Consider the following 67,116-nt stretch of genomic DNA (forward strand, 5'->3'; position numbering starts at 1 on the left):
CCACTAAGCGCAGGAATGTTAAATTCAACTTTAAGCCTTTCAGACTCATAGATTGGAGCTTCTGGACAAGATCAAATGCATGCAGTATATACATTTACTTTAATTGTGTGAATGCTGACAGCATTAAAGGAGACCTATTGTGCTTTTTTAACTTTTGTTGGAATTTTCTATTCTCATGTTAAACAATGCCAAAGTTTCTTGAGTACATTTCAAATGAGTAGATTTTTTCACTATGCGTATCCGTGTTGAAAGAAAATGCTCACAGCGTGTCGTCCCTAGACGACTAGGAAAGGAGCCGACCGGCGTCTCATTCACGTTCATGGTACAAATGGCGAGTTAAAAACGGCTTGTGTTGCGTTGGTGAGACTGCCTCCACATTGTTAGGTTTTCTTCAGCTCGCCTCTATTTCGGTTTGCATCTAAAGTTACTTGGTAAACTTGTCTCGTCATGTACGCAGTGCATTTGTCAAGACAGCACTGTGCAGGCTCGTATTATGTCAGTCACTGATGCATCAGGGTAGCTTGACCGCTTTGTTCCTTGAAATGTATTGTTATTCCATGAAGTCATCATAAAAAAGAATTTTGCTCATTTTCAGTTGGTAGTACAAAGACAGTGGTAGCAGTAGCCAATTGACTGGCCACAGCATTAGGTACACCTGCACAGTAGCTGCACCAAACACTGTGGTCGCTATGTCAAATATGACCCCCCTCTCAATACGCTGCAGTATTGTACAGTAGTACACGTTGCAACCTTAAACTTGTTGTTTTGTTCACGATGCGTTTGACTCTAATTTAAAAGCCACTCGGAAAACTTTGTTTGAAGTACTGAACACTGTGTTTTTGGAGAAAAGTACAGTGAACAAGCCTGACAGATGATGTCCGTTTGCCATCATTGCATGTTAGCATTAATCAAACGGGAAAAATGAATAAATAAATAAAACCAACTCGAGAAATAAATCGCACTCACATTTATACAATTTAGAGTCACCATTGAACCTAACATTTTTTTGGAATGTGGGAGGAAACCGGAGTACCCTTAGAAATCCACGTACAGACAGGGACAACTCCAATGCATAAATGCATGAAATAATGATTTTCTCTTATGATGTCTACTATATTGGGCAATCCCAGTGTAAATGTGTAATGGTGACGAGAGGGCTTGTTAAATGTTAAAAACCGTATTAAGAAAGTTGTAAACAGGTTTTCCATCATTTTAAATATATCTAAATAAAAAAAATGTATGAAAATATAAACAAAATAGAAAAGAAAATATGAGGTGATAAATTGACTTATCACCTCATCTACAAGACATGAAACTGTTAATATCACAGCAGCAGTTAATATATTTTATTCTTCTTTAGCCTTATTTATTTTTTTGCCTTTTTCCCACCGCACAACACCTTCCATATGAATTTCAAAAGAAAAAAGCAGATTAATATTCCAAGCAAAACAGCCAGGTTTTCCATCATTTTAAATATATCTAAATAAAAAAAATGTATGAAAATATAAACAAAATAGAAAAGAAAATATGAGGTGATAAATTGACTTATCACCTCATCTACAAGACATAAAACTGTTAATATCACAGCAGCAGTTAATATATTTTATTCTTCTTTAGCCTTATTTTTTTTTTTTGCCTTTTTCCCACCGCACAACACCTTCCATATGAATTTCAAAAGAAATAAGCAGATTAATATTCCAAGCAAAACAGCCAGGTTTTCCATCATTTTAAATATATCTAAATAAAAAAAATGTATGAAAATATAAACAAAATAGAAAAGAAAATATGAGGTGATAAATTGACTTATCACCTCATCTACAAGACATAAAACTGTTAATATCACAGCAGCAGTTAATATATTTTATTCTTCTTTAGCCTTATTTTTTTTTTTTGCCTTTTTCCCACCGCACAACACCTTCCATATGAATTTCAAAAGAAAAAAGCAGATTAATATTCCAAGCAAAAGAGCCAATAGCAAGGCAGCCATGACGTCAATTGAGTGGTAAACAAACCAGGACATTTGGACGGATTTTGCCTTCAGATGGGCCGCTCCTTTATGTCTTATGACGTATTCTATCCAAAAGACGGCTTGGTCCATCGGTTTGATAGGCTGATCCCGGTGCAGCCTGGAGAGCTTCTGCATGGTATCCCGGTAAGATGAATTGTGAAGAACTGTCATCAGAGCTTCTCCAAAGATGCGCCTATCCAGCGTGGCGATATCCACATTCACCGCTCCCCCTTTTGCTTGAATTCTGTTGACGTTGTCAGGTTGATCGAAAAATAATGGAAGTCCAACAATCGGAACGCCGTGATAAATTGCTTCTTGCACACCGTTGGTGCCTCCGTGAGTGACAAAGACTCTTGTTTTTGGATGTCCCAAGAGGTCGTTCTGTGGGAGCCAGTCGACCAGTAAGGTGTTGTTGCCCAGGTTGGCGGGCTTTTCTCCCAAATACCGCCATATCACCTTCTGAGGCAGCTGGGAAAATGCTGCGGCAATTTCTTCAACAAGAACTCGAGGAAGACTGCCAACTAGAGTTCCTAAAGTCATCATCACGATCCCGTGATCGCCAGAGCTCTGAACGAAGTCCTCCAGGTTGGCGGGGAGCTGTTTTGGTGGCTGGCACTGAAACCCTCCCATGTAGATCACGTTTGGCATTGTGGGTCGGGGAAATTCAAAGACAAAATCATTTCTCATAAGCCATATGTCAGCATCCAAAAAAAAGGAAGAGTAATCTGTTTCGGCACCAAAGTATCGCTTAACGACTGATTTGTAGTAAGGCTCTGTTACGTACGACATTGCCAAAGAACCCAAGACATAAGCCACAACGTTATGGACTCTCTGAGGAAAGGTCATCTTATCGGTTAGCAGTGTCGCAACAAAAGGAGTGTACGCCAGAGGGGACGGTGCGATAAGGGAATGAGCTTCGCCTTGAATGTGCCACCTGACGTTATAAATAAGCGGAACTTGGAGACGACGTGCCAGCATCGTGCCTCCACCAATGCCGGGATCGGTCAGCACCACGTCGTATTTGGCATGGTGAAAGTACTGCATCAACGTTTCATTTTCAAACATCTGAACTATTGTGTCACAATGCTTGGCGTGGAAAACACGAAACTGACTTATCACCCTCAGCTCCTGCTGAATATTGTCCCAAATGTGGAGAAGAGACTCGGCATTCCTCTGAACTTTAATTTGCAGGTTTTGAGCAACAAAGAGTTCAAAGTGATACTTAAACTCGTCTTGACCAGGAAGATTGACGGACGTGTAGAAAGGAGATTTTTCCGTGATGTACCAGCTGTCAGGGGTCCTCGCTACGGTGATCTGGTGGCCTCTGGCATGAAGAACCTCTATGATTCCTTTCATGTTTACCCAGTGGCTTCCGTCCAAAGGGAAAACCAGGATCTTGCCCCCAAATACACACAACACTTGAGTAAACAGCAGCGTGGAGGTGATCAGAGCAGGCTTGGTCATCGTGACGCCACTGAGGAAGTAAGCAACAAAGCAACAAAGTAAGCGACAAAGTACTGTTTGTTCACTTTGCACGTTCTGGAAGTTATGGTTAAAATCATGAAATGATGTGAAATTCATTTTCAAACACTTTGGAACGCTCAGATTTTCAGATTTGTATCCGTAGAATCTATAGAAAGCCAAATGAAATGGAAGAATTAAAGACTTAAAGTAACCACTTACAGTGAAACCGCTAACACATTTTGCCGGTCGATAGTTCAAGATCAAGATAATCAAGATTATCGATAACATTATTCATTCATTCATTTTCTACCGCTTTTCCTCACGAAGGTCGCGGGGGTGCTGGAGCCTATCCCAGCTGTCCTCGGGCGAGAGGCGGGGTACACCCTGGACTGGTGGCCAGCCAATCGCAGGGCACATATAGACAAACAACCATTCACACTCACATTCATACCTATGGACAATTTGGAGTGGCTAATTAACCTAGCATGTTTTTGGAACGTGGGAGGAAACCGGAGTACCCGGAGAAAACCCACGCATGCACGGGGAGAACATGCAAACTCCACACAGAGATGGCCGAGGGTGGAATTGAACCCTGGTCTCCTAGCTGTGAAGCCTGTGTGCTAACCACTCGGCCGCTGTGCAGCCCTGGTTCAGTATATTTTTCATCAAAATAGTAGTCAGGCCAAAGTGTTGTGTTGCTGCTGGATGTTCACACTATCCGAGTGATACTGTTGTGGGGGTGCTGGAGCCTATCCCAGCTGTCCTCGGGCGAGAGGCGGGGTACACCCTGGACTGGTGGCCAGCCAATCACAGGGCACATATAGACAAACAACCATTCACACTCACATTCATACCTATGGACAATTTGGAGTGGCTAATTAACCTAGCATGTTTTTGGAATGTGGGAGGAAACCGGAGTACCCGGAGAAAACCCACGCATGCACGGGGAGAACATGCAAACTCCACACAGAGATGGCTGAGGGTGGAATTGAACCCTGGTCTTTGATAACATTATGTTTTCATGAATTATATGCCATAATATAACCTGATTGAATGGTTGCATTTCTTTTGCAATTTAGCTAGCAACACTGTCTGTGAGCACGCACCATTTTGCACATTGCTAACTAAACACCTCCGTATTAGCATTGACTGTCCAGACGAAGGCTCCGTTACACTTCCAGTGGCACTTTCTTTTTCCCGTTTGGGAAAACTGATGGTTGTTTTCCGGGTGTGCTCGTGTTCCCCCTCTTCCTCCTCACTACTTTCAAACAATTGCGACATATCGGTTCGTCTGTTCATGTGCTAAACTTGTCATTCGCACGAGAAACCATCACTTCTGTGCCTTCGTTCATGGTCGCCTATTCTTTCTCACAATGCTAATTTGTTGCTAACTTGCTGTTAGCGCTCTGTATCCACTCAGTAGTAGCCCCGGGTTCAATCTCTGTTCATTACACCAGGAAACAAATGCACACAGATGGATGCAGAGTGAACCCTCTCGTCATCCAGCCTGTGTGGCACAGAGAGACGAGCAGAGGAAACACACATGCATGCATGCAAAGGGAGATTTCTCAGGGTGTCATAATCATCAACTTCTTTTTTTTTATTGTTCAATGAATGGATTCATCAATTAATAAAAATCTATTCAGTTCAGAGGAGATTCAACTATCAACCTGGCAATTGAATCGTGTGCAAATGCACACACACACACACACACACACACACATGTTTGTTTGATGTTATGACCATGACAGGACACGCCCCAACAATTAACACGGTCAAATGTTGACAAAAAGTCTCTATACAAGTTGTGAGTTTTACAGTAAATATGTTACTATAAAACTGTATTCTTCATTTCAAATATTGACACTTACCAAATTCTGAAGGATCTGTATTTAATCCAATGAACTGTTCCTTAAAGGACCATTTGAGGCGCAGCTGAGGCGCGCATGCAGGTTAGCAATGAACTGCGTATGTGCTGGAAACAAACAGCTCTGTTGTAAGAGAAGGCATGACCTCTTAAAGATAATATGGTAGTAAAACATTTATTTTTGGTGGCCTGGAGGACTCATAAGGACTCAATAGGCACTCGGTAAGACCTAAAATGATGCAGCCGGGCCATCTAGTGGCAAGCCCCTACAGCTTGACTTCGATTATTTACAGTATCACAGCCAAATTGGCCAAATGAGCTCAGATTTCAAGAATAAATATGAAATAAATATGTGTTGTTCTCATAATTTTAAAAGAAAAAAATACCAAACAAAAGTCACAAATTTCTGAGGAAAAAGTTGTAATACTACCTTTGACCAAGGCCAATGGTCACCTCAGCGCCCCTTTTTTGTAGCTGTCTGAGGCGGTGCCTGTATTAAAATAATCGGAGATTTGGAAAATAAAGTAAAAATATTACAACTTTATTGTTGTAAATTCATAAGAATAAACTTGTAACATTAACAGCGTAAAGTCATAAATTTACAAGAATAAAATCGTACATTTACAAGAAAAAATGTCATAATGTTAGGTTAAAGTTGTAAATGTACGAGTAAAAAAATAGTCATATTACCTTTGAGCAAAGGCAAAGGTCACGTAATGACCTCCTTTCCATAGCTGTCTCACAATGGCTGTAACGACAGTGTCAAAATAATCAGAAATTTCAAGAAACAAGTTTAAATTTGACAACTTTTCGATAAAATTATCGATAAAATTCGAGAAAAAACTATTGCGAGTCATAAATTTACAAGAATAAAATCGGACATTTATGAGAAAAAAAAAGTCATAATACCATGACTTTAAAGTCATAAATTTACAAGAAAAAAACACAATATTACAAGAATTAAGTTGTACATTTAGAAGAAAAAAAAATGTAATTATTATGTTTGACCAAGGCCAAAGGTCAAGTAAGTACCCCCTTTCCATAGGTGTCTCAGACAGAATGCCTGTTATGACAGACTATTTAAATAATCTGAGATTTCAAGAAAAACATTCAAATGATATAACTTTATGATAAAGTTATTTTCCTTATTTTACAAGGAAAAATCCACAATGTTACAAGAATAAAGTCCTAAATGTAAGAGGGAAAAAAGTAAGCGTACAGTCGTAAATTTACTAAGAACAAGTAATAATATTACCTTTGACCAAGGCCAAAAGTCACCTACACCCCCCCCCCCCCCTTTTCATAGCTGTCTCAGCAATGCCTGCTACAATCGAGCGTTAAAATAATCAGAGGTTTCGACAATAAAATTAAAGTTTTATGGATTCACGATGAAGTCATTATTGTCATAAATTTAAGTAATTTACGAGAATAAACTGTTGGGACATGGCTGAGTATTCAAATCATCTATTTCAATAATTTTAAGAATAAAATTTGAAAAAGTCATAATACTGTATGACTTCACAATAAAGTCTTTATTGTTGTATTTTTTTTTTAAAGTCGTTATATTGCGAGAATAAAGTATAAAATGTATGAGGAAAAAAAAGGAGAACGCAGTCGTAAAATCGCGAGAAAAAATAAGCCATGAATTTCAGATTGGAAATTCAGGAATTTACTAAATAAAAAACTTGATTTATGTGAAAAAAGGTTGTAATATTACAAGAATAAAGTTGTACATTTACTAGAATAAACTTTTTTTTTGCTTCAGGCAAGCTTTTACTTATAACGTGGGAACAAAAAGACCATCAGTGACCCCTTATAGCTGTCTCAGGCAATGCCTGTAACATGAAGGTACTACTTAAAGTTACTACATTCATAAATGTACAATTATTTTATTTTCCTTTTTTTTTTTTAATTTATTTTAACTTTATTCTCAAAATCTCAGATTATTTTAATACTATGTTATTTGGGTACCGAATCTTATTTGATTGTGCACCTAAATGTTGTGACCCATTAGTTTTGCTGGACTTGGCTTTGTTATGTGGTGCATATTAAAATAAAAGTGCGCACTTTTTACAAAGAAACAGCATCCATGATGGTTAGCAAAAGGTTAAAGGTTTGACTTCTCAAACCGCTCTACAGCACTGGTGGTATGCGGGCGCCATCTAGTGGTGAAACATCCACATTTGTTTTCCATCCACCCATTCAAGCATTTTAATTTGGGTTGCAGATGAGCTGAAGCCAATCCCTCTTTGCTGTCTGGTGTTTGCAAGTTAAACTCCCATGGAAATGGGAGTGACAATAGTTATTTGCCCCCACTCATCTTTGCAGGATTGTTGTCATTCAGTCACATTTGGAGGCTTTTCCAGCATGAAGCCTTTTGAAGATCATGCCACAGCATCTCACTAGGATTTAGGTCAGGACTTCGACGAGGCCACTCCATAGTCTTCATTTGGTTCCCCCCCGCTCTTAAGGGGGTGGTCAGAGGTGTCCTTGCTGGTGTGTTTGGTATCATTGTCCTGCTGCAGAACCCAAGATGGTTTCAGCCTGAGGTCACCAACAGATGGCCGGACGGCAAGCATTTATATCACACAGCAAGTCTTCCAGGACCTGAAGCAGCAAAGCAGCCCCAGACCATCACACTACCACCACCATATTTTACTGTTCATATGACGCTTTTTCTGAAATGCGGTGTTACTTTTACGGCAGATGTAATGGGACCCATACCTTCCAAAAAGTAATAATGGCACCGTGGGTCGCTGGAGACAAAACTTTTTGCTAATTAATTGTTTGCTTTAAACAAATTGAACAATGCAGAACATAATTAAAATAGAATATATCATATTTTTAAGCAAAAAAGTTGATAAATCATGTTAGGGGCCCTTTAACCTGGATTGTGTCAATGACAATCTAGGGTTCTGGAGCCAAATCCAATCAGATAATTACAAGTCACTTTTATGCAAATATCCAAAATTGAAGGAGAGCATGAAAGAATGTTTGGAGGGTGGAGAAGTAAATATGTTTCAGAAATAGACAATTTTACACGACTCACTGGTCCTGGGTACAACCCCTATTAAACCTACAGTGCATAAAATTATGTATTTAAGATATTAAACACACGGCACATTTCAATTCTTAATGAATTGTGTCAACTTTGATCCATACATGCGTATTTTTATTCATCAATATTTCTTCCAAGTACCTGCCTCAACTTGTCTTTGTAATATATGAACTAACAAACGCTCTTTGAACGGCTTCAAGTTGTCGATTTGAGAAGAATGCGTTGACTTTATGATGCACGGCGTTTGCATTATTGAGAACGTTGTCATCTTTTATCTTTCCTTCTCGACGTTACCCCGCAGCTCTTTTGTTGTTCTCACGCTAACATGCGAGATCCGCAGAGCCGCCTCGACTGCATTCCGCCCCGACTTCCCCTCCGCTAGCGGCCTGCTCGCTTTGAGATGAGCACAAGATGTCGGTGTCGGGGCTGAAGGCCGAATTGAAGTTTCTAGAGTCGATCTTTGACCCAAACCACGAAAGATTCCGAATCATAGACTGGAAACCCGACGAACTGAGTTGCCAGTTCAACGTAACAGGAGAGAAGCTGCTGATCATCCACTGCAACATCACGGTGGGTCCGGGCCGGCTGCCTGCGTACCAGCTAGCTAAACACTTCACTTTGCCCCCGCTTGGGTCTTTTCAAAGCAGCCTGCTGGACTCTGGTCTCGCCGCAATTTATGCGCACACATAGACGTGCTCGACGGTGTTAAATGTTAAGGCGAGAAAGGTGTGAAGAAAGACGACTTAGAAAGAGAACAGTCGAATAGGAACGACGCTGCAGTGGCTTCTGTTAGCTGCTACTGACTGAAAGTAAGGCTAGCTATTCGTGTTAGCATAAATATTAGCAGCACTTTAGAACGCTTGGTCGATAACTTTGTTTTTCTTAATATCAACATCGTGTAATGTAATATCTTACTCAACATCATATGTTTCGTGTTTTGTCACTATCGTGGCAAATGTTCGAACCGTCACCGCATTGTAAATGAAATGTTACCGATAAAGGAAAAAAAAAGGTTTTGTGGAGGATTTCCTGGATTTTTGGTAAATGTGACTTAATTTAAAATGTTTGACTACGTTTTTATCTCAGTAAAGTGTGTCATGTGTTAACGAATGGATAGTTTGGGAATGTGTAAATCACTAAACAATATCTTATCGATATCCGATATTGTCCGGTACTTCATTACCGATACTGATATAGACAGCAGCTCTTCCCTCAAACGGATGCACATAATGAGCATTTTATGCATCGTTTAACAAATTCAACAAATAAACACTGTGGGGAAATTAGGCAAGTAGCAAAAAACGGCAAATGTCTCCATATGACTTCTCCAGGGGTGTCATGTATTGATAGTAAGTATCGATACCCAGTACTTCATGTCAAGGTCTGCATGGCTGGTTGGACTTTAGTTTTGGTGTTCTTTAGTTTTCATGTTGTTTCCTGTTTTGCGCTCTTATTTTGGTTTTCTGTTTGGTGCAATGTGTAACATAATGTATCATAGACGTATGTAATCATAGAAATAGACGATGCACCGAGTGGGTTTGTCCACCGCCATATTGGATGTGTCAAGGCTGCGTAAATGCACTTACTTTGATAAAGCACCTTCTTGGCGGCAATGTTGACGTGCGGCTCCGTGCTCAGCACGCAGTTTATCTGCGTCTATGGTAACAATTGCAAATGAGATATTTACAATCATAAGACAAAACTTTTCTGAGCTTGTTGGTTTGTTGCTTGTGGAGCGTGTCATCGCTTATGCACCAATATCATCATGGGCACAAAAAAACTATACCAATATGAATTGATTGATATCTTTTTGTTTTTATGCACGCTGAAAACATTGGTCGCTCGATATTATTGGACATTTCTAGTACAATGGAACCTAGCATCTTAGCATCTGCTCCGGTGAAGGTCCTCTGATTAGGTACATTACAGCATGTTCATACATAATCCCTCATGAATTTATCATATGTCCATTTTTTATGTCCTTGTTAGCATCCTTAGCTTGCTAACAAAATGGCCACACAACCAAAGTCAGCTTTGTAGCCTTTCTATTTATTTAGATGCTGCAAAATGCAAACTACATTTTTATATAGTTTTAAATGCATTGATCAATTCTAAAGGGATCTACATAGCAAACGAAATTGATAAATAAACATGGGTGGTCATATTGGCAACATTACAGATACAACAAAGTAGTCTTGGGTATTGTTGACATAGTATTATCCCACACATTATTCCACAAGTGCCAAATCGGTAATTTTGAAACGGTGCTTACTTCCTGGGTGCACTGATTTCATGTAGCAACGTTGAAAGAAAGGCTACAGCTAGCGTCAAAAACACAACGGCAGTGGCGGCAGCTCCAACCTTTTGCTAGTGGCCTCAGGCATCATGAGCGAGTGTGTGGTGAAGCTCGTCGCTAGCCACTGTGGTGTGGTGAGGTGTCACGACACCAGTAACATAGTTCTTTGGCGTAACAATGTTAGTAACAATAATAACAACAATGTTGCTGTAGCTTGGTTAATCGGCACACCACATTAAATGGAAATGGAGCCATGTTGGCGCCTTTTGGAGGTTTTTTTTTCAGCTTTCTTGGCGAATAGGTGTGTCCCATCATGTGCATTCTTAGCTGCTAACTAGTAGTAGAACATGCACTGTGTACTACGGATGCAATGTAATCTGGTTGAAATGCTATCGAGTCAATGAACAGAAGTATGAATGAATCGTATAATGATCTTTATTGCCATATTGAGCTGAAGTGTAAATGATTCAAAACTTGTTTACCTTTTTGACAGTATTAAAAGCGACCTATTATGCTCATTTTTCGTCCCTTTGTATTGCGTTGTGGACTCCTGTAGAGCAGCTACACACCATAACCAGCAAAGAAAGCGCTGTAGTTTTCCAGAATCTGCACCTATTCAACTGTATTTCTATGGAGTTTGTGGTCTGTTTTAATGTATTCCACCCACAGCCCGCCTCCAGGCACGCCCACTCTGCTGTGATTGGGCACACTGCAGAGTGCATAGAAACACTTCCGGTTTGTGCCGCTAACTGGCGCCGCCAACTGTGGGCTAGTCCAGCTGCATAGTGGCCCATGTTCATGATACAGTCCAATGTGAAATGCCATTGACAGATTAAAATGCATTTTTTTTTTGGTTGGGAATCAGGAACTCCAACCACTTGTGCCTGACGGTGGCATCTTTAGGAATTGGAAACAAATGTGGCGTTCCCTTTCGTGGCATTGCTAGCAAGTAAACAGCGCTTGGGGGAGGGCAGAGAGTTGATATAAAAGTAAAAGTAACCGCCAGCTACACTATGCACGATGTCTATTTAAGTAATGAAATGCTGATTATCTAAAAAAAAAAAAAATCAATTGGTCATTCATTATTCATGTATGTATTCATAAATGTATTATTGCTCTTCAACCACTGTCCACTATTAAACACTAAAACCACTGCAGAAGATATGGAGCTGCCATAACTGGCTTGGACTCGAACGGCGCCATCTTGAAACATGGCACCTCCGCATCAAATTCAGTCCATATCAATATGAACAATATGCTCGTTTTTGATATTGTGCTTAAAAGAAATATCACTGTTTTAAAAAATATTCATATATTGCCCAGCCCTAACTATATAATTAAACAAGAAAACCTTAAAAAGCGAAAAGTCATAATATTAGGAGAAAAAAGTGGTTGTAATGTTGTAATTTTAGAAGAATTTTTGTAAGAAAAAATTTACATATTAAAGATGTAGTTTTTTATGTTGGAATATTATGAAACGTGAAACAATAAATAAAGTTAAGGAAAAAGTTACATGCATAAAGTAAAACTATCATAGTTACGAGAAGAAATTGTATCAATCATCTAATTTTTCAGCACGTGGCACTCGGTAGAAAAAAGTTTGGACACCCCTGCTCTAAATCGTCCATAATTGGGTGGAGTCAATCAGCCTGTGGCACTTTAGAGGCGTTACGCAGGTCCAGGATGCTTTGATAGATGCCTTCAGTTCATCTCTGTTGTTGGTTCTCGTGAAGTTTTAGATAATATACGACCATATATCCTGCGATTGACTGGCCATGTGTAGTCAAGGTTAGCAGGAATAGGTTCCAGATCACCCAAGGCCCTGATAGGCACCAGAGGCCTGTAATCTATCTGTGGCGGGGGTGGCAGCGGATGTCATTGTCTAATTAGCATAATTGGCCATGTCACATGAGTGACAGTGACATCACAGTGAGCTGGTGGCAATAGTAAATGATGGTCCTTAGTATAAACCACCAGTGGTTACAGAGGCACTTTTCTCAAAGCACCATGAAACAACGGAACTACCGCTGGAGGTACGCTGCCTAATATCAAACGTCCAAAGTGAAACTAACTTCACCGTGGTGGGAGTCGAGTGGCAACCAGCTTTGGTGCTTATTGGCGTACTAATATGATACTGTAACCGAAACGACCCGGTCTTGTGGTGGAAGCCAATAGAAAAATACAGCCAATCGGCTTCCGATCCTGATGATCGTAACGGGATATCCTTCTTATCCAGTAAAGTCATGCATTGGGAACGACGACTCGTGTTTAAAATCAAACTGAGGAGCAAAAGAATCCTTCTCGTCAGCCAACTAGAGAAGAAAGATCTGCTCGATCTGCAGATGTGACCAGCTGTACAACGTATCGCGACATGCTAGTTTAGCCGGTAAACAACTAGCCAGTTACTGTGGGTTTCATTTCAACTCTTACACTACAATGTAATAAAAATAAGATAGTAATAGTAATACATTGTTTTTCGTTGGGTACCCATTGGATGACAAACACAATTGACTACTTTTTCACTACACGGAAAACCTAACAACACAACTGGTGAACAGGCAGCGCCATATCAAACATAGATATATATATTTTTTTAATGCAAAGAGTAGTGCCAGATTATTTGTCACCGTCTGAATGTATTTGTGATCGGCTGACACAAATTAATAAATGTATGAGAAACACAATACTCGCTTTGAAAACGTTTGCCCTTTTACTGCAGGAGTCTTACCCGTCAACGCCCCCGATATGGTTCGTAGACTCTGATGATCCAAGTCTTGCAGAAGTGTTGGAGCGCTTAGAGGATGTCCGAAAAGGCAGCACTTTGGTAAGTTTGCTCACATAAGATAAGGCATATCTTATCGTATCTTATCTTACATGCATCCAGCACAACACACTAGGTACAAAAGAACGGGAATCTACACATTGTTGAAAGTAAATTGTTCACTTAATGCTCTTTTTTTTTTTGTTGCATGCAGCTTCTTCAGCAGTTGAAGCGCCTCATTTGTGACCTCTGTCGCCTTTACAACCTGCCACAGCATCCAGATGTAGAGATGCTGGACCAGCCTCTACCTGCTGGCCCCATAATCCAAGAGCGAAAGGTAGGTGCTCAGTGCAAGAGCACTTGGTTTGCTCATGTTGGAAGAAATGTGGATGTTTACCTTTGACCTTTGACCACACTTCAGCATGCGCCATCAGATGAGGTGACGTCTGAGGAGGAAGAAGAGGAAGAAATGGCAGAGGTAGCAACGTATTGTCAATTGTTTTTGACATATTATTCACATTTTTTATGACCTGCATCTAAATACCACGGAATGATTGTGGCAGCAGGACATTGACCTGGACCAAGACTTGGACCATTACGATATGAAAGAAGAAGAGCCCGTAGAAGGCAAAAAGTCAGAAGATGACGGGATTGAAAAGGAAAACCTGGCAATCTTGGAGAAGATCCGTAAAAACCAGAGACAGGACCACTTGAATGTAAGTTTTGTTTTTTGAATCGAAATAACAGTGTATTAGAGGTCTAATAGTAAAAAAAGTTGAAATATGTCCCACAAAACAGTATTAGAAATGTGTTGTTGGACGATACACAGCTTAAAAGTTTGTCTCTTGACATTATCCACGTTTACATGAGTAGTTTTTCAAATGGAATCTTTCTGAATGACTTTTCCGAAAACAATGGTATCCATAGAAAGGAATATTCCAATCTCTGGTCTACATGCTCCGCTATAATCAAACAGAATAGTCAATGGTAAACGTAAACATCAATATCACGTGATACCAACTTCCCAGAGTTTTTCTTTCGCTTGTTGGAATAACTCTGTGTTGCCAGTTTTTTGTCCGTTCAGTCTTGAAATTATGTTCAGTTCTTTCAAAGTTTGGATCAAAAATAAAACTTTCCGCAGTCCAGTGCTGATTGCTCACCTCCATTTTAAAAACTCTCTAGGTGCGTGTTGCGTCATATCTCAGCATGCGCTGAAAGAACGTACCTGGGATGAATTTAAACAGGAAAAGTTCAAATTCAATCTTGCTAATATTTTATTATTAAATTCAGGACATGTTTTTTATATATATATATATATATTTTTTTTTTTTTTCTTTTTTTAGGAAAAAACAGACTTATGAATCGATGATAGGAGGGTTTAGATTGTGTTCCACACTCCTGTTCAGAAGGTGGCGGTAATGCACACCGAAAGCTGCTTGCCAACCGCCAATAAGCAACAGAAGACGAGGAAGAAGAACGCACCCTGACAACTACTCGTTTGAGCGGGTACAAGATACCTCAATCGGACTGGGGAAAGGAATATTCCACCCCTGTGAAACCGATTATATGTTCATTCGGATTGGCACTTTTCCTTCGGAATGAGGTGTATACAAAGGTAGATTGAGCAAATAAACCGAATGCAATTGGAATATTTGGGTCCATGTATACGTGGCTAGTGTGTGCCGCTCCACTTTTGACACGTACAGTCGTCCCTCCTTTATCGCGGTTAGAAGTGAATTTTTGCTAAGTAGAATTCAATATCCTTTCTTTTATTGCCTTTATTTTGTACTTTTTGACACAAACCTGAATTTAATTTGATGCATGTTTTGCAATAAACAGCTGAATAATTATTTTTAGCTCAAGGTGGCAAAATGAAGTGAATATAATATTAGAAATAAATATGTGACGTAAATACAAATGTGTGGTGCTTAAGTTAAGAGAATAAATGGTGGCCAGGTTGCAGGAGTTTCATCACTATTAGAGATGTCAACTATTTCTTTAATTTATGACGGGTACACTACCTCATATACCAAGCACATATCCATTCAAACATATTTTGTGCTCATTTGTCATCATATAAAGACATACAGTTTGAATTCTACAGTTATTATTAAAAAAAAAACTACGAAGGCTTTTATGTTCATTGAAGAAACACACCAATAGTGTTTGGAGGACAAGACATCACTATGATATCACTATGATATCACTATGATATCACTATGATATCACTATGATATCACTATGATATCACTATGATATCACTATGATATCACTATCACACATGACAACAAGAGAGCAAAACTGTTCAGCCAGTGACAGCCAGGCGAAACGTGTAAAAGATGCAAGAGTAGTTTTACTTGAGACCTGCAAAACTCTGATTTTCTCCCACCTGTACTTGTGTATTTTTTTAGGGGGCAGTCTCTGGGTCTGTGCAGGCCTCGGACCGCCTCATGAAGGAACTCAGGGAGATCTACAGGTCACAGAGTTACAAGACAGGTGACCAAAACAATATTGGCGAAAGATCTACATTTCATACTTCTTTCCACTTTGGTTTTTATGACAGCAGTGCTTTAGAGCAGGGTGGCCAAGGTGTTTGACTCGCGGGCTTCATTGAGTTAACAAAATTGACCAGTGGGCCAGACTATATATTTGATACACCCACGCTAGTTTAAGATGATAATTCTAACAGTCCACCTGGAATGATTGTGATCTGCTATACGTGTGTGTGAGCACTTTCAGCATCAGACCATTTCCAATCACAGAATAACGTTTAGTTTTTTACTGACTAAGACATGAAATGATGAAATGATTTAAGGATAATACACATTATCAGGCCTTTTGTATGGAGTTGTGGACTCCTATAGTGTAGCCAGCTACACTCCACCCACACAGAAAGCTTTCTAGATCTTCCAGCAGTGTTTCCTTGGATTTATTCCTGCCAACGGTCTTTCACGGTAATTTCACTCCACACTCCTCCTGCCCGGAGCTCACGCCGCTGTGACTCCAAAGTGTTCCCGAGGACTTCCGGAAATGTAGGTGCGCGTTTACTGAGCGCAGGCACTCGACGGCCCATACAACGACGTCGGTGTTGCATTGATGTCAGTCGAACTCCGTGTTAAAGCACAGCATGCAGAGCCATCCAAAACTGCTCTCTGCGCCACACTCTGGTTCTCCTGATGTGGAGATGTGCTCCTAGCAATGTCGTGATATTCCATTAGGACAACTCACCAAACAGTCGGTGCTACTTTCAGTTTGTCAACAGATCCGTCCTGTCTTGAGATTGGTCTGTGCATGAATGTTTGCTTTCACAACATTTAAGCTGCACCTTATGCTGGCCTGCCCGCCTTTATAATGATGTCATGTGTGTACTTTTCATGTATAGCTTACTTAACTGTGTGTGTGTGTGTGTGTGTGTGTGTCATCTGACAGGTATTTATTCAGTGGAACTAGTCAACGACAGCCTTTACGACTGGCACGTCAAGTTAAGGACGTAAGTGGTGGAAACTAGTTTGCTTTCAGATCGTCCAGCCTGTGATGAGTTTGTGTCATTTCTGGTCCATTATTGTGTCGTCTTCCTTTGCAGGGTAGACCCGGATAGTCCGCTGCATAGTGATTTGCAGGTCTTAAAAGAAAAGGAAGGAGTAGACTACATTTTGCTCAATTTCTCTTATAAAGTGAGTTGTCTTATTCATTGTCAAATTCCATGTTTGCACTGAAGGCTCTTAAGACTAAGACTAAATCTTTGTGTCGGCAGGATAATTTTCCTTTTGACCCACCTTTTGTGCGGGTTGTCTCTCCTGTGCTCTCTGGAGGGTGAGTGTGCGCACATCTTTGAATGTCTTCTGCCCACTTTGAACACACATGGATTTCTACACACTCATTCCCATATTTTCATTCCAGTTATGTTCTAGGAGGAGGAGCCTTGTGTATGGAACTTCTCACAAAACAGGTGAGTTAACAAGGTTAGCTCACTGCACCACTATCATTTCCGGAAGATGTATTCATACTTTGGGGTTATTATTTTTGTGTGTTTTGCAGGGCTGGAGCAGTGCCTATTCCATAGAATCTGTCATTATGCAGATAAATGCAACTCTAGTCAAAGGAAAGGCCAGAGTTCAGTTTGGGGCCAATAAGGTGACACCATCAATGCATTCATCGAGTGCTGCCACTTATGCAAATTTCCCCGCCGAGGGACGAATAAAGGCATCTTATGTTCACATCGACATTCTCACAAGGCTTAAGGTCATGTGAGCAAGTCGTAGTGTTGCCGCCATGTTCTCCCAAATCGACAATAAGTCTGCACGATTTAAGAACTGATGATAAACTGTTCTTGACTCAAATACTGACATCGCATTTTTATGCTGATATCAGATATACAGAATCTATCAGATTGGTTCCTCAGAATAGTTTTTTCCCCTCCCTCCCATTTTTTGTGTTTGCATTTTGAAGCTCTACTCAGAACCGACTTGGCATGATTGCACAACTTGGCTTAAACTTGGTTCTATGATGTTAGTCTTTTCAAAGTGAACAGTAAATTTGTGGTGTGGTGGGGAGCCATGATGGCCTGAGCGCCTTCGAGCGGGCGATTCCCAAGTGACGTCAGCAAAGGCACAGCTCTCCGCTAAGAATGCTATAAGGAACCCGTCACGATCATTAAGAAGCCCGTTTAAAACAATAATTGAAGGATAAGTAATGGCGAGGTCATTTTTACTGACCATTCTGTGTTTTGAAGCTAGTTCCGAGTCTTCGTCATTACCATCAGACATCTCGGCGTCTGATATGCCGCTGTCGCACTCGGTTTCTGAACGATACGGTTCCATTCAATAAGATTTAATTCCCCACTCTGACAGTTCTCTATTTCAAGTCCAGACTGTAAACATCCTCGTCTGGTCCGCCGCCGTGTTGATATGTTGGTTAAAATGTTCTCATTGTTTTCTGATTCTTCTTAGTCCCGTTTATTTCTTATCTTTACATAAATAATCCTTATCTACGTTATCTTTACTGTATATGAAGTACGTGAATCCTCCTTTTCCAGGAAGGAAAAGGTGGATTACTTTGAAAAAACACGTCAGCTCACACACGCGCTTCCAGTCCAGCATTTCTACGTATTTTACTTACCGATTAGCTAACTAATGTTGCTCTTACGATTGCTAACGCTCACCGTGACTTCAGGAAATATTTTTTTACCTAAAATTGAGGCTCCGACTCGCCGGCCTTATGGTAGCGTTCAAATGTTTGATGAATGAAATGAAATATCAACATGTAATAGAACATTTTTGTCCCACAGAACCAGTACAATCTCGCCAGGGCACAACAGTCTTACAAATCCCTTGTGCAGATCCATGAAAAGAATGGTACGTAAGGCTCGTCACTGATGTGGACCATTGCACACTAATATTCTTATGTATACACCCCTCCCCTTGTAGGCTGGTACACACCCCCTAAGGAGGATGGCTAAGGACCTCCAACCACTATGCACTGGGAACATGGGTCAAAGTGTCTCATTTTCTTTGGAGTATTTCCCCCATCTGACTTGCTGGGAGTGTACCACGTTTCTTGCAGACCCGTCTGCTTGGTTCATCTGACAAGTATTCCTTCATATGATGTGAGGGCGTTAGCCGCCCTGTTCATATAGCTTGGATTGGTTTTGCTCCCAAAGTGGAGGAAAAAGCTGCTTGGACAAAGTGGACTTCAAACGGGAATTGTCAAAGTCATACCCAAGCGCTCGGCGTGGCACGTCACCTCACATGTTTGTCATGTTTGTTTTTTTTTAATTAACAGGTACACCTATTTTTTTTAACTATCTAACAAATGTTTTTTATTATTATATGAGCATCCTGGACAATAATCGAGCCGGTTGTCATAGATTGGATGGTTATCTTTAAATGGAATTGACCCGACACTCTTGTCTTTTAAAAAGCGTGCGGAGTCTTTGGGTCCGGAGAACCAAACCGAGCTGGGTTGTCGTCTGAGAACCGGTCAAAAATTAGACGGTGAGATTTGATCAAGTTGAGGATGAGGTTTAAGTCGTATCCCCGTCAAAATGTCACCCCTGCAATGATGGCTTTCTATTGGCTACTAACTAGCAGCGTTGATGCGGTTTATGCTAGTAGCGCAAACCTCACTTGTGGCTGTAAAGATCCTGTAAAGAGTAGAATTGCGCAGGGTGATTTTAACCAAGGTTGTCCGGTTTAGTGCTTTAGTGCTGCAGTTTTAGTCCAGACGTACCTTGATTGTAGTGGTTTGCAACTTCCAACAATCCTGTTAGACGACGGAATGGCCTGTTTTCTGTGTCGCTTTTGGTATGACAAATGGAAGGATGGCTTCTCGTGTGAGAATGCTGCATTTGTCGTACGTTGGCCACCATCGCTGCTGTCTTTCCCACGTGTGACGGCAGATGTGCTGAATACAAACGATGTGAAAATGCAAACATTGGAAACACTCAGGAGGAAACCCAACTTGATTGTTGCTCCCTGATATGCCCTCGCCTTCTGAGCACATAGACCCAAACTGGCATAGACCTAAAAGCAAGGCGAACGGATCATTGGATGCCAACTGGAGGGCGTCTTCCTCGGAAGCACTGGAATGTGGCAGAGGTGTATACACAACCCAGAAAACCAGGATCCAGTCCACCGCAGATGCCAAAACTCTACCTTGAGGGGTGAAAACGGGAGCTGGAAAGACGTTGCGCACTTGTTGAAACTGGACTCTGGTTGTTGGAAACCATTGGACAGATTTGCTTGCTTTGGTTTGACGTTTTTTTTTATTTTCTTTTCTTTTTCATTTGACGACATTTGACCGTGTACAGCAATTTGTAAACTTGCATCAAGTTTATGAATAAAGAATTTTAAGACGGATGCTTTTTTGGTACTGTAACGTACCCTTTTGTAACACAGTAAATGGTTGGGTTTCTTTCTCAGAAAATATGACATTTGCACATCATTCACAATATGATCTCAGGGAAGAAGTACATTTGAAACACTTCTATATGCTAGGACTACGTTATGCTAGCCATAGCATTTCAGTATGTGGAATCAAACTATGGAATGGATTGAGTAAGGAAATCAAACAATGCACAACGATGAGCCAATTCAAGAAACAATACAAGCAGTTGATGTTTGCTAAATCCAAGGATGAAGAGTCTTGAACCAGTCATGATGTGCTATATATATCACTATATTGACACGCACTATGGTACACATTATGGCATTGGATGCTCATATCACAGAGTACTTCGCTACGAGGTACATTATTTAAAAAAAACAAAAAAAAAACCTTAAACTGTATTATGAAAGCAGGAAGTGAACAAATGTAACAGTTAGTGATTGTAAAAGTACCAGATGGAGGGGTAGGATTTAATAAGCTTTGCTTCTTCCTACTCCTTTTGGACATGTGGAACTGGGAACTGATTATGGGATGCACTCAATTGGAATCTGATGCATGTTCAAATGAAATGAAACCATTACCATTACCAGTACCAGTACCAGTACCATGACAATATGTAGGGTTGGGGAATTCTGCTTCCGATTGAAGGGTTTAAAAAAAAAGGACACATTTTTGCAAGATCTCACAAAACGTATAAAACTGACCACACAGGAATATTCTTGGGATGTTTTTTTTTTTTGGCTAGTTGGGGAAAAAAAGTTGTGTCCCACATTACTGGATTAGTAAATAATTGCATCCAGATGGGAACGCAGGTTATAGCGCTGAAAAAAAATACATATGTATGTCGACTGAGTGATGTCCGTTGAAATATGTACAGTTGTGCACACAAGTTTACACTCCCCAGCGGAACTTCTGACAATATGAATAATAACACAAAAACATTCATGGCGCTCATGGCAAGACATTTATTGAAAAATGTGTATTCTTTTCAATCATAACGACAACAGAAATGTAAAAAATGACCCTGTCCAAAAGTTGACACCAGTTTTTAATATTGCATATTTCCCGCTATAACAGGGGTGGGCAAACTACGGCCCGGGGGCCACATCCGGCCCGCCAAGTGTTTGAATACGGCCCGCCCAATCTTTCCAAAGTATTTCATTTAAAGTCAACATACAAGCTGGCATCATGGCCTGAGCCAACCTTTTGATGGTTGTATCAATTTCGTTGTTTGACATGGTCTGTTGTTTACAAAGTGCTCCTGAAAAAAGAGACACAAGCACATAATAATAATAAAAATTAAAATAATAATTATTATATTATTATTAGAACTATTATGATTATTATATTTATTATATTAATTATATATAATAATATTGTTATATTTGCATATTTTACATAATAATAATATAATAATTATTATTTTAATTTTATTTTAATTATTATAATATTTTATTATTTTTTAATATTTAAATAGAAATATAAAATAATAAATAATAATAGAAGATTGCATGACAATTTTACAGATACAATAATACCAGGTGGACTGTTACGTGTAAAATATATAGTCCATATTCATTTCAGCTGAAGTTTTTCTTTGCATCTTAAACAATTTTCCTTGGAATTGGTGCAGAAATTTGTGTTGGTCTACCTGAGCGGGATTTGGTTTCAACAATCCAATCCAACAATCCCTCACTCTCCACTTCCTGATTTGAGTTCTAACACTGCTTACTGGCCTCTTAAAACCCTTGGGTATTTTTTATGTCCTTTTCCTGTTTTATACCGTTTTACTACCTTGTTTCGCAGGGTTCACTTTTCCTTTTCAATTCTTTTGCTTTCCCCACAACGCAGAAACCAGAAATGTCAACGCAGCTCCAAGATTTTCTACACACGCATTGATTCCAAGCTAATACGTCTCAGGTGAAGATGGTGACCTTCAGGGACCGTTGGAAGCCATTTATGTCAACTTGTGTTCATGTTATCAGGCCCAAACCACCAGGTTTGGAGTGTCAACTTTTCAGTCTTCACTAAACATGAGCCAGGTTTTTGTGTTATAATTCATATTTTCTGAGAAAAGGCCAAAAAAAAAACAAAGTCTGCTTGGGAGTGTAAACTTTTGGATCCAACTGTATAATGGCGGTGACATCATTTTTAGCTATTGCTGGTCCGTACGGAAACAGCGATGCTGGAAGCAGTTTTCAATCAATGCCATTTCCGAATGTCACCCAGAGCACCGTTCCCATGTTCCCAACTTTCCGACCTGGAAACGTTGTTGTGTGGACGGCCCCTAAACGGAGCATCAAAACGGTCCAAATGAACTGCATTACGGCACTCAGAAAGATGCATTGAAAGATATTGTTCTATTCAACAGTAATGTTCCTGTAACATTGGGTGAGACACACAAGCACCAGACTTGGTCAGCGGAACACCAGGCACATATTACCTGTACATGTTTGAATGATCTCCCAACAGGCACGATAATCCTTAACGTGGGCTGTAACCGGCGGCACGGCGGTCTGGTGGTTAGTGCGCAGACCTCACAGCTAGGAGACCAGGGTTCGGTCCCCGCCCTCGGCCATCTCTGTGTGGAGTTTGCATGTTCTCCCCGTGCATGCGTGGGTTTTCTCCGGGTACTCCGGTTTCCTCCCACATTCCAAAAACATGCTAGGTTAATTAGCCACTCCAAATTGTCCATAGGTATGAATGTGAGTGTGAATGGTTGTTTGTCTATATGTGCCCTGTGATTGGCTGGCCACCAGTCCAGGGTGTACCCCGCCTCTCGCCCGAAGACAGCTGGGATAGGCTCCAGCACCCCCCGCGAGGAAAAAGCGGTAGAAAATGAATGAATGAATGAATGAATGGGCTGTAACCACGGAAAAGGCGGTTTTCCTTAGTACCTGTATCCCTTCCAGCTTCCGACTCAATTCAGGGCCGGATCCCAGTCAGGTTGAGCAGCACGAGACCCGGGGGTTAGCATAGTCCGAGAATGCTGACTTGGCTGACTTGGCCAGACCGCGGTCAGGTCTGGAACCGATGAACCGTGATAAACGAGGGATTTACTGTTTATGTCCCTCTTGTGTTGACGTTCCGATGCCTTGGATTAATCCACTGTTGCCGGAATCTTTTTAAGAAGGCACAATTTAATGAAGAACATATGTGAAATCTGCATGTCAGACAAATATTGCAACTAAAAGAAAAAGTCAGGAAAATGCAACAATAACGGTTTAATATCTATTATGGCAGGACCAAATCATACAAAAGTAATTGACATAAAAACAGTGTACGTCCGTCATGGAGACAAATTCCTCAAATTCCTTGATGAATGATTTCCTCATTCCAAGTCATTTTTAGCTCTACTTTAAAGGGGCCCTATTATGCTTTTCCACTTTGGCACTGAACGCTTGGTTTTCTAACGCCGCTTCACTGTGATGTCACAGATTTCCTTATATGGGCATGCCTGGGTACAAGCTGTAGGCCTGTGTTCCTCCCTGCTCTGCTGTGATAGTTCACACTGGGACATCCAAGAAAATACAGCTGGAATAGGTGCAGATTCTGGAGGCTCTAGAAAGCTTTCTGTGCGGGTTATTGTGTGTAGCTGCTCTATAGGAGTCCATAACTCAATACAAAGGGCCGAAAATGAGCACAATAGGTCCCCTTTAACCACACGATCATACATATTAAACATTATGGAAATGACATTAGAAGAAATGGCTTTGATACAGCGCTAGGAAATGCAGCACGCCAGCGATGCAGTGCACGCCAGCGATGCAGTGCACGCCAGCGATGCAGTGCACGCCAGCGATGCAGTGCACGCCAGCGATGCAGTGCACTATTAAATGTGAGCTGATTTCACTTTCACTTTCAGGCCAGCTTGTTGTTGCTGCAATATGTGCATCCCCGCTAATTGTACAGGTTGGCAGATTTTGGCTCTACTGATTTCACTGACAGTTTGGTTTTGCACCGAGCACCTGTATCGTTATGCAACGTGGCCCCCGAGGGGACACGGACAAAAACAAATTAATGGGTAAAAAAAAAAAGAGCTTGCAAAACTTGACAAAGTTTATCCCAAAAATGTTTGCACAATCCCACAAAATGTATCCTTTTCTCTCTTTACACCTCAATTGTTTCCCCCATGTCCCCTCGGGGGCTCCGTATTATTCAATGAAAACCACTTCATGAAATTGGAATAAAAAAAAAAACAAAGAAGAGGCAAAAGTTACAAAATGATTCAAACGTGCTCATCCAAACATGATGAAAAACACACAAACGGATGGAAAAGAAAGCAACTAAAAGGGTTAAAAATCTGCATATGGAATACCACGGCGTCACAATCAGACACAACGACACATTTTCGGAAATAACAAGCACTTTTTCTACACTTCCTCCAAGTCTAATACTGTGTCACCGCTAGCATGGTGTGCGGAATTGGAAGCTGAAGACTTTTGGATGCGCGACCTCCACAGAACACGACGACACGCACGACGACGCTCACTTTCACCTCATTGATTTTCTTGATATAAATATGATATCATATTACACCTACATCTCGTGGGATAACACCAACATCCACAGAGTTACAATGGAATCCAGAGCATTAGAAAGTAGGAAGTCTTTCCATGAAAAGAAACACCGACAACATCACTCACTTGCATTTCCAGTTTACTTCCAGGTTCACGACACCGGTTTGGAATGCTTATTCATTGGACCTGCACGCCTTGACATGTCAGAGCAGGAAAATGGCATTGGAAAGTCATTATTATTATTATTATTCATTATTATTAAGTCATTGTGAAAAACGCCAACCAACAGGAAGTCATCAAATCGAATGCCCCCTCCTGACCCACGCTACAACAAGAAATGCCAAACACACAATCTGCGGTCGCTGTGTGTCAGTAATGTGACGCTGAGACACACAAGCACCAGACTTCAGACTTGATCACCGGAAAACAACAGCTCTTTATTGCAGCTCCGAATGATCTCACAACAAAGCGCAATAAATAACACGGGCTTACTGCTGCGGCCTGAACCCACGCCACGTCACTTCCTGTCCACCTCTCTCTCAGCTCCCCAAGCATTTACAGCAACACACATTAGCACAATGCTAACATGTGTCTGAAATCCATTATTTACTCTTATTATGTATCTACTAGACTGGGTAATAAGTGTAAATTATCGGTCTGGCATCAATTAATCGTGATTAACTACGGATTACTGTAGTCATTTAACCTGCAATACATGCTGGGTAACTTCCTGTCGGTGTGGCCAAAATGGTGAGTTGTCACATCCGTATTTTTGGTTGCACCGTGAGTGGGGTAGGCGTTTGGGTAAATGGGCTCCTGTCGGGGTGCGACGTGAGTTAAAGCAGGGGTGGGCAAACTTTTTGACTCGCGGGCCGCATTAATTTAACAAAATTGACGGGGGGGATTATGTCGTATTTTACACGTAACAGTCCATTTTTACACCTATATTTTTACACATATTTTACATGTAAAAGTGTCATGCAATCTGCTATATGTGCACTTTGAAATCATTTATTTGATGTAACGTGTGTTTCTCAATGTATTATTATTATTATTATTGTTATTTTTATTAGAATTATTATTAGTTATAGTAATGTTATTATATTATTATTTTGTTATAATAATAATATTAATACCATTATTATATTAATATTATTAACAACAATATTAATATAATAGTAGTATTATTATCATTATTTGTATTACTATTATTGTGCTTGTGCTCCTTTTTCCAGGAGTATTTTGTAATATTACTACCATTATTATATTAATATTATTAACAACAATATTAATATAATAGTAGTATTATTATCATTATTGACATTATTATTATTATTATTATTATGTGCTTGTGTCCCTTTTTTACAGGAGCATTTTGTAAACAACAGACCACATCAAATAACGAAATTGATAAAGCAGCTACCTCAACCATCAAAAAATTGGGCCAAGCCACGATGCCAGGTTATGTTATGTTGAGTTTAAATGAAATATTTGGAAAAAACAGGCGGGCCATATTGAAACACTGGGCGGGCCGGATGTGGCCCCCGGGCCGTAGTTTGCCCACCCCTGAGTTAAAGGGTGTAAATATGGAGCTGACACGGGTTCATGAGTAAAAAGTAAAAATGACCCTGACACTAAAACGCCGTCTGTGCTTGTCACACATGCGGTGTGGGCATCAAAGATCAACTATAGCGGGAAGATCACTCTGAAAGTTGATCCGGTGACAATTGGAAGCAAAGCGGAGCATCGCATCAACAATTTGCGTACATTGTGTCGTTTTGGAACGTTGACCAGTTTGACAGCAAATCGGCACTTGGTCGTTGTCATGTGATAATTCCTGTTTGTGCCGCTAAGCTAACACTAGCTTCTCAACTTCATGTTATACGTTTGATGTTTGCGTTTGAATGTAAATCTTGGTTGAAAACACCCGACTGTGTCTTTATTTCGGAAGCCAGGATTTATCCACACGTCACGCCGGCGTTGCTTGTTGGCAGTATTGGAGAAGATTTTAAAAAAAGTACGAAAAAAAACCGCTTAAAACGGGAGTGTGGATTTCCTAGTTCTGTCACAATAATGGAAAAATCGATGAAGTAAACAATAAAAAAAACAGGTTGATAATTATGACACCCTGGATAAAATCACATGTTTGCGTATGTTTGCGTGTCCGCTCGGGGGTGCAAAGCGCTACTAGCCTACTGCAGTTAGCGTCGTGAGCCAGCGTACGCTAATATGAATCACGTCACAAAAACGTTTTTAAGCGTGGGGATATTTCGCTTTTAAACAGCGTGAACACCGACGACCAACATCGACAGTTTTTTTTTCTGATTTTTTTCGGGGAAAAAAAAATCCTGACTGAGTCGTTTGGTCGGCAAATATCAACAAAACAGTGCAAAATTGTGCGCGCTCAGAGACGGTGTCGAAAACATACATCGAAAAAATATCGGAGTCAAGTTCACGTCTCACATAAAATAACGAATAAAGTTGGTCTCCAAAGTTGTTGCCTGTAATATTCAATAGCCGCGATCATATATTCATCAATATTTACAACGTGACAACTTTATCATAATTTGCTAAGGATCTGGTCCTACCATCAAAAGAATACTGTCTTGTACTTAGTAGTAAATATACGTAGTATTGTAATACTCCAATTACAGTTGTGGCCGAGCCTTAAAGGAAAACTCCAATCATCCACCATCCTTCTGTCTTTCTCTTTTGTGTGTTATAAAGATATAAAAACAGATAAAAAAAAGAGCGAGCTCATTTCTGCGCATAATGGGAAGGTTTTATATCTCGGTTGTGAGCACGTCATAAAAGGGTACATGAAAAATATCTTGGGTATTTTGCTCATTTCAAGCATTAGCGGAACTTCCTTCTTGCGTGTATTTCACTGTGTTTACTTTTCCAAATTCGAAAACACGGTAATGCAGTTATGTAACAATATGCAACGTTACCTTTTTGGTAGTGGTCTGAGGCTTTGTGACATTGTGACGTTGCGTAGCCGTTAGCTAGTAGCTAGCCGGCTAGTAGCTAGCCGCAGAGTGTCTTTGCAATTGCGCCAAGTGGTTTAATTGGTGTAACGAGGCCTGGCCCAGGTCTTCCAGATCTGTGTGGCCAACATGCTAACCGCTTCAACGTTAATAACAATAATAACAATGTAGCTAACATGCACGTTACGTTAGCGTTCCTAGCCAATGAGGCGTGTCGTTACGTGCGGTGGCGAGCTACCTTTTAGAACACATAAAAGAGAAACATAAGGATTGTGGAAGATTGGCAAAATTGGAAAAATGTGTACTTTTCCTTTCCAGCATGAAGAAAAGCTTGCTAGCTGTATTAGCTTAACGTGAGGAAAGGTTCCAAAGCGGTTTCTCCGAAGCGTATGAATTCCAATTCTATGGCTTCTCAAAAGATGAAGATGAAAACTGTCATTTCCTGTTTTGCGTAAAAAATATGTGCGCAGTAAAGTTGGCGTTCTTGCTGGGAATGTCAGACTCGGTGTTGTTTTAGTGGTTGCCAATGTCGATCCCGGAGGTTGGGAATGATACAATCTTGGAAAGCAACTTGGTAAAATGACAAATTGACGTGATGTGATTGACAGATGTACAGTACATTTGCACCTAACACTTCTCGTAGTTCTCGTAGCTAACGAAGGGCACCTAATTATGAATTGTGTTTTTTATGAATCCCTTTTTGGATCTTTCTCCCGTTTCTCTCCTGTCCTACATCGGATCGTCGTAGTTGTAGGTGGGGGCTGCTGAGTACTGGTTCTGCTGCATGGCTCCCTGAGCGGCGCCCATAGCGGCTTGCTGAGCCGCCTGCTGCACGTGGGGGTTCTTCCACGCCCCGGTGGCCCACTCCTCCTGGGCCTTCCCCAAACTGCCCCCGCTGCCACGGTAGAAGTTATGCACCTGAAAGAGACGCCCGCGCGTTTAAACCCCAAATAAACGCGGCGCTATGATAAACGTGTGAGTAACCTTGGACAAGGCGATGAAGGACAGCACCGCCACGGCGGTAAACATGACGGTGGGGATCAACATGACCACAGCCGAGCCGATGTTGGTGCTGAAGAACGTTATGGTTGCCAGCCAACCGCTGAGAGACACAACAGGAGTAACGTTAGTTTGTAGAGACATCCGCACTTCCATCCATCCATCCATTTTCCTCCGCTAATCCGGGTCCGGGTCGCGGGGGCAGCAGTCTCAGTAGGGAACCCCAGACTTCCCGGTCCCCGGCCACCTCCTCCAGCTCCACCGGGAGGACACCAAGGCGTTCCCAGGCCAGCTGTGAGACATAATCCCTCCAGCGTGTCCTAGTAGGTGTGCCCCGGGGCCTTTTTCCCGGCTGGGCATGCCCGGAACACCTCACCAGATCCGGACTAGATACCCGAGCCACCTAAACTGACTCCTCTCCATGTGAAGGAGAAGCCAACCCCCCACTCTGAGCCCCCACCGCATGGTGTGGACATCGGCACTTTAAGGGGGTGAAGTTGAACGTTGCTAACCAGCGTCTCCAGGACGGCGTTTTAAAAGCACCTTTTCCTCAACTCGTGCATCGAGGCTCCATTTTAGCCGACACACTTCCAATATACAGTCAGGAAAATGGAATAGAATTCTTTGGGAGTACCATGGAGTAGCTGAGAGGTAAGAACTTCCTGCAAGTGATTTTGGTTATGATCAACTCTGAGCTAGTTTTGTCACGGTCATTAGATCTGTCCACAGAGAAGTGTTGGGGCCACGTTGGGGGGGAAAAAAAATCGGAGATCATGAGAATGAAGTCGGAGATTTCTGACAAAAAAAAGTCAAAAATAAAATCATAAATTTATTTGAAAAAAAGTCTTAATATTGTGAGAATAGGTCATAATATTACAGGAATAACGAGAAAAAAGTTGCAATGTCATGCCAACGTATGGCACAACCAGGAAATTGTGAGTTGGAAAAAATTTATAAATAAAAAATAAAGTCAGAAATATACGTGTAAAAAGTGAAGATAAAGTCATACATTTAAAAAAATGAGATCATAATATTATTATTAATAATATATTATTATTAAAGAAAAAAGTACGAATAAATTCATATTTATGAGAATAAAGTTGTAATAATATGAGAATTAGGTCATAAATTTATGAGTCAAAAGTGAGAAGAAAGTCGTATATTTAAAAGAAAAAAGTGAAAATGAAGTCATAAATTTACAAGAAAAAAGTTGGAAAATTACGAGAAGGTCAAACATTTATGTGAAAAAAGTCGTAGTATTACGTGAAAAAAATCGAGAATAATGTATGAAAAAAAAGTTGGAGCAGTATGAGAATAAAGTCATGAAGTAAAAAGTGAAAATAAAGTTGTACATTTACGAAAAAGTACATTTACAAGAAAAAGTCATAATATTACAAAAACAAAGACGTAAATGTCTGAGCAAGTTTATTAGTACGAGAAAGTACGAGAGTCGGTAAAAAGTGAGAATAGAGTTAGATAAAAGTGAAAAGTTGTCAAATTACGTTATTATGAGATGTAAATTCACAAGAAAAAAAGTCGTATTATTATAAGAATAAAGATGTCATTTAAGAGAAAAAGATTGTAATAGTACAAGAATAAAGTCGTATATTTCCAAGTAAAAAGTGAAGTCATAAATTTACGAGAAAAAAGTTGTAAAATCAGGAGAAGGTTGTACCTTTACGAGAAAAAAGTGAGAATATCGTAAATTTATGAGAAAAAATTGAGAATAACGTATGAGATAATAATGTTTACACAATAAAGTTATGAGTAAAAAGTGAAAATAAAGTTGTACATTTTCACGAGAAATAAGTAAATTACAAGAAAAAGTCATAATACTACAAAAACAAAAACATCAATTTCTGAGAAACACGTACTACTACGAGAATAGGGTCAGAATTTTACATGTAAAATGTGAGAAAAAATGTTCGATATTTAAAAGACAAAAGTGAAAATGAAGTTATAAATTTAATAGAAAGTCATAATATTTTGAAAATACAGACGTCAATGACAAAAATGTCATAATACGAGAATAAAGTTTCAAATCTACAATTAAAAAGTGAGAATAAAGTCCTGCATTTACAAGAAAAAAGTGAAGATAAAGTCATAAATTTATGAAAATAAAGTCATAGTATTATGAGAAGAAAGTGAAAATAATGTTGTAATGAGAAAAAAGTCGTAACAGTACGAGAATAAAATCATAAAGTTGCAATTAAAAATGGAGAATAAACTCATACATTTACGAGAAAAAAGTGAGAAAAAAGTCGTAATATCACAAGACAACGTTGAGATTTTTACAAATAGGCCCCAGACCCGCCTATTTAATTTGGCAATAGGCTCTTTTTTTTTTTTTATGAATCTTTGAACTTTTATCTAATGGTTATTTTATACCCTATACCTTTTCTTTTGATCTTAAACCAAATGTTTTTATATCTTTACACACGCTTATTTTAGTTTTTAATAATATTCTTATATATTTTGCTTTTTATGTCATTATTTCTATATATGCTTTCTATATTTGATATGTTTTTATATTTTTTATCCCATATAATCCAGGGTTTCCTCAGTGGGGGCTCTCTGCGCTGGGGGCTGGGGTGTCTCTTCTCGTGGGGCTTACCGACTGGGGTGGCTGGTGCCCCACTGCAACGCCGCGGTGTGGTGGGCCCCTGAGTTGCGGCATCATGGCCTGGGCCATAAAGTTCGATCGATCGATTGATTGAAGAATAAAAACGCACATTTGTGAGGAGTATGAAAACGAGACCTAAAAGTGAGCATAGAGTTGTACATATATTTACACCACAAAAGTGAAAATAAAGTCATAAATTGAAGAGAAAAAGTGGTCAAATTGAATTTACGAGTAAAAAGTGAGAATAAAGTCGTACATTTACAAGAAAAAAAAATAGAAAATAAAGAGTGAGAATAATAATAATAATAAAATTTACGGGAAAACAAGTTGTAATAGTAGGAGAATAAAGTCACAAAGTTACAAGTAAAATGTGAGAATGAAGTTGTACATTTACAAGAAAAATGTGTAAGATTATGAAAATAAAGTTATACACTTAGGATAAAAAAGTGTTAATATCCCGTTATGTTATGGTGTCAGAGAGAAACTGGAAGGAAGAAGCTTTTATTGATATAACGTGGCAGCAAACCAGCAAAGCAGTTGAAGACTGTAGATTACGTAGATTAGCTTGTTAGCTTGGCTAATGTAGATTAGCTTGGTATCTTGGCTAATGTAGATTAGCTTGTTAGCTTGGCTAATGTAGATTAGCTTGTTATCTTGGCTAATGTAGATTAGCTTGTTAGCTTGGCTAATGTAGATTAGCTTGTTAGCTTGGCTAATGTAGATTAGCTTGTTAGCTTGGCTCATGTAGATTAGCTTGTTAGCTTGGCTAATGTAGATTAGCTTGTTAGCTTGGCTAATGTAGATTAGCTTGTTATCTTGGCTAATGTAGATTAGCTTGTTAGCTTGGCTAATGTAGATTAGCTTGTTAGCTTGGCTAATGTAGATTAGCTTGTTAGCTTGGCTCATGTAGATTAGCTTGTTATCTTGGCTAATGTAGATTAGCTTGTTAGCTTGGCTAATGTAGATTAGCTTGTTATCTTGGCTAATGTAGATTAGCTTGTTAGCTTGGCTCATGTAGATTAGCTTGTTAGCTTGGCTAATGTAGATTAGCTTGTTAGCTTGGCTAATGTAGATTAGCTTGTTATCTTGGCTAATGTAGATTAGCTTGTTAGCTTGGCTAATGTAGATTAGCTTGTTAGCTTGGCTAATGTAGATTAGCTTGTTAGCTTGGCTAATGTAGATTAGCTTGTTAGCTTGGCTCATGTAGATTAGCTTGTTAGCTTGGCTAATGTAGATTAGCTTGTCAGCTTGGCTAATGTAGATTAGCTTGTTAGCTTGGCTAATGGACTTTCTCACTTCCTTCCTGCCTTCCTTCCCTCGCCCTCTCCACATGCCCAAAGGCTTAGTCCCCCCTTTCCATAGTTGACTCGGGAAATGCCTGTTGCTATGGAATATTGGAGATTTGAAGAATAATATCTTAAATTTACAAAAAGTTGTAAATGTATCATAACAAGGGGGGCGACTCCTGTGATGATAATAATCCACCCTTTTCCCCCATAAATATATACGACCTTTATTCTCATAATCTCAGATTTTTCCCCCCGGTGTGGCCCTAATATTCCGTCATGGGACGTCTGAGACTTATTTCAAATTTTTGAAAAATAGTATAACATGGGACCATGACCGAATCAACGCCTTCTCGTCGTGTCAATCAAAAGCGAACATGATGATCGGAAGCGGAAGTGCTTACCATACTCCCCATCCCGGAATGCCGACTGTCTGGATAATACTGATCACAACCTGGGCCATGAAGACAAAGAAGAACGCCATGAAGTTGAAGGAGCTGTCGGTCCTGAGGCGAGGGAACGGTTCAACGGTCAGAAAAGAGAAGGTTCGGAAAAGAAATAGGAGGTTTTCGTTGCCGCTTACTTGAAGGCCTTGTAGATGGGCCTGAACCAGCACACGTACGAGCAAGGCGTGAAGAGGATGAGCCAGAGGAAGGCCATGCCAAAGTTGGTGGCTCCGCCTCCACCACACATCCATGCCAGGCAGCCAATCAGGTTGACAGCCAGAGTGGCGCTATTCACTGTGGTATCAAATGATATCATAAATATCATAACAACAACAAAACATCTACTGCATGTGAAACCTTCTCATATTGGAAACAGACTACAGTCCATGTAGACCAGAAGTCATATCCCGTCTACTTGCCTATGTCGGCTAATAGGAGTGTACATTTTTGTGTCTAAAAATCATATTTCAAACGTAGTAAACAGATGATTTTCTACGCTCAAACTACAAAAATATTCCATTTCTAACAAAGTTTGTATTGGGAACCAACCGGCACCACATCAGATTCTTACCAAAATTAGCAGTATCACCCAACCTGAGGAAAAACTACAACAGATCCCTGCTTTTCACAGGGGGGGCTATTCCCTGGGACCACCTCCAAATTGCAAAAAAGTCACCCGGACCCCCGTAAAAATGTCTATTTTGATATGCTTAACCAACACAAACCAAATGCCCCCCCTCACTCACCTGGAATAACACGTGCAACACGCAATGTATGTAGGTATATGAGCCGCAAGACATGCTGGGAAACTCGTTATTTTTGGTTGCACCGTGAGTGAGGTGGGCATTTGAGGTGACTTAAGGGTACTTACGTACTTAAGGGTGTACTTTACCGTTTAGCTGACTGCATATACGTACACACGGGTGTGAAAAAGTATTGACCCCCTTCCTGATTTTTTTTTTTTTTTGTTTCAGATCATCATATCAATTTCAATATTAGTTAATGACAACACGACTGAACACAAAATGCAGTTTTTATCGTTAAGGGAGAGAAAAATGTAAAGGGATTACCCCCATTAGAATATAAATGAACTGAGATTAATTGAGAAAAGGTTAGAAAGTTTTGGGACTCCAGCAAACCACAGTGAGAGCCATTACCCACAAATGGTGGGGACGTGGAACATTGGTGAAGCTTCCCAGGAGTGGCCGGCCAACCAACATGACCCCAAGAGCACCGTGTGACTCATGCAAGAGGTCACAAAAGACCCCGCAACAACATCCAAAGAAGTGCAGGCCTCACTTGCCTCAGTTAAGGTCAGTGTTCATTCATGGCTCCACCGTAAGAAAGACACAAAAACGGCCTGCATGGCAGAGATCCAAGACCAAACCCTCTGCTGTACAAGAAGAACATTAAAACATCTTGATGATCGCCAAGAAGTAACGGTTGTGGGGTCTTTTGCGACCTCTAGGATGAGTCCCCCCCCAGGATGTCTTATTTTCATGTTTCAGGTCATGTTTCAGGTCATCAAACACATTTAAATATTAGTTCATGACAATACCACTGAACACAAAATGCAGTTTTTAAAGAAATATTTGTATTATTAAGGGAGAGAAAAATCTCAAGTGATTGCCCCCCCCACCCTCACTAAAACATAACTGAGATTAATTAAGAGATTAATTAATTATTGAGATTCATTAATTAACTTTACTGAGATTAATTAAGACTTATCAGTGTGGAAAGGTTCATAAAGCCATTACTTCAGCTTTGGGACTACAGCAAACCACAGCGAGAGCCATTATCCACAAATGGTGAAAATGTAGAAGAGTGGTGAACCTTCCCCGGAGTGGCCGGCCAACCAAAATGACGATGACTCATCCTAGAGGTCGCAAAAGACCCCACAACCGCTACTTCTTGGCGATCACCAAGATGTTTTAATGTTCTTCTTGTACAGCAGAGGGTTTGGTCTTGGATCTCTGCCATGCAGGCCGTTTTTGTGTCTTTCTTACGGTGGAGTCATGAATGAACACTGACCTTAACTGAGGCAAGTGAGGCCTGCACTTCTTTGGATGTTGTTGCGGGGTCTTTTGTGACCTCTTGCATGAGTCACACGGTGCTCTTGGGGTCATTTTGGTTGGCCGGCCACTCCGGGGAAGGTTCACCACTCTTCTACATTTTCACCATTTGTGGATAATGGCTCTCGCTGTGGTTTGCTGGAGTCCCAAAGCTGAAGTAATGGCTTTATGAACCTTTCCACACTGATAAGTCTTAATTAATCTTAGTTAAGTTAATTAATGAATCTCAATAATTAATTAATCTCTTAATTAATCTCAGTTATGTTTTAGTGAGGGTGGGGGGGGGGCAATCACTTGAGATTTTTCTCTCCCTTAATAATACAAATATTTCTTTAAAAACTGCATTTTGTGTTCAGTGGTGTTGTCATGAACTAATATTTCAATGTGTTTGATGACCTGAAACATGACCTGAAACATGAAAATAAGACATCCTGGGGGGGGGGGGCAAGTTTTAATGCAAATTTGCAGGCTTGACTATGTTGACTTGGGAATGTCCACGCTAGTGGACGAGTGGCTCAGCAACATGTCTCCAACATTTCCTGCCGCTCAGTTCCACGGTGAGAGCTGTCACTCTGGTGTATTCCGGACAATGTTTTGGGCAAAACAAAAAGCGTGCACGCTTCAGACACGACAACACAAACGGCGAGGTGACGCTTACAGATCCATAAGTAGTAGAGCCGCTTGCACATGGTGCGACGCTGGTCAGGGATCTCGTTGAAATCCTGGTAAAAGCACGGCTTGAGGGGGATGAATCGAGGCAGCGGAGGGAAGTTGTTTTCTAGGATACAAACACAGACGTATGAAGTGATCCTGCTGTGGTACTATCAGTACTCCATCTTACCTGCCATGATGAGAAAATGTATTTTCCTCCAATATTTTATATTCCTCCAATATCAACTGGCGTGAAAACTGCAAAACAAGAGAGAACATTGCAGATTGAATGCCAATCCTGGGACAATCCAGGACACACTCCCCCACCCCAGTATGCATCCATGATAGTAAAGCTTAATGACTTGTTAGATTCCAAGATGAATGCATGCTTGGCTCACATTGAAGCTTTGCAACCGAGACAGATGGGAGCAGTGTGGCCTTGCGCATTGAAACCGGAGCAACGGTGATCCGCGCCAACAGGATCGATATAATGCACAATACCGTATGTTTACATATTGTTTTACCCCGCCGTGTTTGTTAAAATGCTAGCAATAACCACGATTTTCGTCATGTGACGGTTCGTAGAGGACATGTTGGCGCACAGCATGGTGAAGGGCATCGTTCTGCTTTGCGACTGAAGCCATCTATGTAGGGCCGAAGCGCCTGTCACGGTCATTGTTGCGCGTAGCGATGCTGAATTCTCCATTCTAATGGAGTGTTTCTGTCGTCTAAGGTGGCGGCGATGCAGCGGGCCGCCGGGCGATGGAGAAGCGCGTCCTTCAGCCTGTGCGTCATGTCACGGGTGTATCGGCGCTTCTTCTTCCGCCGCTCCGGAGTCCGGGATGAATGAAAATACGAGATCAAAGACCCTTACCTTGCGTTTAGTGACTTCCTAGTTTCCAGTAGATCGTTTAAAAAGCATTTTATAAATTAATCTTCATCTAAATGCATGCTTGGAACGGACCAATCTGCCGGAGAAAAATGCACCGTTGGTGTGCGAATGATGGGTCTGGGAGGAAGAGATGATCACGTGATGTGTGTGTGTGGGGGGGGGGGGGGGGGGCTGGGGGGTGTTACCCACATATCTCATGATGGCTTTTACCCGCCTGGGCAGGACTTTCCAACACAAACACTGGATTTGCTGCTGGACGGAATCAACCAATCACAAAGAAGCAGCGGTTGCTTTTAGTGATGATAGTGCAATGCAATCTGATTGGGTGCTGGTCGGTGACGTCACGGCAATGTTCAAGCTGTCTGTTTCGTGATGTGCGATACCGCTGATTTCGTTTCCTAGCCGATACTGAGTCAAGTTAGGTCGGTATCGGCGATACCGATACTTCGTTTCAAATGATACAATGAATACGAAACATCAGAGTGATTTATTTATTCATTTTTAATCCCTGAAGTATCGAGGTGATTTATGATACAGACCAGCTAAGATACAACAACTGGGAAACAGGACACAATCATATCAAATATGTGTATTTTTAACACATTTTTTTAAATGAAATAAATTAATAATTGGAGCAACAATAACAATTAAAACATTATTCACCATTCACACAGGGCTCTGTTTCCGGTCGGTCACCAATTCAATGACTGCGAGGCAGCGGGTCGCTGCGCTTAAACCAGGCGGAAGAAAAAGTAGTTCCCACCACCATTCTATCAGGGTTAGACATTCTATCTATCATCTAGACAGAATGTCAAAAGTGTAGTTACTTTCCATTGTGCTCGCAAATGAGTAAAGTATCAAAAGTATCTAGATTTTAAGTTGAGAACAGATTTTAGAGCAAGAAGACCTGGTATCGGAAGTATAGACGTTTTGTATCGATCTGCACAGGTCTGTGGTGGAGGTGCTCGCCGGCGAGCTAGCTTGTTTTTTAATACGTTATAATAGTGGCATTACCTAAATTAACCAGTTCACTGACAGAAGTAGCCATCGAGTCGATGTTCTGTGTTATTCCTAAGCAGCAAATAAACCAACATATTATCATATTCACCTATTATCGCTTCCAAGGACGTGTAATGATTAACACACGTAAAGCCTAAAGTTGACGCTGATTCTTATGGTTTGTACTCTGGCTGTAGTAGAGGCTGTTTGTATCACGCACCAAAATCTAATAGATGAAATGAATGCTTTTTTCCAATTATTCGGCGATACGAATGGGCAAAGAGCTGTTTACACGTTCAGAATCTGGACAGTTAGCGATTCACTGGTGTTACTGTACATTCGGGTTGCATTCGCTGCCCATTTGTTGGGTACGATTGCAAAACATTCGTCGTATGAATGTAAATTTTATTGACGTGTTATCACAAGTACATTCACAATACACCTGTTTTTATAACTACATACCGTACCAACCATACGAATTGTATCGATCCAAACGTTTCTAACTTAAAATGTAATGCTCTTTTTTTCCAGACAGGGTTTAATTGAATTTACTTCATTTACTGTGGCGACCCCTGAAGGGAAAAGCCGAAAGAGAAAGAAGACTGTTTTTTCCAGACAGGCATTGAAGGCAGCAGTGGGGTTGGCTGACGTTAGCTTTTCGCTGTTATGCTATGAGTTGAGCCAACTTAAGGTAAGGCAGACCGCAGAACTTTTGGGTGTCAACGAAAACAAGTGTTTTATTGTGTTTTCTCGAGGTATTACATGACTGTATTCCAGTGGCGTGTTCTCAATGGTAGCTCGTAGAGAGTCGTTTGTGCAGCTTTTATTTCCGCAGCCCGTCACTTGTTGTGGTAGTTAGCATTAGCTTCGGAATTATAAGGTAACCTATTACATTTATGGAATGGAAACATGGCACCGACCGCATCGGTAGAAACTGTGAGCAAACCCAAGCATAATGCGCCGAAATTGCGTTGTATGTTCGTCGCAGTAGTAACAGTAGCGGCAGCTACAGAGTAAACGTAGCCAATTTGCTTAATATTAGCGTTAATAATACAGCTTCCTTTCAGTGACTGAATACAGTGAACTGGACACCTTGAAGTTAACAAGTTATTTAAGGAACATCATGCTCCTACATTAGCATAATTCAACATTGTCTGAAAAGGAGTAGGAAGAAGCAGAGCTGATTTAACCATCTTCACACCATATCTTTTATATGTTGACACTGTGTTTCGTTTGCGTACATTTCTTTAGATATCGTTCATTTGTTATTCACTTCCTGTGTGAAAAGGAAGTTGTTGACAAAGGTATTCAAAGTAATGGCACAATGTAGTTTGTGCAGCGTTAAGGAAAATTAGAAATAAAACTGTTACAATAAGGATAAAAATGAGTAATGAGATAAAAATGCAATCAAAGTAAAACAATGGCAATACGTTTTGTGTTCCTGTTCAAATAAATTAAATAAGATGACATTAAATGGGGGTAAATAATGCATCAGAGTAAATGTATCAATAGTGGGGTTGTCTTGTATTGTGCAGTAAAGATGATGTCATCATCAGTATTTGTCCCATTCTTTGATGGCTTTGCATTCCTTCCGTCGTCCTATTTCACATTTTGTGCGTTCCTTGCGATATTGGTGTTGCATTTTGTCAGATTCTCATTGCTGTAGACGTTTGTTCCTCTGTGATTGGATGGCGACCAGTCCAGTGGTGTACTCCGCCTCTTGCCCAAAACCAGCTGGGATAGGCTCCAGCCCAACCCTAGTTGGACGAGGTGTTGCAACGGGGACCATATATTAGCAAGATTGCTTTTCCTTTCATGAGGAACGCAACGCTCCTTCCTGCATGCGGGTATTATTGAGATACAGCGCAAAACCAGTCTATATTAATATCAACAATATGGTTGTTTTTGATATCGTGCTTAAAGTAAATGGACAGCTTGAATACATGTAACTCTTGGATGAACATAGTCGTGCTTAACACGCACTAAAAGAAGGAGTGTTTCTTACTTTGTTATTCCGTTCACACCTAAACTAATTGCATCTCTTGCGCCGTGTACATGTATTTGTAGTGCTGGGAATGCAGCCGCCGCTTCCACCTGAGGTGGTCAGAGAGTTAGTGTGCTCCTGTCTGCATAGAGATCCAGTGGCAGCAGATCTTCGTTGCAGCCTGTTTGTTGCTGCCGCACAATACTACAGGAGGGACTCTTTGCTTCGACCCTTCCCTCCTCAGTACATCCACGAGGACGCGAAAGACTTTGATGCACTGGTAAGCGACACATCATTTGATGCCGTACATTTAAAACCCCCTGGAAGTACACCCTTCATACACAGCCTGTCAAGCAATAGATGTTAACTATCTACTGACCATTTTCATTTTGTAAAAAGGCTAAAAAAAACTTAGCCTTGCAGCATTGACTCAAAATGTGCCCATGCTACCTCAACATTAAGACACAAATATAACTCCATAGATGTGCACCTCCAAAAATAACATTCAAGCTGCAGCGACATGGCTCATTCGGGTCGACTACTGTAACACATTGACCAGTCACTCAAGCCCCCACCACCATCGCTGTTGTGTTGCTCAAAGTGTAGTCCGGCGTCCGCTCATGGCTCATTTGTCATTGCACCGCTAAAGAAACAAAATAGACAAAAAAAATTGAGCAAAAGGTACAATAACAAAAAGCTGAAACTTCTCCACCAACAACCAATAAATACAAAACTATGGATTTTAAGACAAAGCATTAAGTTTACCTTAAAAAACAAAAACAAAATCTACAAGTCTACAAAATACATATACAACGCTCTGTACTTAAAGGAAAACTGCAGTTTTTTGGACTTTTGCCCATCATCCACAATCCACATATTTCTCTCTTTTTTCTATACGTTCTGATGAGAGTAAACAATGTTAGTATGAGTTAGCTATCATTGCATGTAATGGGAACCTACCTATTTTGACTATGAAGTCCTCTAAAAAAAATGAACACATTTATAATAATCCTGTGGTCATGCATTCATGTTAAATTTTAATTCTAGACACATTGATTTCACAACGGCCGTATGGCTAACGCTACTTCCGACAACAGCAGCAGCATAGCTACAGCGATGACACTTAAAATGTCCGCTCTCATTGAGATGTCTTCCAGCACAAGATGTGTGCGCCACACGCAGGTAAAAAATGCTGACAGCAAACAAGTATCTTGTTGACTGTTGGTAGCGAAATTGAGCGCTAAGTATCCACTCTTCCATCTGTGAGTGACGCTGAGACAAGCGACTAGCAATGCGTCGTGTTACTCTGCCAGATAAACATAGCTTTTTGTGTTAGCTGCTACAATAACAATGTAACCATGTAGCAATGTAGCTTAGTTAATATACAGGTCAGTTATGTAAATGAAACACTCTTGGTGTTTTTTTTTTTGGTAGGGCTTCAGCGTCAAAATAGGTAGGTCCCAATATGTGCATTGTTAGCTAGCTCGTACTACCTTGTTTTCTCTTGCACAGAAAAGGGAAATAAATATGTTTTATGTTTCACATAAGGATTATAAGCAGATGATGAGCAGAATTCCAAAAAAGTGAAACACTTCAAATACTTAAAAAAAAAAATAATTACAAAATAAATATATTCAAAGCTTTATATTTAAAGCATTAAATACAATTCTCAATCCTCAGTCCTTTGTATTGAAATGTGGACCCTTATAGAGCAGCGGTACACAATAACCTGCGCAGAAAGCTTTCTAGATCTTCCAGAATCTGCACCATTCCAGCTGTATTTCCGTGGAGCTCAGGAGCCAGACGTGCGGGCACCACATTTACTAAGTGGAGACAATCTTCCCACAACGTCGATAGTGGGAATGTGTCATTACAGATTTTTAGCGTTGTGGAGGAATTTTGGCCCACTCGTCTTTGCAGAATTGTTGTCATTCAGCCACATTGGAGGCATTTCCAGCATGAAGCGCATTTTTATGGTCATGGCACAGCAATTAAATAGGATTCAGGTTAGGACTTTGACAAGGCCACTCCAAAGTCTTCATTTAGTTTTTCTTCAGCCATTCAGGGCTGCAGAATGTTGTTTTCAGCCTGACAGTTGGCCAGGTTTTCTCCTTAAGATTTTTTGTGAGACAACAGACTTCATGCCCCATACTACCACCACATGTTACTGTTGCTATGATGTTCTTTTTCTGAAATGCGGCGTTACTTTTATGTCAGGTGTAATAGGACCTGCATCCACCATCAGACCTTTCCTGTTGTCATCTGGCATCCGCATTTTCATGTAGCTAATCCGGAATGTGTATCTCCGTTATTCCATATTTTAATGATTAGTAGTAGTTCTGAATTATAGGCGATGTCAGGTGATTAGAACATGACCATCACGGGAAATGTTGTTTTTAGCCACATGATAGATGGGTTCAAAGTATGAGGGAAAAAATAGTGGTGATAAGTTTCAAAATAGGGTCAGTAGCTGGACATGTTGATGATGTAAAGGCATGACAATGATTTTTGTTTCTAGCTGGCCGATGTGAATTCTTTCCCTGGTGTGAGAGCGTTGGTTAGACTGCGACCAGGAGAGGGACAGCACCATGTAGCCCTCACACACTGGATTCTCTCTTCTAAGAGCTTTGCTGTCAAGACGCTACAAAAGGATGAAGTACAACATTAACGCTAATATGCTCATACCGCATTATTTTCAACCGCCCATCCAATCATCTCTATTTCTCCTGTCTCCACCAGTATGCCAAACTTTGTGCCCTGACAGAAAACGACGGCGTTTCTGCACCAGTGCCAGACTTCCTGTTTGAGTTGGAGTACTGCGACCAGTTGAATGCGAGGTTTGAACGGACCAGAGCGGGCAGAGATGTCTTCTACGCTTTCCATGGAAGTCGCCTGGAGAACTTTCACTCCATCATTCACAACGGGCTGCACTGTCACCTCAACAAGGTCAGTCAGGTCCTGGGCTTCACCTGAAGCTCTTAACACGTCTACGACTAAGCATAATTCATCTTTTCATGCTGACCGGTCTAGGTGCTTGAAATTATTAACGATACAAAAGGTGCAGCTTTTTGTCTCCCATTGCTATTAGGAAGCATAATTGTGGTTTTTCACAACACTGTAAGGCTGGGACCAAAACTCAATTCCTATATATATATAATACGATAACCTGTCATGATAACAAATTTTGCTGTGCAATAATTGTGTGACAAATTATCACAGATATTTCATCATTTTGCCAACATTTTTTATACCATTTTCCATTAAAGGGGACTATTAATGCTCATTTTTGTCCCTTTGTATAGTATTGGGGACTCCTTTAGAGCAGCCACACGCGATAACCCGCGCAGAAAGCTTTCTAGATCTTCCAGATTCTGCACCTCTATGTGCAGTGTTTCCACGGATTTCCTGATTCCGACCCAAATGGTCTATTTATTTTATTCCACGCATATGTCCACCCATATAAGTACGTCCAGATCGCTCTGACGTCGCAAAACTGTGTTAGAAAAAACTCTCTGAAACTCGAGTGTTCAGAGCCATCCCAAACTTCTTTCAGGGCTCACTTCCAAGTGCTCAAACCTCGTTATCTGAAACTTTGGCATGACTTTAACATGAGAATACAACATTCTAACATGATCCTTTTAGTAGATTTCCAATATTTACAGGTCAGAAAAGTTGAAAAAAGAATAACAGGTCCACTTTAATCGTTCTTATGGGAGGTGTAATGAACATTCGAACCACTAGATGGTACTCAAGTATCATATACTAAGTGAACTTCAGTCACATGAGCTTGGCACAGACGTCATGAGCCCATTTTTTCATTATTTATATGGCAAATAATGCGACCACATTGTGTCAAATGCAAAAAAAACTATAATTACTCCAGATTTTAACATTATAATCAGAATGTCGAGAGGTTTTAAATACAATACATTGACAAACAACCTAAATTCAACATGTAAGATTTAAGCTTTTTGATGTCCTTCAACAGGTCTTCTTTCACTCTGTTTATATCGTTCAGGAAGTGCTGTTTGTGACATGGTAATTAGTACCGCCTGTCAAATATTTCTGACAAATTAAAAAAAGACAACTTGGGGAAAGGGGTATGTTTTGGTGTGCTGTGCTCTAAGAAGCTAGTGCAGGGGTCTCAAACTCGCGCTAGTTTGAGGCCCCCAAAGTTTAATGTTGAAATGACAGCTTAAAGCTGTGTGCACACCGGACACAATGAACATGATTTTGCCCCGCCCATACTGTTACCCCGCCCTGTTTTGCTTTGGATTAGCAATGAAGCTAAAGGCTTATGACGCTGGGTACAAATAAATGCAGGAAATGATTTGGAATAAAAGGGAAAATCCACGTCAAGATAAAGCATCTCATCAAACATGTTGTTAAAGTTACCACGCTGCTCCCAGATGGAACTGAGTACCATGCTAACTTGCTAATTGGGTACAATTATTACGTTTCATTCATGTTCATGTTAAAGGTTAAATAACTGTTAATACTGTACATTTCAATCTGAAAAAAAATCATTTCTCTACCAACTGTATGTGGTTTCTTACGTTTTTCTTATTTGCTGTTTTATTATTATTTTATTTATTTATTACAGATTGATTGATTTATTGTCTTTATTCTTAATTTGTTTATTTTTTTTGATCTTATTTTGTGTATAGAAAAATAAAAATGAAGATATTTGAGAACAGTGGAATGTTTTATCAGATATTTTGGTGTGGAAAAGCGGAACCAAAGTAGTGAAAAAGTGTAGGGTATAGCAGAAGCAAAAGCATTGAAGATAGTTTTTTTATTGATTTTTTTCCAGTTTTTAATAAATACGTTTTTTTTTTTTTAAACCTGATGCGGCCCGGCTTCACCCAGAACCTAGCTCCGGTGGCCCCCAGGTGAATTGAATTTGAGACCCCTGAGCTAGTGTATGCTATAGGGGTGGAGCCAAACCCAACTACGGTACTCGGAACGGCATGAATACTTTTTTTTTTTTTTTTTTTTTACAAATAATTATTTCTAACAAATACACTTTAAATGTTTGTATTCAGGAACAATTAAAACGTTTTTTTTTTCGTGAGACCGCAGTGCATGCCCGGATCAGCCAATGAGTAACTGGTGTTCAGCAGTAGGGGGTGGAGACAGAGCAGTTTGCCCGCCCCTCACAAGTTGCTGTGGCAGAGGAGGAGGATGAACTTAGTCACATCCGTATTTTGTAAACATCCCACCTTTCACCTCAACTGGGAACTTGTGTAGAATTGGATGCACGTTCATGTTCTCAATTAACATAATTGAGAGTAGTTAGTAGTTTTTGGTTCAGCCATCGATGAGGTAATGGTTGTTATGTTTTATCCTTGCAGGTTCATTGGGAGATTTATGAAAAAAAAAATTGGTCAATTTATTCCTAGTTAATTAATATGATTTGTATTCTTATTTAATTATATTATTAGTTATAATAATTTGACTTGAATACAAATACTAAAACAGTAATAAACGGTAAAAAAAAACTTGGAATGATGTGTTCTTCATCCGCCATGTATACCGCTCCATGTTATGTCCAAACGACTCCATTTTAGTTTCATCAGTCTACAGCACCTTATTCCAAAATGAAGCTGGCTGAATAGTTGAGTGATCTGCACCGAGATCAGGTTGGAGGTCTTTGGAGCTGCTCTCTGGGTTGGCTTTGACTCTTCTCATCCTCCTTGGCCTCTGCTTATCTGAGATTTTCTTGGCCTGCCACTCCGGGCCTTAACTAGGACTGTGCCTGTGGTCTTCCATTTCCTCACTATGTTCCTCACAAGTGGAACTTGACAGCTGAAATCTTGCTTTTGACCTAGCTTTTGTATCCTTCCCCTAAACCATGACGTTGAACAATCTTTGATCTTTTAAGTCTACCATCATATTCGGAGACGATGCAAAGAGGAGAATAACTTCCAATTGGCTACCTTAAATACCCTTTCTCATGATTGGCTTCACTTGTGTATGTAGGTCAAGGGTCAGTGAGCTCAGCAAGCAAATTCTGTGTTCCAATAATTAGTGTTAAAGGTATTCAAATCAATGAAACAACAAAGGTGGCCAAATTTAGGCACCTGCCTACTTCTGTTGAAATAATTATTGCACACTTTCTGTCAAAACTTCATTTGACTTCTCATCTCTCACCGTGTTGGTCTGCTATATGATATATTCAACTGGAATGGCTGATCCCAACAACCAGTCCGTCCCATAATTCTAATTATGTGATTTAACACAGCCATAAGGGGCTCGCATAGCTTGGAAATTGATCTTTAAAGACATGAAATAGTGCTGGCATTTGAGGTGTAAGGTTGATAAAGTCTGCTGACTTGTTGACCTTTTGTTCTTTTCATGCCACGCCCAGAACTCAGTGTTTGGAGAGGGGACCTACCTCACCAGTGACCTCAGCATGGCCGTCCTTTACAGTCCCCACAGCAGCGGTTGGCAGGAAAGCCTCCTGGGTCCGCTTCTCAGCTGCGTTGCCTTGTGTGAAGTCATCGACCACCCAGATGTCAAGTGTCAGGTGAAGAAAAAAGGTGCGTAGCGCTGCTTTGCGGGCATCTACACGCAGCTGTAGGTTTCAACATCTTCTGCTCACGTCTCCTTCCAGACTCTAAAATCATTGACCGCCGGCGTTCACGGGCCAAAAATAGCGAGGGAGGTGAGGTGCCACAGAAATACTTTGTGGTCACAAACAATCAGCTCTTACGTGTCAAGTACCTGTTGGTTTACTCCCAGAGGAGACACCTGTCCAGGTAAGAGCTACAGGACACAAACAACCCCTACATGATAGAATGAGACATTAACATTAGAACATGAACAAACCTTTTCATTTAACGGAGTCAAACTATGGAGATGTGGATCGACTCACCGTCTGCAAAGCTCTCAATTTACTGGTCCATCTATGTTCCCACACTCCCCGATGATCAGGAACTTTAGGTCATGACCGAAAAAGGAGGTCACGGATACGAGCGGCTGAAATGAGTTTCCTCCGTAGGGTGGCTGGACTCACCCTATGAGAGAGAGTGAGGAGCTCGGTCATCCGGGAGGGGCTCAGAGTAGAGCCGCTCCTCCTTCAAGTCGAGAGGAGCCAGGTGAGATATCTCGGCCTTCTGGTCTGGATGCCTCCCTAGTGAGGTGTTCCATGCACGGCCAGCCAAGAGAAACCCCTGGGGCAGACCTAGGACATGCTGGAGGCATTACGTCTCACAGCTGCCCTTGGAACGCTTTGGGGTCCTCCTGGTGGAACTGGAGGTGGCCGGGAACCGGGAAGTCTGGACTTCCCTACTGAGACTTCTGCCCCCGTGACCCGAATCTGGATAAGCAGAAAATGGATTAACATATGGGTGCACGCTCATAACACAGAGCACCGTATATTGGGGACCACCTGTATAGTGACGGTGGATATTGGATTGACATGATGATTGTGGTCTGATGCTGTATTTTTATCCCCCACCCAGACATTCCCACAGCACCTCCTGGTTCCTGAGACACCACTTTGCCATCATGATGAGTCTCTACCTTATGCTGCTCATTTTCATTGGCGCCTTCAACTCCAACACCTTCATATCTTTTTGGAACAGACGATTCAGCTGACAAGACAAAGCTCAATCTTTTTCCTTTATACTCAATTCCCTTTGCAAACCCAGCATATACGGTACATCTTATCAGTGATTCATAATTCTATTCATAAATCAGGCCGTTTTATAACCTTTTTTTTAGAAATACAAGGCATTCAAGAAACGCATTCCAACATGTTGTGATGATGTGTACGATTCTACACTGGTACTAGGTATCAGTACTACAGTACTACTGTACTACTGTAATGTTTGGCGAAACAGCCAAGCACCAGACTTAGTGGGCGGCAGCTGTGACGACAGTGAAGTATAAAGATCCTTTATGGTCATTAAGAAGCTGATTTAAAACAATAATTGAAGGATAATCAACTACAGAGTATGTTACCCTTCCCATTCTGTGTTTTGAAGGCGATCTGAAGGTTTAAGTCCGCAAGTCCGCTTATTGTAGGGCTGGGCGATACTGTACGTCCGTATGAAATCATTCACTGCCAGCCATTTTCAGAGAGGAGAGCTCCATACTGACAGACTTTTTGGACATTTAGCTCAACTTTCAACTTTCAAGACCCACAAAATATTGAGTTTTAGGACTACGTAAACGTTGGAACTATGGAAAGAAAAAATAGTTTGTTTGTAGCCCTTTTCTAAATCAGCGATAAAACAAAGGGCGGTTTCAGCGAAAAGACCTGATTTTGACCAAAAACCAAAAATAGAAATGAGCTTGTTTGAGCTATTTCGCCCTACCCTTCATGATCCCGACTGTCTTAAATTCACACACAAGATGCATAAGATTTGATCTGTAGCTCCCGCGGAAAAATGATGTCGATAAACGTAACTTTTTTGCTGTAAATCTTGCTATCTTGACGCAGACGTCAATGACGAAGGAGCAGAATGAAGGAACTGATCTGCGGTGCGGAGCCGGTCAGAAAAGGAAAAAGCAGTGGCTCAGTCATTTGGAGGTACTTTTCACCACCTTACCTTAAAACTTTTTTTATGCTGATGTCAGGCTGATAATTATCGGTGCCGATTACTACAAATGTCATTTTTGCAAATTGACCAAAATTGGCTTTAAAAAACCGACCAGTGTAGAACATAATTAATACAAACAACATAAAACATACTTAAGCCAAGTTGATGAATCACGTCAGGGATGCTATAAAATGTCTGCGATGCAGTTGTCATTTGTTATGTCATGGGTCGAGCACCGCAGTTCTTTACCCCCCCAAAAAATACAGTGATAGCAGTTTTGTGGTTGAATATGGCCTGTTATTTAGTTTTTAAAAAAAAGCACATTTAAGCAAATTGTATGTATTCTAAACACTAAATTAAGCATTTGCTAGAATAAAAATGGCTAAATGAATGAAAATACAAACGTAAGGTATTCAGAATATGTATTGTTGACTGTTGATGAGACAAAAGCCACCGCCGGAAGTAGGCTGTCATGAGTTACATCTTATTTATGTCTAAAATGTCTTATTTTCTATTTTTATGTCTACTATATTGTGTGACTATGGGGGGTTTATTCCATGTCTATAGGGCTCTAGTAATGCAAAAAAATGTATTTGCTGTGCTTAAACTATGCAAATATTTCATTTATTCAGAAAGAATCATGCTTTGCTGAAATTCACTTATCACGATCGGGTCTGGAACCAATTAATTACAATAAGCCAGGGTTTGCTGTCTTGGGTATTACGAGTGTAAAGGTGATTATAGGGAGTTATTTTATATCTAGAGGACTCTAATAATGTTAAAACCCGTATTTAGAGTGTCTTAAAGAGGTTTTTTATGCTCTAACTATGTCAATTTATAAATAAGGAATGCTACTTTACGGAAATTCACTTATCATAGTCATGTCTTGACCCAATTAACCGCCCTAAATGAGGGATTACTAGAGCGGGAAGAGGCTGGGAATGGGGGCACCCCCATTACAGCCCCTAACTCGCCTCCCAAGCATATGTCATCAATGTTACAAATGATACTTATTATTGTTTTAATATTTACGGCGGTTTTATGCTCAAATGACTGCATGAAGTCTTAATATTGAGCACCCCCCCTTTTCCTTTTATTATTCTTAGCTTTTATTACAATGTACACGGGTTAGCTTCTATTTACACTTGACATTTGAGAATGTAAAGATGTTACCTTAAAATGGCTTATTCACGCAATAAATTGTTTTACGATGCTGACAGGTTGACTCTGGAACAGATTATTTGTGTTTCTGTTCTGCTGGGGGTTCTAAATCCTAACAATTGGCAGTGAGACCAATGAAAAACAGAAGCAACTGAAAGCCCATTTGAGCCAGCACTTGGTGACGAAGGCAAGGAAAAAAACCTGGGACAGAACCCAGGCTCTGTGGGGTGGCCATCTGTCTCGACTATTTGGGTGGCCGTATAAAAATAAATACAAAAATAGATATTTTTTATGTGCCTTTCCATGTCCACACTGTAGGGCCACTGTAGCTCCGCCTCCCTCTTGGTTTCAGGGGTGTTTAGCCCTTAGCACTTATCCCTTACCCTCAGTTTAAGGACAATTGGGACAACACTTGTCGTGAACGTGTAAAACCAAGGGATAGAATTGGGATTCAAAGGGCGTCATAAAACTGCCCCTTTGTAAAATCACATAGGAGCAGACTTCCTTATATGGGCGTGTCTGTAAGCAGATAAGCACTCTGCCCTCCCCTAAGCGCTGCTCGTCTTGCTAGCAAAGCCACATTTTTTTTTTACAATTCCTAACGCTACCATCCGGCACAAGTGGTAGGAGTTCCTGATTCCCTACCGGCAAAAGAAATACATTTTAATCTGTCAACGGCATTTCCCACTGGACTGTTTATGAACATGGGCCACCATGGAGCTGGACTAGCCCACAAACTTGCTGAAGCCTGACGCCTTTCCAACGTTACTTGGTGGTGTGGAAGAGTCAGAAGAGCCAGCAGTAAGTCATTGAAGTAGTTTATCAGGGTCCTAACTGTCTTTATTTTGGGCTTGTCTGTGTAGCATTGTAGCATAGAGGAAGCAGGGTTGCTAATAGCCTTTTCCCACCACAATTAGTGGCTCTACCAGAGATTGATTTTTTTTACACACTGGTAGTCCTGCAAAACACATTACACGTTATCAACGCTAAAATGCTAAAGCTACTTCCCATTGAGAGACGCCTTGACGTAACCTCTTTTCTTGAGACTGTACAGTCACTACTTCGGGATTGGATTTGGATCCAACACATGGCAGTATGTTCAAAGCGGACATTTTAAAAGGACTCCTATAAAGTTAGTGGCACAAAGCTGAAAGCTGTCTTTATATGCATTGGCAGTGGGTGAAATCGCCGTTTATTATCAGCAACAGTTAGCGGCACAAACCGGAAGTGTTTCTATGTATGCACTCGGCAGTGTGACCAACCACAGCAAAGTGGGCGTGCCTGGAGGCCGGCCGTGGGTGGAATACATTAATACAGAGCGTTTTCGTGGGAACCACAAAAGCCAAAGAAATACAGCTGAATAGGTGCAGATTCTGGAAGAACTGGAGCGCTTTGTGTGCTGGTTTTAGTGTGTAGCTACTCTATAGGAGTCCACAACTCAATAATACAAAGGGATGAAAAATTAGCATAATAGGAATTGGAGAAGTTTGGGAATATGAGCTTTTAAATAATTTGGGGGATTTTTAAAATAATAATTCGGGCTGTCAAAGTTAAGTTTCCTGTAACGGCGGCAATTTTTTTGACACGCGATTAACATGTGCTCCTCCTGTTTGACCCTCGGCCCCCACCATAGTTTGGTTGAAGCACAGTAACTCTGTAGCCACAAGCTGGAACAAATATTGATGGCAAATGGAGAAAGAAAAGAGTATTTAGATTGGTAACGTTAGCTTCAAAGCCCTGGTAGATGGCTCTTGTAGCAAGACCAAGGTTATTTATATCTACTGTCGCTGTGTTTGACTTATCCTGGATTACATAAATTTCTAAGTAATAGTTACAGTATTGCAATTAAATAATATTTACTGTAATATAATGACTACTGTCTATGTATTTTAATGTGTTTTAAAAGAGAAATCAAATTATTATTTTATTGTTTTATGACTATTGCCTTATGTTTTAGGTATTTTCGTTTGTACATTTCATGAAGGAATGGTCCATTGAGGCAATTCTTTAATAATAATCCTTTCTGAATCTTCCTAAATAGGCTTTTTTAGTCACAAACATTTAGAATTTAAAACCAGTATCATAAATAAACAGATCTTATTTTGAACTGACACTATAATAAAAAAAAAAACATATTTGTGTTAGTGTGAGAGGTCTCCTTTGCTCACATTTTAGTATTTGCTGAACGTTTGTGGGCGAGTTTAAGAGCTAATGTGCTAATAATACAGAAAATAGTAATACAAAAATATGCTTGCTGACTGTATTGTTTTAAATAACGCCCTTAGTTCCGAAATCGATATCTTTTTACATCAAATTTTGATGTCATGATCGTTGTCTTTGTACATCAAATCATTTCCTACAAAGAGATTCCCCCTACTTATTATAGAGAAACGTATTTCTATCTGCGATTAAATGCAATTAATTGTTAGTTAACTATGGACCAAAATGTGATTAATCGCGGTTAAGTATTTTAAGCGATTGACAGCCCTAATAATAATATAATGAAGAAATTAAGTTCGGCAACATGCCCCAAAGATGATTATCATTCACAAGTGAGGCGATATTTGTGGTCCTACGCTTCACAGACGTGAAGCTATTGAATGTAAATGTTGAACAAGTGTACTTATTAACAATTATTATTATTTTTAAAATTCCCATTTTTTTTTAAACACATATTTCCAAACTCTAAATTAAATAATAAATTATAAAAATCAAAAGACAGCAGGACAGCCCTGACGTCAATAAAACTATATACATTTCATATTCTCTTATGAGAAAAAGAGTGAGTGAAAATGTTGACAGTCATATCTCGGAGCGTCAATTTGTGAATAAACATCTGAAAAGGCATTTGCATTGTTTGTGACTCGGTTAATGATGCCGTTGCAATACAACGAAGACCAGTAGATGGCGCCATAGGAAAAGTGTTGACCCCACTACTTTGTTGTGGCTATGAAAATCAATATACTGTATTTTCATGTATTGTATGATTTTTTTTCAATCAAAGAGTATTTAAGCAAGAGTTAAGAACAGGATTAACGACATTTTTATCACACATACATGTCTTTATTTTGGGGAAACTTGAAAAATGCTTATGCATTTTTTTCTGGATTCTGCCTTCCATCATGGCGGCCAAACCTAATACGGAAGTGGATGCTGAGTCGGCGCCCCTATTGTCGGTGTTGCGCTTGAACGAGATCATTTTTCTAAGAACGTTGAACTGAACACAACGTGTTTGTCAATAAATAACCTGAAGTCGTTAAGATTGTGGGAATCAGTGCCGCTGTTGAGGTCCAGTTATTACCCGACGAAAGATATTAGCACATTAGCATTGTCACTGTCCACATTTTACCAGCAGGCGGCGCTACGTGCAAAGTACTCGACTTGCGTCACACTGTATTACCCACGAAGCAATGCGCGCGCCTGCGTAACAAAACAGCCATTTTGTTTGTATTTAGCATGCAGTTACTTGATTTATTGATGATTTATTGACGATTGTGATGATGTATTTATGATTTATTAAGTGCTTGTCTGCCTGTATTGTATTGTATTGTATTATATATGTTGGCAACAGGAAAAACGTCAACAGAGACGTTGTTGTCATGGGCTCGTCATGTGACGGTCACCCAATCACGTGTCACCATCGGCAGCTCGCTGGGTTTATTGATTGCGTGTTTGCGATTATTTTGACTCCATTGTTCATCAGACGACGATCCGATGACAGCTTTTGTTGACGGGCTGCCTTGCGGCAAAATGCTTCGGAGCACCTTTTCAAATCCAAGAGCGGCTCTGCTCCACCCCTGGCAAGCCATCACACATATTGACACCAAAATTATAGCTGGAGATGCACAAACACACCTATTATATTATAGAGGGTACGCGGGGAGTCATAAGGTCTTTGATTGGATGTTTACAAAGGAGTGGCTGCTACATATCGACCTAAGACAAACGTGAGAATCCAGTATGAGGGAAAAGAAACGGACACAAAGACAAACCAAACCACGAGTCTACAATTAAACCATGAAGTCATGCGTGGATTTAATATCCAATGTCAGGCGTGTGGTGCTGATGTATGTGTGGATTATTCGTTGCGTGCTTTCTATATACATTATCTGGCTTCTTCTGCACCAGAGAATCTTCTATTTATAATATAATATACTCTTGATAGCCATTGTTTTATTGTTCAAGCCAGCATGCCTTGCGGGAATTTGAAAATGACAATTTTAAGTGGTTGTTTATCACCCACTTAGTTGATTGATGTGATGTTAAGCGCGGGAATTTTGTGTTTTCATTTCGTTGCACCGTGAGCGAGTACGTCATTCATGTGGCCTGCCTGTCAAGAGGTTTGTCAACTCCTAAGATGTGGCATAGAAAAACCATTTATGACATCCCACGAACGTTATTAGCCGTCTTGTAGATATAAAACCTTAAACTTTATACCTTAAACCGTATTAGGAAAGCAGGAAGTGAACAAATGTAACAGTTAGTGATTGTAAAAGTACCAGATGGAGGGGTAGGATTTAATAAGCTTTGCTTCTTCCTACTCCTTTTGGACATGTGGAACAGGGAACTGATTATGGGATGCAATCCATTACCATTACCATTAAAACATAACTCCTATAATAAACTTGTATTCCCAATATAGTCAACGTAATAATAAGACACAATAACTCACTGTTAGCCTTGTTCTTGTGGTACGTATATCAAATGTAATGCATGATGGACATCATCCATCCTCACTATGATGTTTGTCATTTGACACACACGTTAAGATTACTAATCTTTAATATTTCCATGCTTTATTATGGACTGTCATTTTAAACTGGACACGTTGTAAAATCCAGCTTCAGTGGTCTCAAACACGCGGCCCGCCGGCCAAATGTGGCCCGCAGGACACTAGTTTGAGGCCCCCGCCTTGATATGAAAGTTTAATGTTGGTGCGGCCCGCGCAAGTTTGATATGGATGCTGTATGGTATCATGTACCCAGAAAAAAATATTACGTTTGATTCATGTTCATGTTAAAGGTTAAATAACTGTTCATAGTTATCCTCCCTATCCGTGTGGAAGTGGTAAGTTTTTGGCTATTTAAGTAGAAAGGAAATAACTTGAAGGCTACCGTTTAGGTGGCTAGCTCTCTAGTTTGCGAGTTAGCATGTGTCTCAAGACCCTGCAGTTGCGCAATATGTTGTAAATAAAAAGAGTATAAATGTGACTATAGTCGTGTTTTGTCATGTCTACAGGGCTCTAATAATGCTTTGTTCATTTTCATCTGAAAAAAATCATTTGTCTACCCACCAACTATATGTGCTTTCTTAACTTGTTATTATTTGCCCTTTTATTATTATTATTATTATATTTATTACTGATTGATTTTCTTTATTCTTGATTTGTTTATTTATTTTTCATCTTATTTTGTGTAGAAAAATAAAAAGTAAGATATTTGAGAACAGTGGAATGTTTTATCAGAGCTTTTATTGTAGAAAATCGAAACCAAAGCAAACTTTATTCATTTTTCTGTTTTTAATAAATGCATTTTTTTTTTTTTTTTTGAAAACCTGATGCGGCCCAGTCTCACCCAGACCCTAGCTCCAGGGGCCCCCAAGTAAATTGAGTTTGAGACCCCTGATCTAAAGCGTCTAAGTCAAGGAAGTCATCCTTTTGTTACATCAGCTGGACTACCGTAACTCACTTCAGATGGGTCCTCCCTTCATCACCTCAGAGGGACCAAACGCAGGACCACATAACCCCTGTGCTATACCTGCACTGCTCCAGTCTCTGGCAGGCCACGGAATCCAGGATAAGTCAAACACAGCCACAGTAGATACAAATAACCTTGGTCTTGCTACAAGAGCCATCTACCAGGGCTTTGAAACGAACTTTACCAATCTAAATACTCTTTTCTTTTTCCATTTCCCAGCAATATTTGTTCCAGCTTGTGGCTACAGAGTTACCGTGCTCCAACCAAACTACGGTGGGGGCCGAGGGTCAAACAGGAGGAGCTCACTTTAATGGCGCATCAAAACATTTGCAACATTTCCGTTAACCCTTAGATGCCCGAGTGACTGGACCCTACACTCTTCCATAAGTGGGTCAAAAATCACCCATACTAGAATCAATGCCTTTTTATGCCAATTTTGCCATTTTGGTTAGGAATAATCACTTGTATGATATTTAGTATTATATTTAGGATCATTTATTCTTGACAGCCAAAGTTGATAAGAATCAAAGGTTCCTATTGGATTCAATAGAAAATGCATGCGGGTCATTTTTGACCAACTCATGGAAGGTTGGGGTAGTAACATAAGAACAAAAACTTCTTAAAATGTATAAAAGGTAAGTTAAAAATGTGAATGGCATGATATCAAAAACGCGTTTTTAGAGGAATACCTGGAAAATGATTTAAAAAAATATCATTACAAGGATATTTCAAGAAAACAACCTGACCGGGTCATTTTTGACCCACTTATGGAAGGTTGGGGTAGTAACACAAAAACAAAAATGTCTTAAAATGTATAAAAGGTAAGTTAAAAATGTGAACGGCATGATATCAAAAACATGTTTTTTGAGGAATACCTAGAATATGAAATGATAAAAATTTTTCATTACGAAGATATTTCAAGAAAACAACCTGACCGGGTCGTTTTTGACCCACTTATGGAAGGTTGGGGTAGTAACATAAAAACAAAAATGTCTTAAAATGTATAAAAGTTAAGTTGAAAATATGAACGGCATGATATCAAAAACATGTTTTTTGAGGAATACCTGGAATATGAAATGATGAAAATTTTTCATTACGAAGATATTTCAAGAAAACAACCTGACCGGGTCATTTTTGACCCACTTATGGAAGGTTGGGGTAGTAACACAAAAACTAAAATGTCTTAAAATGTATAAAAGGTAATTTAAAAATGTGAATGGCATGATATCAAAAACGCGTTTTTAGAGGAATACCTGGAAAATGATTTTAAAAAATATCATTACAAGGATATTTCAAGAAAACAACCTGACCGGGTCATTTTTGACCCACTTATGGAAGGTTGGGGTAGTAACATAAAAACAAAAATGTCTTAAAATGTATAAAAGGTAAGTTAAAAATGTGAACGGCATGATATCAAAAACATGTTTTTTGAGGAATACCTGGAATATGAAATGATGAAAGTTTTTCATTACGAAGATATTTCAAGAAAACAACCTAACCGGGTCATTTTTGACCCACTTATGGAAGGTTGGGGTAGTAACACAAAAACTAAAATGTCTTAAAATGTATAAAAGGTAATTTAAAAATGTGAATGGCATGATATCAAAAACGCGTTTTTAGAGGAATACCTGGAAAATGATTTAAAAAAATATCATTACAAGGATATTTCAAGAAAACAACCTGACCGGGTCATTTTTGACCCACTTATGGAAGGTTGGGGTAGTAACACAAAAACAAAAATGTCTTAAAATGTATAAAAGGTAAGTTAAAAATATGAACGGCATGATATCAAAAGCATGTTTTTTGAGGAATACCTGGAATATGAAATGATAAAAACTTTTCATTACAAAGATATTTCAATATTTCAACAACCCGACCGGGTCATTTTTGACCCACTTATGGAAGGTTGGGGTAGTAACATAAAAACAAAAATGTCTTAAAATGTATAAAAGGTAAGTTAAAAATATGAACGGCATGATATCAAAAGCATGTTTTTTGAGGAATACCTGGAATATGAAATGATAAAAACTTTTCATTACAAAGATATTTCAATATTTCAACAACCCGACCGGGTCATTTTTGACCCACTTATGCATCTCGGGGTTCAAGGAAACTTTCGTTAACGCGTCATTAACACGTTGATTTTGACAGCGCAAAATATAATATCGACTTTTGACTGGAAAATTGGTGGTGTTGTAAAACTTTTGACCGGAAGTGTTGGTCGGAATATTTTGTGTGTTTCTGGTATTATTCTTTTCCGATGAACACAATTAGTCCTAGTTTTTGGATGCATTAGCAGTTCAGGGCAGTGAATGAAAATGCTGTGTGATGGAAGGAAAGGAAAGTACCAGAAGAGAAGACACAGAAGAATAAAAACAGTAATGACTCTATTCCAAAACATTGATAGGAATAATTTAGTGTGTGACAGAAAAACTAGCTGGAATGGGGATACATTTAAAAAATTGCTAGCGGCATCGACATTGTGGCTGGACCTTGGCCGTCTGTGTCGGCGATATAGGACGGTTACGGCTGTGATGAAGATGATTACGATGGAGGGGAATTAGTTTTCGATCACTTGCACTGTCAGGCCACGGTGCCGCATCTCACCTCTTTGTCTGTGCGACTGATCAATACCAGCGTCTCACAGTCCATTTGCAACTTTCTAGCTTCTGTCTCTCTGCTGCCGTTGGAAGCGCAGTTGGCGGTACGACTCCGATCCATAAGTAACAACTGCAGTACCTCTTTGTCTTTCATATACGCCATTTTTATTGCAGTATTTTCAGTGTTTTCACTTAACCATAAATATTTGTATTGGATCAATGCACCATTCCGACATTCAAATGTTCAGTCCGTTCAGGGAATCATTAATCCCAGCATCAAATCTTCCGTTCATTGAGGATATTCAGGATTAGTTGGATATCTCAACAGGATATCAGGATGTCTAGTTTACACATCCCTCAAATCAACATTTTACACTATTTTCACAATATATGCCAACACCGAAATACCGAAATACTCATTAGAAAATCTATTTTTGACATTCCCAAAGTATTGGTTTTCCTGGAATTTTGTATTTTCCAGCCCAACAATTTCCATTGAAGCCAATGCGATTTCCTTTGCAAAACAACGCATTCAAAGGGTCAAGGACATTCAGAATACATGCAGCCCATGAGCAAATACTTGAACCCATTAAAAGGAATTTAAGGCATCCATCAATTTTTCCAACATCCGTCCTAACGTGGGCTATTCAGACCGAAAACGAAACTTTGCCTACGCATTGTCCCGCAATTTGACGTGGCAAATGGCCTCGAGCTCGCTTGTACCGCATGACCAGCAGCTGGGGTCCCGATGTCCCGGCCGACCCCCCGGAGGGTTATGGACTACATCGCTGGGCTGGTCTTCCCAGCCTTCCCAGCCTTCCCAGCCTTCCCCCAAGGGATCCTGACAACACTGCATGTATGCAGTCCAGGCCCTTCTCAGGGCAGCCCACCGGGTCTGGACTGGGTCTGGACCGGGTCTGGCAATGACTCAGCCATCCTTGCTTTCCAGTACAACAGGAGCCCGGCGACCCTCCGCCAAGCCGTCTTCCCGGAGCTGCTGCTTCTCAGTCTTAGTTAACAAAACCTTCTCCATTCGTGCTAAGGAATACCGGATTTTCCGGACTATAGGTCACATGTTTTTTCATAGGTTGGCTGTTCCTGTGACTTATACTCCAGAGCGACTTAGAAATGAAAATATATACCGTATTTTCCGGACTATAAGTCAACATTTTTTTCATAGGTTGGCTGTTCCTGCGACTTATACTCCAGAGCGACTTAGAAATGAAAAAAGTGTTTATGTTCCATAAACACTGGACACCTTTTGTGTTCATGTTTATTTTTTGTGTAGCTGAATAAGCATTGTGTTAGCATATCTTACATCTATTCAGCCTGTTCTCTATTCTTTTATTGTTAGAACTTGCCTTCCAAGATGACGTAATGTCTGTTTTGGTCAAGTAGTTATAAACAAAAATAAAGTTTATAAATAAACCCGCAAAAAATGTGACTTATACTCCAGTGCGACTTATGTATGTTTTTTTCTACCTAATTATGCATTTTTGGCCTTGTGCGACTTATACTCCGGAGCGACTTATAGTCCAGAAAATAAAGAATATATTAAATTTCACAGACAGCCACAAGAGGGCACTGTAGACTTTCACACCGATACCTCCAACTCCTTAACAATTCAATATTTAAACAGTAGACGTTAGCTTACAAAGACAACTGAGAACGACACAACACAAATGCCCCCCAAAAGAAAATCATATTCTGACGACTACAAGCTGCGAGTCGTGAAATTTGCAGCTGAAAACAGTAATTGTGCGACTTATGTATGTTTTTTTCTACCTAATGATGCATTTTTGGCCTTGTACGACTTATACTCCGGAGCGACTTATAGTCCAGAAAATACAGTACTATGAATAACTGCACCTTCTTGTAGTTAATGGAAGACTTGAACCTGCACTTGGACTTGGCATATACCAGGGGTGGGCAAACTACGGCCCGGGGGCCACATCCGGCCCGCCAAGTGTTTGAATACGGCCCGCCCAATCTTTCCAAAGTATTTCATTTAAAGTCAACATACAAGCTGGCATCATGGCCTGAGCCAACCTTTTGATGGTTGTATCAATTTCGTTGTTTGACATGGTCTGTTGTTTACAAAGTGCTCCTGAAAAAAGGGACACAAGCACATAATAATAATAATAATAATTATTATTATTATTGTATTATAATTATTATTAGAACTATTATTCATTCATTCATTCATTTTCTACCGCTTTTTCCTAGACCGGTCGCCAGCCAATCACAGGGCACATATAGACAAACAACCATTCACACTCACATTCATACCTATGGACAATTTGGAGTGGCCAATTAACCTAGCATGTTTTTGGAATGTGGGAGGAAACCGGAGTACCCGGAGAAAACCCACGCATGCACGGGGAGAACATGCAAACTCCACACAGAGATGTCCGAGGGTGGAATTGAACCCTGGTCTCCTAGCTGTGAGGTCTGTGCGCTAACCCCTAGACCACCGTGCCGCCCTAGAACTATTATGATTGTTATTATTATTATTATTATTATTATATTAATGCTAATTATTATATTAATTATATATAATATTATTGTTATATTTGCATATTTTACATAATAATAATATAATAATTATTATTTTAATTTTATTATAATTATTATAATATTTTATTATTTTTAAAATATTTAAATATAAATATAAAATAATAAATAATAATAGCAAATTGCATGACAATTTTACAGATACAATAATACCAGGTGGACTGTTACGTGTTAAATATATAGTCTGCCCCCCCAAATTTTGTCATATCAATGCGGCCCGCGAGTCAAAAAGTTTGCTTACCACCGAAGCAACAACACTAAACACCCGATCATTTGACATCATTTTGGCCTTAAATGTGTCACGCAGAAAGCAGCAGGTTTCTGGCATCTCGGGACGATCTGGCCCACCTGTACACTCATTGTCATGTCGTCAATAAGATACTTAGGACATTTTGCATGTCAGGAGCCAAACGCTCCAGACATTTAGTGGGTGAGTGGGTCAAAAAAGCTCATTAGCTAAATGGCTTTCTCTTACCTCCTGCTGTGGCATGCTGATGTGTGTGTGTGTGTGTGTGTGTGTGTGTGTGTGTGTGTGTGTGTGTGTGTGTGCCCAGGGGCTTTCATTGAAGAGGACAAAAAGCCTTGTCAAGACAACATGCAGCCAGTCAGGCAAACAGAATAAAACACACACACAAGCTGCACTACATGTTGGGTCGTGAAGACAACTGGTGGCTTCCAAGTCATTTCACTTGACTTGAGTACATTGGGCTGTGTGACGATGCCTCAGATTTTTTTTTTTTTTGTTCCCTTTATTTGGGCAAATATGTGAAACATTACAGTGCATTTCTTACATTAATCAAAATATAACTTTCCATTATTTACATTTGTATTCAACTACCTGATCCCAAGCCCAAAAGGAGTAGGCTGAAGCAAAAGCTTATAAATGCCTACCCCTTTTTGCAGGATATAACCCTTGTATTATGTTACGGGTCAATTTGACCCGTTTCAGTTTTTGTGTTGACCAAAGTACTGGTTATCCTTTCTTTTTCTTCATGAAATTTTGGGACTTTTCCTCATCTAGGGTCATGAACACAAAAACTGAAATGGGTCAAATTGACCCGTAACATAATACAAGGTTAACTAGCATGATTTGTTAACAAATCATGCTAGCATAACTAGCATGATTTGTTATCATGCTAGCATAACTAGCATAACAAATGCTAATGCTAGCATAACAAATCATGCTAGCATAACTAGCATGATGCTAGCATAACTAGCATGATTTGTTATCATGCTAGCATAACTAGCATAACAAATGCTAATGCTAGCATAACAAATCATGCTAGCATAACTAGCATGATGCTAGCATAACTAGCATGATTTGTTATCATGCTAGCATAACTAGCATGATTTGTTAACAAATCATGCTAGCATAACTAGCATGATTTGTTATCATGCTAGCATAACTAGCATAACAAATGCTAATGCTAGCATAACAAATCATGCTAGCATAACTAGCATGATGCTAGCATAACTAGCATGATTTGTTATCATGCTAGCATAACTAGCATGATTTGTTATCATGCTAGCATAACTAGCATAACAAATGCTAATGCTAGCATAACAAATCATGCTAGCATAACTAGCATGATGCTAGCATAACTAGCATGATTTGTTATCATGCTAGCATAACTAGCATGATTTGTTAACAAATCATGCTAGTTAACCTTGTATTTTGTTACGGGTCAATTTGACCCGTTTCAGTTTTTGTATTCATGACCCTAGATGAGGAAAAGTCACAAAATTTCATGAAGAAAAAGAAAGGATAACCAGTACTTTGGTCAACACAAAAACTGAAACGGGTCAAACTGACCCGTAACATAATACAAGGGTTAATCATGTTCATGCCACTGTCTTGTTTCCCCTGTTATTATTATCATTGTAATATTATTATTATTATTATCATTATTGTTATAATCTTTATCATTATTACCATCATTATAATCATCATTAATATTACCATCATTATAATCATCATTAATATTACCATTTTCATCATTATAGTTAAAAATTTTGTAATTTTTAATTTTTAATGATTTAATTTTACAGACATCATTGCTTGTAGAGTGCTGTATCATTTCATCTGTTATTTTCTGAAATCCGCAGTCTTTGTGTGTCAATTTATTATATTATATATTATTATTATTCTAGTCTTGTGCATTAGGAAGCAAGGTTTTAGGTCTGTGCTCAAACCAATTTTTGAAGCAATGATGTCTTGCTGTCCATTATTACTATTACTATTACTATTACTATTACTATTACTATTACTATTACTATTACTATTACTATTACTATTACTATTACTATTACTATTACTATTACTATTACTATTACTATTACTATTACTGTTACTATTACTATTACTATTACTATTATTCTGAGACAACAGACAAGCTGCTTTTGTCTGGAAAGCAAACATCATCGCCAACATTTGCAAGGCTGATCCGAGCCGGTTTGAACGAGGTCACTGGTCTTCCTTCCCCAAAGCTGTCATTTGTCAGATCTGCTCTCATTTCTCCATTACACAATATTTCAGCTTTATGGTAATTTAACAATAATTACGAATAAATTGACCAATGTTTTTTTTCATAAAGCCACCAATGAACATTTCATTGAATGAATCATAACCTCATCGATGGGCGGCACGGTGGTCTAGTGGTTAGCACAAAAACATGTTAGGTTAATTAGCCACTCCAAATTGTCCATAGGTATGAATGTGAGTGTGAATGGTTGTTTGTCTATATGTGCCCTGTGATTGGCTGGCCACCAGTCCAGGGTGTACCCCGCCTCTCACCCGAAGACAGCTGGGATAGGCTCCAGCACGCCCCCAACCCTAGTGAGGATAAGCTTTTGTAAAATTATAACTTTTTCCTTACCTTTTGACTTAATTCTTGTAAAATTGGTTCTGACTGTTTATATTTTTGCCTTTTTTTTGGTTTGTTTTTATATTAATATATATAATAATATATATAGGTGGCACGTCGGTCGAGTGGTTAGCGCGCAGACCTCACAGCTAGGAGACCAGGGTTCAATCCCACCCTCGGCCATCTCTGTGTGGAGTTTGCATGTTCTCCCCGTGCATGCGTGGGTTTTCTCTGGGTACTCCGGGAATGGTTGTTTGTCTATATGTGCCCTGTGATTGGCTGGCCACCAGTCCAGGGTGTACCCCGCCTCTCCCCCAAGACAGCTGGGATAGACTCCAGCATCCCCCGCAACCCTCGTGAGGAAAAAGCGGTAGAAAATGAATGAATGAATAAACCTCATCGATGGCTGAACCAAAAGCTAATTAAATATAATTATGAACAGGGGTCAATACTGGGGCCAAAACTGTTCAACTTGTACATCAATGATATCTCCAAAGTTACAAAAGACTTAAAACTGGTATTATTTGCAGATGATACCACTGCTTTTTGTTCTGGAGGGAATACAGACAAAATCATTAGAAGGTCAGAGAAGAAATGGTCCCACTAAAAAGATGCTTTGATGATAATAGATTGTCCTTGAACCTAAGTAAAACTAAAATCATGCTGTTTGCTAACAGCAGAAAGGACACGCACCAGCAAATACAAATAGACGGTGTGGACATTGAAAGGGTGAACGAAAATACATTTCTGGGGATCATAATAGATGAAAATATGAGCTGGAAATCTCATATTACAAATATACAACATAAGGTGGACAGAAATATTTCAGTATTGAACAAAGCAAAATTTGTTCTCAATCAGAAATCACTCCACACTCTTTATTGCTCTCTGGTTCTACCATATCTTACTTATTGTGTGGAAATATGGGCTAATAACTATAAAAGCAATCTTCACTCGCTAAATGTACTGCAAAAAAGGTCAGTAAGGATAATTCATAATGCCGCCTACAGAGAACATACTAACTCCTTATTTGTAAAATGACAAATACTTCAACTTGCTGATATAGTTCATCTTCAAACAGCTAAAATAATGCATAAGGCTAAAAATAAGCAATTAGCTAAAAATGTCATCCAATACTTCTCTACAAGAGAGGAGAAATATGATCTCAGGGAAGAAGTACATTTGAAACACTTCTATGCTAGGACTACGTTATGCTAGCCCAGGGGTGGGCAAACTTTTTGACTCACGGGCCGCATTGATATAACAATATTTCCGGGGGGGGGGGGGGGGGGGGGGGGCAGACTATATATTTTACACGTAACAGTCCACCTGGTATTATTGTATCTGTAAAATTGTCATGCAATCTGCTATTATTATTTATTATTTTATATTTATATTTAAATATTTAAAAAAATAATAAAATATTATAATAATTAAAATAAAATTAAAACACTAACTTAAACGTACCAAATACCACACAGAAGTTAGCAGTTAGCCATTGCCACTAATTCATGCTATTGTTAGCATGCTATTTCAGCGTGTTTAGTGTACTAGCTTATAGCTGAGATGTTATGTTGGCGTGCATTTGTTTATGTTGCTAAGTGCTAGCTTTATAAGCATTGCAGTAGGGTAGATGAATATCATGAATTATTCACAATAACATATAGTTAAATGCAAATTGGCTATTTGAGAAGTGTGTATCAACCTGGTAGCCCTTGGCATTCACCAAGAAGTAACTCTCGGTTTCAAAAAGGTTGGTGACCCTGGTCTAAAACAGAAATGCAAATAGAAACAATAGTTGGATATTCTTGTCTGTCTGTCAAGTCTGATTCAAACAATCTGCTATTCAAGGAACCTGGGAGGGAAAAATGTTGGGTTGGAAGCCGTGTACTCTGTGAAAAGGGAAGAGGTCTGTCGAGGAGCAGACAAGGGTGTTGTGGGGGTACTCCACCCATGGAAGGTCGATGGACCAGGATGAAGGGCACCTTAGGGCCGCCCCAAATCCTGGTTTTCCCGCTCAGACTGTCCATTGGACTTCCAGAAAGCCGTCCACGTGGCTGAAGAAAATTGCCGGCCTGTGTCTGTGGAATCCCATGTGGATGAATCACATGCTGGACCGTTAGCTTGTCTGTTTCCAACAAGGGGCTTACAGAGGGGAATAAAGTGTGTGAAAACCTGTCCACGATGGTACGGACATCGGTAAAGCCTCTTGATGGAGGCAATCCAGTCACAAGGTGGAAAGCTTTACGAGTCCAAGGGGCCTTAGCAATCCTGCAAGCCTGGTGGGAGGATTCACGCCTGGCACAGATGGAACAGGTTGGCCACCAGAGGCGCTGGACAAGATGGAAGGCAGTCCGCCTTGCCCCTTGGTGACAGGCGGTCTTAGAAGCGTGAGCCCGCACCAGTACCTCAGGATGAAGGCAGTTAGGGGGTGGGGGGGGGTGGCAACCAGCATGGGCGGGTGAGTCCTTGGCAGCTTTATATTTTTTTACAGGTGGCCTCTGATGTGCAGTCCAGTGGGCCATGCGCATTTCAAGGCAATCAGGTACTTGCGCTGGTGGGAAGTACGGGAGCGTGGGTGCGTCGTGCTGCGCTGCTTTTGCCTTTTGGCGCAGCCCTGCCAAAATTGTTAAAAATGCTAGAATGCTAATGTTAGCATGCTAACACCCAGCACGATAGCATAATGCATGGAGTTCTATGTATTAAAGAATGTATCATTGGCAATATTGTTTTGTGTTGTTGGTGTGATGAGATCATCCAACTGAAAATTGTCTGTAATATCTGACAACCGAGATCCTGGCGGCTCATTGACATGGGAGGTATTTTCAACTGTTTTTGTGTGACCGCATTGACGAATGATTTGATTTGTTAGCAATCAAATTGATTAGAAAGTTGAGTTTGGAAGTTTACAGACACTTTTGCGTCAGATGAATGCACAAGCACATACAATTAATCCAATGTACGCTTCAATGCACACACACTTGGAATTAATTCAGCGCATGCATGAATTCATATGACACACATGCCCTACACCTCAGCCTCGGTACACACACGCCACGTGCACCGACACACACACACACACACACACACACACACACACACACACTTTTGGAACAGGGTGTTCACACTTGTTAGTGGATGAAGGGAACTGCAAAAGTTAATTTGTGGAGGAATGTGAATGAAACAAAGCATGTGAGGAGAGCGTCATTAGAATAAGCTGCCGGAGTTCAAATCCTAAGGTGTGCTCTGGAAATGCACTGACTATTAATTAGAGAAGGTGATTTCTGTAGAATTGGTGCGTGAATGAGCTGAAATATATATATTGAAGTGACTGAGAAACGACAACAATGTTTTCATGCTGGAATACTTTGAGAAATGTGGCCAAATATTTATTTTAATGGTAATTTTTTGGGCTGGAAAATGTGGTAATATGGGAATGTTTGGACCGTCAGAAATAAATAGTCTGAATATTTAGAATGAGTTGAATGCTTTGGTGTTGGAGTGTTATTAAAAAAAAACATTACAGATGATATTATATTACAGATATTGGTGATATTGTCCAACACTCATTCCTTATACCAATATCAGCTGATGCCAAAAAAGGCAAAAAGTATTCCCTCAAACACATTTTCAGTAATGACCACTTTATGCTTCCGTTACTGGATGCATTTTACAGATGAACAGTGTTTGAAAAAGTTCTAGAAAAAGACGCTTTGGCATTGTTTAACATGAGAACACAACATTTATAGGTCAGAAAAACAGAAAAAGCATAATAGGTCACCTTTAATTCAAGTCATTTCCTTGAGGAACAGTTCTGGGGGAAACAGATGAATAAAACACAACAAAATGTGTGTCCATTGTTGATATATTTGTT

At 39.9% G+C, this 67,116-nt stretch overlaps 4 protein-coding genes across 5 annotated transcripts; 2 read left to right on the forward strand and 2 right to left on the reverse strand.

The window, feature by feature from the left end:
- Positions 1-1,093: 1,093 nt before the first annotated feature.
- Positions 1,094-5,449, reverse strand: LOC131138386 (UDP-glucuronosyltransferase 2A1-like). Its single transcript, XM_058087249.1, has 2 exons — positions 5,344-5,449; positions 1,094-3,482 (listed from the first exon to the last, which is right to left on the reverse strand). Exon 2 carries the CDS (start codon positions 3,470-3,472, stop codon positions 1,862-1,864), a length of 1,611 nt encoding a protein of 536 aa, XP_057943232.1. The 5' UTR covers positions 3,473-3,482; positions 5,344-5,449; the 3' UTR covers positions 1,094-1,861.
- Positions 5,450-8,585: 3,136 nt separating this feature from the next.
- On the forward strand, positions 8,586-20,311 carry LOC131138387 (ubiquitin-conjugating enzyme E2 Q2-like). Of its 2 annotated transcripts, none has more exons than XM_058087252.1 (13): positions 8,586-8,967; positions 13,413-13,517; positions 13,669-13,791; positions 13,876-13,932; positions 14,021-14,170; positions 15,866-15,950; positions 16,884-16,944; positions 17,038-17,128; positions 17,209-17,267; positions 17,355-17,403; positions 17,493-17,588; positions 18,742-18,808; positions 18,881-20,311. In XM_058087252.1, the coding sequence occupies exons 1-13, from the start codon at positions 8,809-8,811 to the stop codon at positions 18,910-18,912; spliced, it is 1,134 nt and encodes a 377-aa protein (XP_057943235.1). In that variant the 5' UTR covers positions 8,586-8,808; the 3' UTR covers positions 18,913-20,311. The 2 variants fall into 2 exon arrangements, with proteins under 2 accessions (XP_057943235.1, XP_057943234.1); XM_058087251.1 differs by having other exon boundaries at positions 8,588-8,967; positions 14,018-14,170.
- A 3,237-nt stretch (positions 20,312-23,548) lies between these two features.
- Positions 23,549-36,962, reverse strand: scamp5a (secretory carrier membrane protein 5a). The gene is made up of 7 exons (XM_058087808.1): positions 36,798-36,962; positions 36,114-36,181; positions 35,931-36,050; positions 33,338-33,494; positions 33,159-33,260; positions 28,831-28,948; positions 23,549-28,764 (listed from the first exon to the last, which is right to left on the reverse strand). Exons 2-7 carry the CDS (start codon positions 36,118-36,120, stop codon positions 28,576-28,578), a joined length of 693 nt encoding a protein of 230 aa, XP_057943791.1. The 5' UTR covers positions 36,121-36,181; positions 36,798-36,962; the 3' UTR covers positions 23,549-28,575.
- Positions 36,963-37,754: 792 nt separating this feature from the next.
- On the forward strand, positions 37,755-49,564 carry parp16 (poly (ADP-ribose) polymerase family, member 16). The gene is made up of 7 exons (XM_058087896.1): positions 37,755-38,505; positions 39,882-40,078; positions 42,317-42,454; positions 42,538-42,744; positions 46,169-46,340; positions 46,415-46,559; positions 47,265-49,564. Exons 2-7 carry the CDS (start codon positions 39,890-39,892, stop codon positions 47,398-47,400), a joined length of 987 nt encoding a protein of 328 aa, XP_057943879.1. The 5' UTR covers positions 37,755-38,505; positions 39,882-39,889; the 3' UTR covers positions 47,401-49,564.
- Positions 49,565-67,116: the final 17,552 nt, after the last annotated feature.

Source organism: Doryrhamphus excisus, chromosome 11 (assembly GCF_030265055.1).
Source record: "Doryrhamphus excisus isolate RoL2022-K1 chromosome 11, RoL_Dexc_1.0, whole genome shotgun sequence".
Classification (NCBI taxonomy): domain Eukaryota; kingdom Metazoa; phylum Chordata; class Actinopteri; order Syngnathiformes; family Syngnathidae; genus Doryrhamphus; species Doryrhamphus excisus.

Bases quoted from the DNA above. Each gene is read 5' to 3' on its own strand.
- LOC131138386 (XM_058087249.1), bottom strand. From the start codon at position 3,472: ATGACCAAGCCTGCTCTGATCACCTCCACGCTGCTGTTTACTCAAGTG.
- LOC131138387 (XM_058087251.1), top strand. From the start codon at position 8,809: ATGTCGGTGTCGGGGCTGAAGGCCGAATTGAAGTTTCTAGAGTCGATC. The intron at 15,951-16,883 runs GTGACCAAAACA...GTCATCTGACAG, and splicing joins GTCACAGAGTTACAAGACAG to GTATTTATTCAGTGGAACTA. The intron at 18,809-18,880 runs GTACGTAAGGCT...CTCCCCTTGTAG, and splicing joins GCAGATCCATGAAAAGAATG to GCTGGTACACACCCCCTAAG.
- scamp5a (XM_058087808.1), bottom strand. The intron at 28,949-33,158 runs GTAAGCACTTCC...TGTGTCTCTCAG, and splicing joins ATTCCGGGATGGGGAGTATG to CGGTTGGCTGGCAACCATAA. The intron at 28,765-28,830 runs GTTACTCACACG...CGTCTCTTTCAG, and splicing joins CCTTCATCGCCTTGTCCAAG to GTGCATAACTTCTACCGTGG.
- parp16 (XM_058087896.1), top strand. From the start codon at position 39,890: ATGCAGCCGCCGCTTCCACCTGAGGTGGTCAGAGAGTTAGTGTGCTCC. The intron at 42,745-46,168 runs GTCAGTCAGGTC...TGCCACGCCCAG, and splicing joins TGCACTGTCACCTCAACAAG to AACTCAGTGTTTGGAGAGGG. The intron at 46,341-46,414 runs GTGCGTAGCGCT...GTCTCCTTCCAG, and splicing joins GTGTCAGGTGAAGAAAAAAG to ACTCTAAAATCATTGACCGC.